Raw genomic sequence first — 72,089 nt, forward strand, 5'->3', positions numbered from 1 at the left:
GAAGGTCTATAAATAAGGCAGCACAATGATTTTTATGATCTAAGCAATTTAACACAATCTAAAACTAGATGGTAACTTTACAAGTAAAGTTGTGGGGCTTGCTAAAGCTCTTGAAAATTATTTTTGTGGTAGTGGAAGAAGTTTAAAAAGTTGTACTTTAATTATATTATTTGAATAGTGAAATCATTTCAAATTTCCATCGATAGTCAGTCGTTTTGGTCAGTAGTAGTGATCAGTAGTTATGTGGTTCAGTCGTTGTGGTCAGTAGTTGTGTGGTCAGTAGTTGTGTAGTTGTGGTCAGTAGTTGTGTAGTTGTGGTCAGTAGTTGTTTGGTTGTGGTCAGTAGGTTAGTTCAGTAGGTTAGGTCAGTGGTTGTATGGTCAGTTGTAGTCAGTGGTTGTGATCAGTAGTTGTGGTCAGTAGTTGTGGTTCAGTAGTTTTGTGGTCAGTAGTTGTGGTTCAGTAGTTGTGTAGTTGTGGTCAGTAGTTGTGTGGTTGTGGTCAGTAATTGTGGTCAGTAGTTGTGGCCAGGTGGTTGTGGTGGTCAGTAGTTGTGGTGATTAGATGTGTGGTCAGCAGTTGTGTTGTCAGAAGTTGTGTGGTTGTGTTTACCAGATGTGGTCAGCAGTTGTGTGGTTGTGGTCAGAAGTTGTGTGGTTGTGGTCAGTGGTTTGTGGTCAGTAGTTGAGTGGTCAGAAGTTGTGTGTTTGTGGTCAGTAGTTGTGTGGTTTTGGTCAGAAGTTGTGTGGTTGTGGTCAGTAGTTGTGTGGTCAGTAGTTGTGGTCAGTAGTTGTGTGGTTCAGTAGTTGTGTGGTCAATATTTGTGTGGTTGTGGTCAGACGTTGTGGTCAGTAGTTATGGTCAGTAGTTGTGTGGTCAGTGGTTGTGGTCAGTAGTTGAGGTCAGTAGTTGTGTGGTTGTGGTCAGTAGTTGTGTGGTCAGAAGTTGTGGCCAGTAGTTGTGTGGTTGTGGTCTGTAGTTGTGTGGTTCAGTAGTTGTGTGGTCAATATTTGTGTGATTGTGGTCAGGAGTTGTGGTCAGTAGTTGTGTGGTCAGTAGTTGTGTGGTTGTGGTCAGTAGTTGTGGTCAGGTGGTTGTGGTCAGTAGTTGTGTGGTCAATATTTGTGTGGTTGTGGTCAGTAGTTGTGTGGTCATGTCACGGTTTCGGCCGAGGCGGCCCCTCCTCCTTGTTCGGGCAGGTTTCGGCGGTCGTCGTCTCCGGAGTACTAGCTGCCACCGTTCTATGTTTCTTGTTTGATTGGTTTTGTCTGTTTGTCACACCTGTTTTGTGTTATGTCTCATTAAGCACCCTATTTAGTTCCTTGTTGTTAGTTTAGGTGTTGTGTGTAATTGTTCCTTGTCGTGTTGCTGCGCTACCTGTTTTGGTGCGCTATTTTGTAGCTTACCTCCTTGTTTGTTTTAAGGAGAAGTTTACGCACATGTTTAGTGCGCCCGTTTGTTTACGCCTGTGCGCGCTTTTCTCGCCTCCGGGCTGTTTTTGGATTATATTTTGTGTGATCTACTAAAGTCTTTGTTGGACTTAACTTCTGCGTCCTGGGCCTGATTCCACACCACACCTACCTACAGCAACTCTTGACAGAATTACACACCATCGAATGGAATCAGCAGGAGCACCCACCGACATCATGGAGGAGCGTCTCCGAGGTCAAGATGATCGGATTAATCAGATCGGGCACGCTTTGGACCGGGTGATGAACATTCTCCATCGTTGGGAGACCAGCGATGTACCCACACCTCCACCTACCGCACCATCACCTTCGGTCAACCCGCCCGTCCAACAACCGGAACCCAGTGGGATTCGGCTCTCGCTCCCGAGGGCGTACGACGGCACCGCTGCCGGGTGTCAGGGGTTCCTGTTACAGGTGGAGCTCTACCTTGCCACCATACACCCGGCGCCCTCGGGATACGAGGCGTTTCCGCCCTCATCTCCTGTCTCACCGGCAAGGCGTTGGAGTGGGCCAACGCCGGATGGAGGGGAATAGACGCCGCCACAGTCACCTATGCGGAGTTCTCCCGCCGCTTCCGTGCGGTCTTCGACCATCCACCAGAAGGGAAGGCGGCGGGGGAGCGTCTATTCTACCTCCGACAGGGGGATGAGGAGCGCTCAAGAGTTTGCGCTGGAGTTCCGGACTCTAGCGGCAGATGCAGGGTGGAATGAGCGGGCCCTCATAGACCACTTTAGATGCAGCCTTCGGGAGGACGTCCGCAGAGAGTTAGCGTGCAGGGATACTACACTAACATTTGACCAGTTGGTGGACATGGCCATTCGGCTGGACACCCTGCTCGCGACCCGCGGACGTCCCAGGTGGGGGCCGCCCATTCCACCCTCCAGCGCCTCCGAGCCGAGCCCGATGGAGCTCGGAGGTGCTGGCGCTAGAGGGAGGAGTAGAAGGAGCAGGAGGGGGGCAGTCTCCTGCACCAACTGTGGCCGCGGAGGGCACACCGCGGCTAGGTGCTGGGGAGGGTCCCCTGGTGAGGGAGATGGCAGGTCACACATTGGGGAGTCCTCCCAGGTGAGTAGGCGCCCTACTTACCCAGAGCTTTCTGTCGTACACATAACATTACCTGTTTGTTTCCCACAGGTTGCACCTCGTTCCCAGCATAAGGCGCTAGTCGATTCAGGCGCAGCTGGGAATTTTGTAGATCGTAAATTCTGTGTTGAGTTAGGGATTCCCCTCCTTCCGGTCGATAAGCCTTTCCCTGTACATGCCCTAGATAGTCGTCCGTTAGGATCTGGGTTGATTAGGGAGGTCACGGCGCCACTTAGGATGAGGACGCAGGAGGGTCATGAGGAGACGATTCAACTCTATCTGATCGACTCTCCTGCGTATCCGGTGGTACTGGGGCTTCCCTGGTTGATTACCCATGATCCTACGATTTCGTGGCGAGAGAAGGCTCTTAAAGGGTGGTCTGCTCAGTGTGAGGGGCTATGTCTGGGTGTTTCCGTAGGGGCGACCTCGGTGGAGAGTCCGAACCAGATGCCAGCACTGCACATTCCGCCTGAGTATGAGGATTTGGCACTCGTGTTTAGTAAAACAAGAGCGGCACGGTTGCCGCCTCATAGACAGGGGGGATTGTGCGATAGACCCTCCAGGCAGGAGCTGCGCTCCCAGCGGAGCCATGTGTATCCTTTGTCACAGGAGGAGAAAAGGGCAATGGAGACATACATTGCTGAGTCTCTGAGACAGGGATACATACGGTCCTCCACTTCTCCCGCGTCCTCGAGCTTCTTTTTGTGAAGAAAAAGGATGGAGGTTTGCGTCCGTGTATTGATTACCGCGGTCTCAATCAGGTGACTGTGAAATATAGTTATCCACTCCCGCTGATTGCGACCATGACGGAGTCCTTACACGGGGCACGGTTCTTCACAAAATTGGACCTCAGGAGCGCATATAACTTGGTGCGCATTAGGGAGGGCGATGAGTGGAAGACAGCATTTAGTACTACCTCCGGCCATTACGAGTATCTCGTCATGCCATATGGTTTAATGAATGCTCCATCAGTCTTCCAATCTTTTGTAGATGAGATTTTCCGGGACATGCAGGCGCAGGGAGTAGTGGTGTACATAGATGATATTCTTGTGTACAGTTCTACTCGGGCCGAGCATGTAGCCCTGGTGCGCAGGGTATTGAGGAGACTGTTGGAGCATGACCTGTATGTCAAAGCCGAGAAATGTCTGTTCTTCCAGGAGTCAGTCTCCTTTTTGGGTTACCAGTTGTCTGCGTCAGGGGTGAGAATGGAGGTTGACCGGGTGTCTGCCGTGCGTAATTGGCAAACCCCAACTACGGTTAAAGAGGTGCAGCGGTTCTTGGGTTTTGCGAATTACTACTGGAGGTTTATCCGGGGTTTTGGACAGGTGGCAGCTCCCATAACGTCTCTTCTGAAGGGGGGTCCGGTGCGCTTGCGGTGGTCGGCTGAGGCGGACAGGGCTTTTGGGAGACTGAAGGACCTGTTTACCTCGGCTCCAGTGCTGGCGCACCCGGATCCCACTTTACCCTTCCAAGTAGAGGTAGACGCGTCTGAGGCCGGTATCGGGGCAGTTCTTTCACAACGGTCCGGCACACCACCTAAGCCCCGCCCCTGTGCCTTTTATTCTAAAAAGCTCAGTCCGGCGGAGCGGAATTATGACGTAGGGGACAGGGAGCTGTTAGCCGTAGTACAGGCCCTAAAGGTGTGGAGGCATTGGCTTGAGGGGGCTCAACACCCTTTCCTCATTCTGACCGACCACCGTAACCTGGAATACATTCGGGCAGCTAGGAGACTGAATCCTCGCCAGGCTCGATGGACTATGTTTCTCGCCCGGTTTGTGTTCAAGATCACTTACATCCCTGGGTCCCAGAACGGGAAGGCAGATGCCCTGTCTCGGCGGTATGACACGGAGGAGAGGTGCGTGGAGCCCATTCCCATACTACCGGAGTCTTGTCTGGTGGCACCGGTGGTGTGGGAGGTCGATGCGGAGATCGAGCGGGCATTACGCACCGACCCTAGCCCTCCACAGTGTCCGGTGGGTCGGACGTACGTCCCGCTCGAGGTCCGGGATCGGCTGATTTATTGGGCTCACACGTCACCCTCCTCTGGACATCCAGGTATTGGCCGGACAGTGCACTGCCTTAGTACAAAATACTGGTGGCCAACGTTAGCCAGGGATGTGAGGGTTTATGTCTCCTCCTGCTCAGTGTGTGCCCAGTGTAAGGCGCCCAGACACTTGCCCAGGGGTAAATTACAACCCCTGCCCGTTCCACAACGACCCTGGTCTCACCTCTCGGTGGATTTTGTTACCGACCTTCCCTCCTCACAAGGGAATACCACCATCCTGGTCGTTGTGGATCGGTTCTCGAAGGCCTGTCGTCTCCTTCCCATGCCGGGTCTTCCTACTGCCCTACAGACCGCTGAGGCTCTATTTACTCACGTCTTCCGGCATTACGGGGTACCCGAGGATATAGTGTCCGATCGAGGCCCCCAGTTTACCTCCAGAGTCTGGAGAGCCTTTATGGAACGGTTGGGGGTCTCGGTGAGCCTTACCTCGGGTTACCACCCGGAGAGTAATGGGCAGGTCGAACGAGTCAACCAGGATGTGGGTAGGTTTCTGAGGTCATATTGTCAGGGCCGGCCGGAGGAGAGGGTGAGATATGTGCCCTGGGCCGAGATGGCACAGAACTCTCTCCGCCACTCCTCCACTAGACTAACCCCTTTCCAGTGTGTGTTAGGGTACCAGCCGGTTCTGGCACCTTGGCATGAGAGCCAGATCGAGGCCCCTGCTGTGGATGAGTGGGTGCGGCGCTCGGAGGAGACGTGGAACGCTGCACACGTCCATCTGCAGCGAGCCATCCGTCGACAGAAGACGAGCGCCGACCTACACCGCAGTGAGGGGCCAGTGTACGCACCTGGAGATCGAGTCTGGCTCTCAACCAGAAACCTGCCCCTCCGCCTGCCCTGCCGGAAGCTGGGTCGGCGGTTTGTGGGGCCTTTTAAAGTCCTGAGGAGATTGAACGAGGTGTGTTACAGGTTACAACTGCCCATTGATTACAAGAATATTAACCCCTCGTTCCATGTGTCTCTCCTCAGGCCGGTGGTAGCTGGTCCACTCCAGGATTTTGAGATAGAGGAGACTCCTCCGCCCCCGTTGGACATCGAGGGGGCTCCGGCGTACACTGTTCGGACCATCCTGGATTCGAGACGCCGGATGGGGGGTCTCCAATATCTCGTGGAGTGGGAGGGGTACGGTCCGGAGGAGCGGTGCTGGGTGCCGAGGAGGGACATTCTGGATCCGTCCCTGCTGACCGAATTCCATCGTGGTCATCCTACGCGCCCTGCTCCGCGTCCTCCTGGTCGTCCCCGAGGCCGGGGGCGGCGCACAGCTGGAGCCGCGCGTCAAGGGGGGTACTGTCACGGTTTCGGCCGAGGCGGCCCCTCCTCCTTGTTCGGGCAGGTTTCGGCGGTCGTCGTCTCCGGAGTACTAGCTGCCACCGTTCTATGTTTCTTGTTTGATTGGTTTTGTCTGTTTGTCACACCTGTTTTGTGTTATGTCTCATTAAGCACCCTATTTAGTTCCTTGTTGTTAGTTTAGGTGTTGTGTGTAATTGTTCCTTGTCGTGTTGCTGCGCTACCTGTTTTGGTGCGCTATTTTGTAGCTTACCTCCTTGTTTGTTTTAAGGAGAAGTTTACGCACATGTTTAGTGCGCCCGTTTGTTTACGCCTGTGCGCGCTTTTCTCGCCTCCGGGCTGTTTTTGGATTATATTTTGTGTGATCTACTAAAGTCTTTGTTGGACTTAACTTCTGCGTCCTGCGCCTGATTCCACACCACACCTACCTACAGCAACTCTTGACAGGTCAGTGGTTGTGGTCAGTAGTTGAGGTCAGTAGTTGTGTGGTTGTGGTCAGTAGTTGTGTGGTCAGAAGTTGTGGTCAGTAGTTGTGGTGGTCAGTAGTTATGGTGATTAGATGTGGTCAGTAGATGTTTATTTTATTTATGTAGTTCTGTCCTTGAGCTGTTCTTGTCTATTAACGTTCTATATTATGTCATGTTTTGTGTGGACCCCAGGAAGAGTAGCTGCTGCTTTTGCAACAGCTAATGGGGATCCTAATAAAATACCCCCAAAAATACCAAACACAATCGAAAACAAGTGTAGCAGCTGAAACGGTGCTTTGTCCAGGTCTAAAACCGTATTGGTACACATTAAGAATAGAGTGAGAAGTTAAAAAGTTCTTAGTTGACAGTTGGCCAGGGATTCTAAAACTGGTTCCATTGTAACAGAATGCATTATTTTCTGCCCTGAGCGGGGATCGAACTAGCAACTTTCTACACAACACACAACTCATAGTCAATCGTCTTAGTCAACAGAGAAAGTCTGCCACTCTGTGATTGTCACCAATCTAATCAGGGGTGGAAAAAAATTGACATTCCCATGAAAAATCCTTGAATTCAGCACATTTTTACATGTCTCTAACAATTCCAATAATAAAAAATAAAAACATATGAAAGGGGAATGGGATTTCAATATACTATAGATTGGTAAAGAGGTCACATCTTTTTCTTGAGGTGTGACAATTTAAAACTAGAGAGAAAAATGGGAAACGACTACTTACAGTTCACAGTTAACAATATGTTAGCTTACATCTACTTGTGGAAGTATTTTCAAGCGAACAATTTTGCATGAAAATGTATGGACATCTTCCCGTCAACCAAAGGTGTTTTTCCATCAGACTGGACTGGAAATTATGTAATATTTTGGTTGTAATCTGTTCATCATTAACTGATCTGGTTGCAAGCATAGCGATGTCTGTAACACATTAACTACTGCCATCGTCTTTTCTCACTCCCCAGTATTCCACAAAGAAGCAAGGGAATGCAAGGAAGTTCTTGTTTGCACATTATCTTGCTTGCACAACAGTTGGCAGGACTAGCCCAGACCAGAGTAATGTGGGGGCGAAGTGAAATTGCTCTGACCTTTTTGGAATCTGGACAAAAGAGGGCGGTGTGTTTATGACGAACAGTTCGAGTGAGAGGGATTCTCTCTGAGGTATGACACACGGTTCTGAAAGAGAAATCCAGTGGTTTTGAGTGATGCAAAGAGAGGAAACCTGCCAGACAAAATAGCCAATGATGCACTGCTGATATGTGGGTGTTATGATGGCTGATTATATTACATGCATATAAAAACAGTCAGACCGATACTTTACAGGCTGCCAGTGTAGTGCAGATAAAAATGGAGTGATATACTCGTGCCTTCTAGTGTTGGTTAAAATGTGGGCTGCAGTTGTTGGTTTTTAATAGTGGAGTCTGTCTCTGAACAACTGGAAAGAAGGGCATTGCAGTAGTCTAATCTATTAAACAAATGCATGGACCAATTCTTCTGGTGTCTAATTCTGAAAATGTTCCTGAGATTAAAGTACACTGTTTTGGACATGGTTTTTCATGTGGTTGTCGAACGTTAGGCCCGGGTCAAAGGTAACACCAAGGTTTTTAACAACCATTTTGGTGTAATGAGGAAACCATACATTTTGAGAGTAAGGTCTGACACTTTCTTTGTGAGTTTCCTATGGCCAATTAGCATCATTTCTGTCTAGTCAGAGTTTAAAATCAAGAAGTTGGTTGCCATACAGTGTTTAACATCTGTGATCCACGTGTCAAGGCAGGCTGACTGTAAAGTAAAATCTTGTTCAAAAGATAAATACAATTGGGTATCATCAGTATAGCAATGAAAGTGCATGTTGTGCTTACGGATTACATTACCAAGGCCGGGGTAGCATGTATCAGGAAAATAAAAGGGCTTCTATCAACCTTGGAACGTTCCGATGATTTGTTACCCAGCTGAACATGACCACGGTCTTAGGACAGCAGTAGGTCATTTAATACCTTGACAAGTGCAGTCTCAGTGCTGTGACATGGTCTAAAACCAGACTGGAAGGTTTCAAAGATACTGTTTGAATTTTAAAATGATGTTAGCTCCTGGGCTACATGCTTCTCTAGTATGTTGGAAAGGAAGGGGATTGAGGTTTGGTTTCTTTGAACGTGGTTTAATTACAGCCAATTTAAAGAACTCAGGAACTATATTTCCGATTGGAGAGATGTGTTTATAATATTGAGCATTGGTTGACCTGACCTATTACCTAGATCTATTATCAGGACTAATAAATTATATAACCAGCTTTGTAGGTACAGTGGGGAAAAGAAGTATTTAGTCAGCCACCAATTGTGCAAGTTCTCCCACTTAAAAAGATGAGAGAGGCCTGTAATTTTCATCATAGGTACACGTCAACTATGACAGACAAATTGAGGAAAAAAAATCCAGAAAATCACATTGTAGGATTTTTAATGAATTTATTTGCAAATTATGGTGGAAAATAAGTATTTGGTCACCTACAAACAAGCAAGATTTCTGGCTCTCACAGACCTGTAACTTCTTCTTTAAGAGGCTCCTCTGTCCTCCACTCGTTACCTGTATTAATGGCACCTGTTTGAACTTGTTATCAGTATAAAAGACACCTGTCCACAACCTCAAACAGTCACACTCCAAACTCCACTATGGCCAAGACCAAAGAGCTGTCAAAGGACACCAGAAACAAAATTGTAGACCTGCACCAGGCTGGGAAGACTGAATCTGCAATAGGTGTCAAACACACCGCCCGGGCAAACGAAGGAGTGGCTTCGTAAGAAGCATTTCAAGGTCCTGGAGTGGCCTAGCCAGTCTCCAGATCTCAACCCCATAGAAAATCTTTGGAGGGAGTTGAAAGTCCGTGTTGCCCAGCGACAGCCACAAAACATCACTGCTCTAGAGGAGATCTGCATGGAGGAATGGGCCAAAATACCAGCAACAGTGTGTGAAAACCTTGTGAAGACTTACAGAAAACGTTTGACCTGTGTCATTGCCAACAAAGGGTATATAACAAAGTATTGAGAAACTTTTGTTATTGACCAAATACTTATTTTCCACCATAATTTGCAAATAAATTCATAAAAAATCCTACAATGTGATTTTCTGGATTTGTTTTTCTCATTTTGTCTGTCATAGTTGACGTGTACCTATGATGAAAATTACAGGCCTCTCTCATCTTTTTAAGTGGGAGAACTTGCACAATTGGTGGCTGACTAAATACTTTTTTCCCCCACTGTATAGGGTCAAGTTGGCAAGTGGTGAGCTTGGAGCGCATGATACGTTTAACCATGTCATCATAAACCAAGGGTGTAAAACAATCCAGAGTAGCTGTGGTCTCCTCATAATCCTGTAGGGTTTGTAGCGTATCAAGCAGATTAATTGAGATTTTCTCTGATTGTAGTAATTTGGTCATTGAAAAACATATAATCATTAGAGGTGAGGTTAGAAAAATACATATTGGCAGGCTGGGACCTGCTTCTTTGTGAGGCTGGCTATGTTTCTGAAGATACATCTTGGGTTGTTTTCATCAATTAATTTAGAGAAATAAGACGCACGTACAGAGGCTTTCAACTTGAACCAGAGAAACTACACCTCACAGAAACACGTGGTTTATCGTTTGGCTGTTGCTAACAATTCAATTTTAAATAAGAACATACATATTTTTAGATGATGCGTCATTGTGTTTCTATTGTCAGGTATCAGTGAGTGGGTGCTGTACTTCAACAACTCAAAATAAAGGTGGTTAGAATCCAGTAGAATTTCTCTTCTGAGATATTTTTGTAGCAAGACAAATGAACATAGGGTCACCCCTCAACTCAAACTTCAGTTGATATTCAAGTTAAACTACTCAATAATAAAATGTATGTAAGTTCTTTAAACTTGTAATTTTTTTTACTGCATTTAATTACATGTTTTTTTCTGCTCGTAGTGGTGCAAGCAAAAGCCACCCCATTTGGAGAATGACCCTTAGAATCCAAAAAGCGAGTGGTCTCAACCCCCCTGGAAAAACGAAAGTGTGATAATAATCAATCAGTGTGTTTGCTCAAAATCTCTGAGCTCATATTTCCCCTTAACATGCGTTCGGAATGTGAATTTTAAAAAGAGCTTTGTCAGACCATTTGGTAAGTAATAGTCACTTTGTACCACATGGTCTGAATCTTCGACTAACTGGACAGGTACTTGATATAATTATGCAAAACAGGTCTGTCTCTTTAACAGAATGACAAGGTCCTGACTGACTGGGGAAGAACTTTGAACTTACTAGAACGAGATAAGAAGCAAACACACAAGCTCAGACTCAGTTCATACATAAGGATTCATTCAAGTTCACAGAAGTTCATTCATACGGATTTCTTTTCGAACATTGGCGGATTTGTCGGTGAGTAAATCTGAGGTTTTCTTCTATGGACTGAAGTGTTTCTGTGTGACATTTAATGCCCGGTGACCCTCTATCCAAAAATTATCAATATTCAACCACAATACTAGAGGCCACTCTAGTCCCGGGATTCAATACAATCAGTGGTAGATCAGCTTTATATGACATTTAAAGCTAATTTCTGATTGAGACGATTTATGCAGCATGTACCGTGAATACAGTCTACACAAACGTGGGAACATTGCCTTTAAAAAGGTGCATAGCAGACAAAACGCAATCAGATTGAATCCCGGCCTAGGTCTTATAAAAAGGCCAAATAAGGGAAGCTTTTAATTATGTCATAAAGCTACAATCCACATTTGGTGACATAGTACCTCTGTTTGCCCAAGTGCCTTTACCAGCAGCGTGGTAAAAAAACAATTGCAGTACATATTCTGCTGTTCTATCGGGCTTGCAATGATGTCAGAGGGGAAAATAAAAGTGTTCCTCATTTAAAGTAACTTCTTTGTTGTTGTAATATCCCAAACAAACATGGCCGTTTCACCAAATACAGATTCTAGCTTTAAATATAAATGTGATGACAATGTTTTCCTTCTCCTTCAGAAGGATGGCGTACCATCTTTGGAGCATTTTCTCAAGTCTTCTTGTGACATGCTTCATGGTGTCTTTGCCAGCTTGCCACAGTGGGAAGGTTCTGGTCTTTCCTCTGGAAGGAAGCCATTGGCTTCACATGGACATTCTGATCAAGGCCCTTCATGCTCAAGGACACTCTGTGACCGTGGTACGAACAAACAAAAGCTGGTACATTAAAGAGGAGTCTTCATATTACAGCTCTATTACAGTACATGTCACTGATGGAGTAGACGAGGGCTTTGTGAAGCCAATTCTCAACAAAGTCCTCGATATAGAAAGAGGTAAAAGTTCGGTTTTAAATTTCTTCAGTTTGCAGGTGGAGGCCTTGTCATTCATGTCTAAAGTTCCTAAGATGATGGCTGAAATGGTGACCAATATGATTGAAGACAAGGATTTAATGAAGAACCTAAAGGAAACCCAGTATGACCTTGTCTTGACTGACCCGGCATGGGGAGCAGGTGTTCTGATGGCCCACTATCTTCAGCTACCCCTTGTCTACAACGTCCGCTGGGTCACATTTGGAGAGGGACATCAGGTCATCGCACCATCCCCCCATGTCTTACGTTCCAATGACTGGATCTGGGCTGACGGACAAAATGACCTTCACAGAGAGAGTGAAGAATATGCTTATTAAATTGCTTGGACAAGTTCAGGACAGGTTCCTAGTGCGACCCTATTACCAAGCGGTTTGTGATGAGTATTTCCAACCGGGTGTGGACTTTAATGAGTTAATGCAGGGGGCTGACTTGTGGCTCATGAGAGTTGACTTTGTGTTTGAGTTCCCCCGTCCCACCATGCCTAACGTTATCTACATGGGAGGGTTTCAGTGTAAACCGGCCAAGCCCCTTCCCCAAGACCTGGAGGACTTTATTCAGAGTTCAGGAGAACATGGTGCCATTATCATGTCTTTGGGGACTTTCGTCAAGGAACTCCCGAGTGACATAACAGACGAGATAGCATCTGCTTTTGCCCAACTGCCTCAGAAGATCATCTGGAGGCACATTGGGGACAGGCCAGCGACTCTGGGCAACAACACCTTACTAGTTGACTGGATGCCGCAGAATGACCTACTAGGACATCCTAAGATGAGGCTGTTTGTAGCTCATGGAGGAACCAATGGAGTTCAAGAGGCCATCTACCACGGAGTCCCCGTTGTGGGCCTACCTCTGTTTTTCGACCAATACGACAACCTCCTTCGTCTGCAAACGAGAGGAGGAGCAAAGATTGTGACCATAGCCACGGTAGACAATGACTTCCTCAAGGCCTTACAGGAAGTTCTTCAGGAGCCGTCCTACAGGGAGAACATGCAAAGGCTCTCCAACCTGCACAGGGATCAGCCAATGAACCCCCTGGACCTCGCCATGTTCTGGATCGAGTATGTCATGAGACACAAAGGTACTGCTCACCTACGTACAGAGTCCTACAGAATGCCCTGGTACTCCTACCACTCTGTGGATGTCATGGCGTTCCTTCTAGCTTCTGTGCTACTGATTCTGCTGACTACTGTTGCGTTCATCAGGTGTTTATGCTTCAGAATGTGTTGTAGATGGAAAATGAAACACGAGTAACTGAAAATAAGTGAAAACGGCATTGATTATGTTTGGGGGGGCATTTAACCCCAATTGCTCCAGAGACTGCGGTAAATGGCAGACCCTTGCTCTGACCCCAACTCTCCGCAGATGTCTCAGGGGGAGTTGGGATATGCAAAAATAAATGTTCGAGTGAAATAGCTTTTTTCTTTGTTTGATGTTGAGGGCTTGGTTAATATAATTGAATTTAGGGGTCAGTGACGATGCAGGATGTGTGTTTGTATCTGTTTATAAACAAAAGAGCAGCTGCCTTTCCTTTAAAGTTGTGTTGCATCTGATAATGTATTAATCCTGAACAATGGTACCCCCCTGTATATATAGCCTCCCTACTGTTATTTTATTTTACTTCTGCTCTTTTTTCTCAACACTTTTTTTGTTGTTTTATTTTACTTTTTTATTAAAAAATAAATGCACTGTTGGTTAAGGGCTGTAAGTAAGCATTTCACTGTAATGTCTGCACCTGTTGTATTCGGCGCATGTGGCCAATAAAATTTGATTTGATTTGGTGTGTGTATTGATGAGGGGGAAAAAACAATTTAATTCATTTTAGAATAAGGCTGTAACATAACAAAATGTGGAAAAAGTCTGAATACTTTCCGAATGCACTGTATCTAGGACATTGTCTGTTGCTGCTTTTTACACAAATTAGATTGCACAAAAAGGTATTATGTTGCAATATGCAGCGAAATAGGCGTGAGATCCTGCTGACAGGGTCAGGTTAGCTATGGCATTGCCTTTCTTCACAGGAGTCTTAGGTCGATGTGATGCAGCTGAATGGCACACAGTAAGGATATTTTTCCAGACCTATTCACAATCTTGTGTATTTTGTAGATAGACGGGGAGAAGTGTCATGCAATAAAACAAAAGGTCAGGAAGCTCTCTATTATTAATAGAAGATACAAGAGCGTCATTATACGTTTGTCTACATTGAACTGCCTTAATTTGCGTATGATAAAATACTACCTTTGGACCCACAGCTCTGTCTATGAATTTGAGAGTGGGCATTTATAGCAGCATGAGGGATAGTCTGTGTTATGACAAGTTTCTCTGGTATCGAGTACTTCAGGATGTAAGAGAGTAGTTAAACACTTTTGGTGAGCGGGTTTGCTCCTCCCTGTGTGGAGGTATTTTGTATTTGTTTCTTTACTTATCAGTAAAGTACGTTTTCATTGAGTTCTGTGTCCTGCGACTGACTTCGACCCACCGCATTACACTGACACTCGTGACAGATGGAGAGTTGGTTCAGAGTATTTAATATTACAGTACTGGATTCACAATAGCCTATTGTCATCAGTTTATATAGGGCTTTGCAAGCTAATTCCATCCAACAGTGGCCAACCATTATTGAGTGTCACTCCCAACAACAATAGTATCACCCTATTTGGTATAGTGTTGCACCCTAGTCAGTATATTCGATCATGTACTCCTTCTAAGATTAGCACCAGTGGCCCCCAAGCTATCTTGGCAAACCGCAGACCTTCTGGCATCCACCTTGACAGAAATAAATACATGGAATGTCCTCATCCTCCCAATCCTTATGCAGCTCATATGATCAAAGACATTAACAAATACTTTATAAAAAGACGTCATATCAGTCTGTCAGTGCAAGACTTTGGGGATTTTCCCAGGGCACACATGCAGGTAACGGCACTGACAGCCAAGTTGCGTAGGTGGTAGCGGAACTATAAATTCGATGTATATCATTAAGAAGAAATAAGGTTACTTTAGACTTTGTAGTCGTGGTTTGATATGGAGACGTGCGCAAGGAACCGCGAGATTCCTGAAGACACCGTGATTTCAATGGCGCAGCAAGAGACTGTTTTTCTTTTGCTCAAACACTGTCAAGAAATGAAGCGACAGGAGAGTCGCTGGCGTCTTGTCACGTTATTCTTGGTTCTGGGCTGTGCAGCTGTATTTTTCTTTACGCAGCGTGTGATCAGAGACTGTATTGAGAAGGTAAGCAATGGGACATCCACATGTTTTTAACGGGGCACACAAATGCCGGAGAGCTTTGGCATTGGATTTAAATGGAACCTTAACTTCTGTGGGTCACCATTAATAGTTAACTTGTCTTTGTTTTTGTAGGATACATTCACAACTGCAGAAAACTCAAGACAGCAAGCTATAGGTATGTAACTATTTCGCTGGTATGATATGTCTTCCATGGTACATTCCTTTGATTTTATGAATGAAGCCTAGAGAGAGGCACGTCTATCAGCAGCTTACAGCAAGCATGCACTGATGGTTTTTTCCCTTTTTCCTACCAGATCGTCAAGGACAGAATCCGAAGCCAAACGCTCACCTGACAAGTAGGTCTTAGTAAAGCGTGTTTTTAATATATTCTGCTATATATATATACAGTGCTATGAAAAAGTATTTGCCCCCTTTCTAATTTTCTCTACTTTTGCATATTTGTGATACTGAATGTTATCAGATCTTCAACCAAAACCTAATATTAGATAAAGGGAACATAAGTGAACAAATAACACAACAATTACATATTTATTTCATAAACAAAGTTATGCAACATCCAATTCCCCTGTGTGAAAAAGTAATTGCCCCCTTACACTCAATAACTGGTTGTGCCACCTTTAGCTGCAATGACTCCAACCAAATGCTTCCTGTAGTTGTTGATCAGTCTCTCACGTCGCTGTAGAGGAATTTTGGCCCAATCTTCCATGCAGAACTGCTTTAACTCAGTGACGTGTGGGTTTTCAAGCATGAACTGCTCGTTTCAAGTCCTACCACAACATCTCAATTGGGATTAGGTCTGGACTTTGACTAGGCCATTCCAAAACTTCCAATTTGTTGCTTTTTAGCAATTTTCATGTAGATTTGATTGTGTTTTGGATCATTGTCTTGCTGCATGACCCAGCTGCGCTTCAGCTTCAGCTCACAGACCGATGGTCTGACATGCTCCTGTAGAATTCTCTGATACAGAGCAGAATTCATGGTTCTTTCTATTAAGGCAAGTCGTCCAGGTCCTGAGGCAGCAAAGCATCCCCAAACCATTATACCACCACCACCATGCTTGACCTTTGGTATGATGTTCTTACTATGGAATGGAGAGTTTGGTTTTCGCCAGGCATTACTGGAACCATGTCGTCCAAAAAGTTATACTTTTGAATCATCTGTCCATAGAACATTCTTCCAAGAGTCTTGATGATCATCCAGGTGCTTTTTGGCAAACTTGAGTCAACTTTTTAGACGAGATGGGTCCCATTATTTTATATTTCAGATTCTTCAAATAGCCACCCTTTGCCTTGATGACAGCTTTGCACACTCTTGGCATTCTCTCAACCAGCTTCAGCTGGAATGCTTTTCCAACAGTCTAGAACAGGGGTGTCAAACGTCCGGCCCGTGGGCCGGATCAGGCCCGCAAATGGGTTTAATCCGGCCCGCGAGATGATTTTGAAAAAATAAAAATAATAATAATAATAATAATAATTTCGTAAAGTATAAAAATGCGCTGCAATTTTTCAATAAAATAAACTGCTGTTCCAATTGCGTCCACTGGATGGCGCAATAGCAATTGTGTTAAGCAAGCAAACTGTTTATACCGGGGCAGAGCAAGTAGGTCAAGCACGTGCAGCCAATGAGCTACTTTGTTTTGCCCGCGATATTTATTACGGCTTCTACTTTTAACATTATGTGCTTTGGCACCCTCATTGCCCCAATATGTCTCTGTCAAAAAAGAGAAAAGTGGACGCAGAGTGCAGAGTGTTCCAAGAAAAATGGTCATCCTATTTTTTCACGGAATTGAATGGGAAAGCTGTATGTTTGGTGTGTTCAGAGCATGTTGCAGTGCTGAAAGAATATAACCTTCTGTCGCCACTATGTGAGTCTTCATGCCGACAAATATGTGTCATGATTTAACTGGATTGAACCCAAATGCAGACAACCACACCAAGCCAGAGAAGGTTTAACAGGTTTATTTACAATGTTCAGGTTTCCAATAATAGGGGAAGAGCAAATCCAGATTACAGGGCGGGTAACAGATCCAGGTCAGGGCAGGTGTGGTACCGTAATGTCCTAGTGTCCGTGGTGAGTCCAAAAGGGAGGTCCGGTAGTGGAAAGCAGGATGGTGGTGGCAGGAGTGAAGCGGAGGCAGGAGTCGGGTTCCAATAATATGGTCGTCTTGACTATGATCTGACGATGAGTGGTAAGTTTGACCGGGTCTTAAAGGCTGAGGTGATTATGGTGAATGAGCTGCAGCTGGAACCCTGACTCCCGCACACCAGACTTCACTCCTGCAATCAAGGACAGACAGAGAGGAGGGGGAGAGCAGAGAGAGAGCTACCTAGCAGCAGTAGGCCTAACAGTACCCCCCCCTCTACGGACGCCACCTGGCGGTCGACAGGGTTTATCGGGATGTAACCTATGAAACTCACGGACCAGAGCAGGATCCACAATGAAGCTCCTGGGCACCCAGGAACGTTCCTCAGGACCATAACCCTCCCAATCCACCAGGTACTGGAAACCAAGACCCCGGCGGCGAACATCCAGAAGTCGCCGGACAGTGTAGACCGGACCCCCACCCACGATCCTGGGCGGAGGAGGGGGACGAGAGGGCGGGCACAGAGGGCTAACCGACACAGGCTTAATCTGGGAAACATGAAAGGTGGAATGAACCCGTAGGGAGGCAGGAAGCTGTAGCTTAACCGCGCAGGGGTTAACAATAGACAGTATCTTGAACGGTCCTATAAAACGAGGCGCCATCTTCTTAGACTCCACTTTCAATGGAAGGTCACGTGACTTAAGCCATACCTCTTGACCAGGAGAGTAACCGGGAGCCTGGGACCGGTGACGGTTGGCTTGCCTCTGCATGTACGCCGAGCTCGGGACAGAGCTACCCTGGCCTTCCTCCAGACCTTGAAGCAGCGGCGCATGTGGGACTGCACCGAGGGTACCGCCAGTTCCCTCTCTTGAGAAGGGAACAGGGGAGGTTGATAACCCAGAGCACACAGAAAGAGAGACAAACCAGAGGAAGCGTTAGTCAAGGTGTTATGAGCATATTCCACCCAGGGGAGCATGGAGCTCCATGACCCAGGGTTAGACCCTGTGACACAGCGGAGAGCGGTCTCCATCTCCTGGTTCGCTCTCTCGGCTTGCCCGTTGGTCTGGGGGTGATATCCAGAGGACAGGCTGGATGTGATGCCCAAAGCTTTACAGAAAGCTTTCCATACCTGGGAGACAAACTGGGGACCCCTGTCAGAGACAATATCCGTGGGTAGACCATGAGAGCGGAACACATGTTCAACCAAAATATCAGCAGTTTCTCTGGCAGTGGGCAGTTTAGGTAGGGCCAAAAAATAAGCGAACTTAGAAAAACGATCAATCACAGTAAGAATGACAGTCTTTCCAGACGAGGGGGGAAGTCCAGTGACAAAATCCATAGCAATGTGCGACCAGGGCTGGCTGGGTATAGGTAGAGGTCGTAGATGACCAGCGCTGGCCTGGGTGGAGTTCTTACTTCGTGCACATACCGTACAAGCAGCAATGAAAGCTCGAGTGTCCGCCTCCATCGTGGGCCACCAGAACTTCCGTCGCACAAAGTCAAGGGTCCGCGAAACTCCAGGGTGACAGGTAAGGGGGGACGAGTGAGCCCACTGAAGTACCTGGGAGCGAGCAGACTCAGGGACAAACAACCGGTTAGGAGGACCCCTCCCAGGGTCAGCTTGATGATGTTGAGCCTGTCTAACAATCCCTTCGATGTCACATGTGATGGCCGCAATACTGCAGGTAGGAGGCAAGATAGGTTCAGGGTTACTACCAGTATCAACAGCCGAATGAACACGAGACAGGGCGTCAGGCTTGACGTTGCGTGACCCAGGACGGTAAGACAGAGAAAAATTGAATCTCCCAAAAAATAGTGCCCACCTGGCTTGACGGGGGTTGAGCTGCTTCACTGACTGGAGGTAAGCCAGATTCTTATGATCCGTCCAAACGATGAAGGGTTGTTCCGCCCCCTCCAACCAATGTCGCCACTCCTCGAGAGCCAGCTTAACGGCGAGCAGTTCACGATTGCCAACATCATAATTCCTCTCTGCCTGAGAAAGTTTCCTTGAGAGAAAAGCACAGGGATGCAGTTTATTATCTTCAGGAGAACGTTGTGACAACACCGCACCTACCCCAGTGTCGGATGCATCCACCTCCACGACAAACTGGCGGTCGGGGTCCGGCTGCATCAGAATGGGAGCCGAGGCGAAGCGATGTTTCAGTTCTTCGAACGCTGATTCGGCCCCTTCATTCCAAGCGAATGGTCGTGAGATGGAGGTGAGAGCGGTGAGTGGCGCCGCAATGCGGCTGTAGTCCTTGATGAACCTCCTATAGAAGTTCGCAAACCCCAGGAATCGTTGAAGTTGTTTGCGGGTGGAGGGGCTGGCCAGTCCGTGACAGCAGAGATCTTAGCTGGGTCCATCCGCAACTCCCCCTGAGCTATGATGTAACCCAAAAAGAGGTCTCAGACACATGAAATTCACATTTCTCCATCTTCACAAACAGTTTGTTCTCCAACAATCTTTGCAACACCTGGCGCACATGCAGTTCATGTTCCTGGGAGGACTCTGAGAAAATCAAGATATCATCCAGATAGACGAAAACAAACCGATTCAACATGTCCCGAAGGACATCATTGACTAGTGCCTGAAAAACAGCAGGGGCATTGGACAACCCAAAAGGCATAACTAGATACTCAAAATGTCCCAAGGGTGTGTTGAAGGCAGTCTTCCATTCATCACCTTTACGAATGCGCACCAGGTGATACGCATTTCGTAGATCCAGTTTGGTAAAGATAGTTGCACCATGAAGGAGGGGAAAAGCAGAATTAATTAATGGCAGAGAATATTTGTTCTTAATGGTGATGTTGTTAAGTCCACGGAAATCAATACAGGGTCTGAGGGTCTTATCCTTCTTAGCAACAAAAAAGAATCCCGCTCCTACAGGTGACGAGGAAGGACGAATAATACCTGCCGCCAAGGAGTCCCGAATGTAGTTCTCCATAGCTAAAGTCCGAAACTCCACTGCCATCTCCGCCACACTGCGAGCCCCCTGCCGAAGAGAAAACAACCGTTTCGCAGCCTCCTTGCCCCGTACGGGGTGGTCAAAAACCTTCCTCATCTCAGTGGTGAAGGCAACGTAAGCGTTGCAAATGTCCGACTGACTCTCCCAGACCGCGGATCCCCAGGCACGAGCGGAACCGCTAGTAGAGTTGATAAGGTAGGCAATACGGGCTCTTTCTGAGGCGTAGGTGAGGGGCTGTTGTTCAAACACTAACGAGCATTGAGTCAAAAAATCGCCACAGGTTCCCATGTTCCCATCATAGCGCTCTGGAGCAGGTACAAAAGGCTCTCTGATCTGGGCTGAAGGGGTAGGAAAAACAGGTGGAGCAGGAGAAGGAGCAGTTTGTATGCCATGCCCAAGGGGTGCATTATTAACTTGGGTAGAAAGGGCAGACACTTGATTGGTGAGTAATTGAACCTGATTAAACAGCACCTGACGGTTCTCAGCAATAGTCTTAAACAGGGTATCATGTTGGCCAAGTAAAATGCCCTGATTGGCTATGGCAGTCCGGATTTGAGTGCACTCTGGGGTGGTATCCGAGCTACTGTCTGCTGGGTTCATGTTGGTCAGATCATACTGTCACGATTTAACTGGATTGAACCCAAATGCAGACAACCACACCAAGCCAGAGAAGGTTTAACAGGTTTATTTACAATGTTCAGGTTTCCAATAATAGGGGAAGAGCAAATCCAGATTACAGGGCGGGTAACAGATCCAGGTCAGGGCAGGTGTGGTACCGTAATGTCCTAGTGTCCGTGGTGAGTCCAAAAGGGAGGTCCGGTAGTGGAAAGCAGGATGGTGGTGGCAGGAGTGAAGCGGAGGCAGGAGTCGGGTTCCAATAATATGGTCGTCTTGACTATGATCTGACGATGAGTGGTAAGTTTGACCGGGTCTTAAAGGCTGAGGTGATTATGGTGAATGAGCTGCAGCTGGAACCCTGACTCCCGCACACCAGACTTCACTCCTGCAATCAAGGACAGACAGAGAGGAGGGGGAGAGCAGAGAGAGAGCTACCTAGCAGCAGTAGGCCTATCAATATGACAACTTTCAAGGACAGCGGAGATGAGAGAAGGTGAATGAACTGTTGGCGGGTCTGAAGAAACAGCAGTCTGTGTTTACTCACAGCCGAGACATCAGTGACGCTGCAGTGAAAGCTAGCTACCTCATTGCTAATGAAATCGCAGTGGCTTCAAAACCATTTAGTGAGGGTGAATTTGTAAAAACATGCATGATGAAGGCAGCGGAGATTGTGTGCCCTGAAAAGCGGCAGGCTTTTGCAAATATCAGCCTGACAAGAAACACAGTTGCAGACAGGATTTCCGATCTTTCAGTGGATTTGGACAGCCAGTTGAAGCAAAAAGTAAAGTCATTTATTGCGTTTTCGGTTGCAATTGATGAAAGCACGGACATTACAGATGTTGCACAACTGGCCATTTTCATCCGCGGAGTTGATGACACATTGACCGTCACCGAGGAGTTCGTGGAGTTGGTGCCGATGACAGATACAACGACAGCAGCTGATATTTTTACCGCACTCGTCGGGCGCGCTGGACAGGGTCGGAGTGGACTGGTCCCGCGCTGTCAGCCTGGCTACAGATGGTGCGCCCTCAATGATCGGGAAAAAAGCAGGCGTTGTGACAAAGTTCAGAGAGAAAGTGCAATCTGCAAATGGAGGACGTGATTTTTTGACTTTTCACTGTATTTTGCACCAGGAGGCTTTGTGTTGCAAGTCATTAAAGATGGATAACGTCATGAAGGTGGTCATCCAAACTGTTAATTTCATCCGATCCAGAAGCCTGAATCACCGTCAGTTTGACAGCCTTCTCAGAGAGAAAGACCACATCTATGGCCTGCCATACCACACTGAGGTAAGATGGTTAAGCCGAGGTGCTGTGCTGAGGCGTTTCTTTGATTTACGAGAAGAAATTGAACAGTTCATGGAAGAAAAGGGCAAACCAGTGTTAGAATTTCATCCCGCAGAATGGATGCAGGACCTTGCATTTATGGTGGATGTTACAGAGCACCTGAATAACTTGAACAAACAGCTGCAAGGGCGCAACAAAGTTGTCACGCAGTATTATGACAGCATACGTTCTTTCAAGTTGAAGCTGTCATTGTGGGAGACGCAACTTGCCGGTGGTGATGCAGCTCACTTCCCCTGTCTGAAAAATGTGTGCGCGACCCAACATGTGGCAGACATGAAGCGGTTCAAAGATAAAATAACGGGACTTTTACGGGAGTTTGAGCAACGCGTTCAGATTTATGTTTATATGTTTTTATGTTGATGTGCTATTGTTTTTAATTGATTTTATTTTATTTGTATATTTAACCTATTCTTGACTCTGTGGTTCTTGCACTTGTTTGGGGAACAGGATTTCATTATTTTTATCTACATTTCTGACTGAGAAATGACACCCTGATATAGTTCTGTGATGTGTGATATACTTCTGTGAATCACTGAGGCATTGTGTGTTTGTGTGTTCTTTGTCCTCAGAACTTTCAAATAACTTGAGGTGTTTTATGATTAATAGTGATGTTGTGCTTTTGGACACTGTCCTCAGGCTCCAGCTTTATGTTTATATGTTTTTATGTTGATGTGCTATTGTTTTTAATTGATTTTGTTTTATTTGTATATTTAACCTATTCTTGACTCTATGGTTCTTGCACTTGTTTGGGGAACAGGATTTCATTATTTTTATCTACATTTCTGCCTGAGAAATGACACCCTGATATAGTTCTGTGATCTGTGAAACAGTTCTATTAATCACTGAGGCATTGTGTGTTTGTGTGTTCTTTGTCCTCAGAACTTTCAAATAACTTGAGGTGTTTTATGATTAATAGTGATGTTGTGCTTGTACTATTTTGGACACACTGTCCTCAGGCTCCAGCTTTATGTTGTATGTTGATCGTATTAAAACAAAGACAACAATCTGAAGTTGTTGTTTTTAAGTTATATATACCATGATTTTTCCGGTCCGGCCCACTTGGGAATAGATTTTTCTCCATGTGGCCCCTGAGTTAAAATGAGTTTGACACCCCTGGTCTAGAAGGAGCACTTGTTGGCTGCTTTTCCTTCACTCTGCCGTCCGACTCATCCGAAACCATCTCAATTGGGTTGAAGTCGGGGGATTGTGGAGGCCAGGTCATCTGATGCAGCACTCCATCACCCTCCTTCTTGGTAAAATACCTCTTACACAGCCTGGAGGTTTGTTGGGTCATTGTCCAGTTGAAAAACAAATGATAGTCCCACTAAGCCCAAACCCGATGGGATGAGTAAATGGCATATCGCTGCAGAATGATGTGGCAAACAAACAAGTGTGCCTTGAATTCTAAATAAATCACAGACAGTGTCACCAGCAAAGCACCCCACACCATAACACCACCTCCATGATTTACGCTGGGAACTAAACATGCAGAGATCATCCGATCACCCACACCGCGTCTCACAAAGACATGGCGCTTGGAACCAAAAATCTCAAATTTGGACTCCAGACCAAAGGACACATTTCCACCGGTCTAATGTCCATTGCGCGTGTTTCTTGGCCCAAGCAGATCTCTTCTTCTTATTGGTGTCCTTTAGTAGTGGTTTCTTTTGCAGCAATTCGACCATGAAGGCCTGATTCACACAGTCCCCTCTGAACAGTTGATGTTGAGATGTGTCTGTGACTTGAACTCTGTGAAGCATTTATTTGGGCTGCAATTTCTGAGGCTGGTAACTCTAATTAACTTATTCTCTGCAGCAGAGGTAACTCTGGGTCTTCCATTCCTGTGGCGGTCCTCAGGACAGCCTGTTTCATCATAGCTCTTGATGGTTTTTGTGACTGCACTTGAAGAAACTTTCAAAGTTCTTGACATTTTCCGTATTGACTGACCTTCATGTCTAAAAGTAATGATGGACTGTCGTTTCTCTTTGCTTATTTGAGCTGTTCTTGCCATAATATGGACTTGGACTTTTGCCAAATAGGGCTATCTTCTGTATACCCCCCCTACCTTGTCACAACACAACTGATTGGCTCAAACACATTAAGAAGGAAATAAATTCCACAAATTAACTTTTAAGAAGGCACACCTGTTAATTGAAATGCATTCCAGGTGACTACCTCATGAAGCTGGATGAGAGAATGCCAAGCGTGTGCAAAGCTGTCATCAAGGCAAAGGGTGGCTATTTGAAGAATCTCAAATATATTTTGATTTGTTTAACACTTATTTAGTTACTACATGATTCTTGACTCTGTGGTTCTTGCATACAGTGGGGAAAAAAAGTATTTAGTCAGCCACCAATTGTGCAAGTTCTCCCGCTTAAAAAGATGAGAGAGGCCTGTAATTTTCATCATAGGTACACGTCAACTATGACAGACAAATTGAGAATTTTTTTTCCAGAAAATCACATTGTAGGATTTGTTATTAATTTATTTGCAAATTATGGTGGAAAATAAGTATTTGGTCACCTACAAACAAGCAAGATTTCTGGCTCTCACAGACCTGTAACTTCTTCTTTAAGAGGCTCCTCTGTCCTCCACTCGTTACCTGTATTAATGGCACCTGTTTGAACTTGTTATCAGTATAAAATACACCTGTCCACAACTTCAAACAGTCACACTCCAAACTCCACTATGGCCAAGACCAAAGAGCTGTCAAAAGACACCAGAAACAAAATTGTAGACCTGCACCAGGCTGGGAAGACTGAATATGCAATAGGTAAGCAGCTTGGTTTGAAGAAATCAACTGTGGGAGCAATTATTAGGAAATGGAAGACATACAAGACCACTGATAATCTCCCTCGATCTGGGGCTCCACGCAAGATCTCACCCCCGTGGGGTCAAAATGATCACAAGAACAGTGAGCAAAAATCCCAGAACCACACGGGGGGACCTAGTAAATGACCTGCAGAGAGCTGGGACCAAAGTAACAAAGCCTACCATCAGTAACACACTACGCCGCCAGGGACTCAAATCCTGCAGTGTCAGACGTGTCCCCCTGCTTAAGCCAGTACATGTCCAGGCCCGTTTGAAGTTTGCGAGAGTGCATTTGGATGATCCAGAAGAGGATTGGGAGAATGTCATATGGTCAGATGAAACCAAAATATAACTTTTTGGTAAAAACTCAACTCATCGTGTTTGGAGGACAAAGAATGCTGAGTTGCATCCAAAGAACACCATACCTACTGTGAAGCATGGGGGTGGAAACATCATGCTTTGGGGCTGTTTTTCTGCAAAGGGACCAGGACGACTGATCCGTGTAAAGGAAAGAATGAATGGGGTCATGTATCGTGAGATTTTGAGTGAAAACCTCCATCCATCAGCAAGGGCATTGAAGATGAAACGTGGCTGGGTCTTTCAGCATGACAATGATCCCAAACACACCGCCCGGGCAACGAAGGAGTGGCTTCGTAAGAAGCATTTCAAGGTCCTGGAGTGGCCTAGCCAGTCTCCAGATCTCAACCCCATAGAAAATCTTTGGAGGGAGTTGAAAATCCGTGTTGCCCAGCGACAGCCCCAATACATCACTGCTCTAGTGGAGATCTGCATGGAGGAATGGGCCAAAATACCAGCAACAGTGTGTGAAAACCTTGTGAAGACTTACAGAAAATGTTTGACCTGTGTCATTGCCAACAAAGGGTATATAACAAAGTATTGAGAAACTTTTGTTATTGAACAAATACTTATTTTCCACCATAATTTGCAAATAAATTCATTAAAAATCCTACAATGTGATTTTCTGGATTGTTTTTTCTCATTTTGTCGGTCATTGTTGACGTGTACCTATGGTGAAAATTACAGGCCTCTCTCATCTTTTTAAGTGGGAGAACTTGCACAATTGGTGGCTGACTAAATACATTTTTTCCCCACTGTATGTGTTATTTAATCGTTTTGATGTCTTCACTATTATTCTACAATGTAGAAAATAATAAAAATAAAGAAAAACCCTTGAATGAGTAGGGTGTCCAAACTTTTGACTGGTAGTTTGTATATATACACTACCGTTCAAAAGTTTGGGGTCACTTAGAAATGTCCTTGTTTTTCGAAAGAAAAGCAATTTTTTTGTCCATTAAAATAACATCAAATTGATCAGAAATACATTGTTCATGTTGTAAATGGCTATGGTAGCTGGAAACAGCAGATTTGTTTTATGGAATAGATACGTTGGCGTACAGAGGCCCATTATCAGCAACCATCAGTCCTGTGTTCCAATGGCACGTTGTGTTTGCTAATCCAAGTTTATCATTTTACAAGGCTAATTGATCATTAGAAAACCCTTTTGCAATTATGTTAGCACAGCTGAAAACTGTTGTGCTGATTAAAGAAGAAATAAAACTGGCCTTCTTGAGACTAGTTGAGTATCTGGAGCATATATCTCAGACTGCCCATCTTTTATTTGTATTGACCAGTCTGAGATATGGCTTTTTCTTTGCAGCTCTGCCTAGAAGGTCAGCATCCCGGAGTCGCCTGTCCACTGTTGACGTTGAGACTGGTGTTTTGCGGGTACTATTTAATTAAGCTGCCAGTTGAGGACCTGTGAAGCGTCTGTTTCTCAAACTAGACACTCTAATGTATTTGTCCTCTTGCTCAGTTGTGCACCGGGGCCTCCCACTCCTCTTTCTATTCTGGTTAGAGCCAGTTTGCGCTGTTCTGTGAAGGGAGTAGTACACAGCGTTGTACGAGATCTTCAGTTCCTTGGCAATGTCTCGCATGGAATAGCCTTTATTTCTCAGAACAAGAATAGACTGATGAGTTTCAGAAGAAAGTTATTTGTTTCTGGCCATTTTGAGCCTGTAATCGAACCTACAATTGCTAATGCTCCAGATACTCAACTAGTCTCAGGAAGGCCAGTTTAATTGCTTCTTTAATCAGCACAACAGTTTTCAGCAAAAGTGTTTTCTAATGATCAATTAGCCTTTTAAAATGATGAACTTGGATAGGCAAACACAACGTGCCTTTGGAACACAGGACTGATGGTTGCTGATAATGGGCCTCTGTACGCCTATGTAGATATTCTACACTGTATTTCTGATCAATTTGATGTTATTTTAATGGCCAACATTTTTTTGAACGGTAGTGTGTGTGTGTGTGTGTGTATATATACACACACTACCATTCAAAAGTTTGGTGTTATTCACATGCCTAATCAAACTTCCTGCTTAGTTTGCTAATAGGCTATAGTGTGCACACTGTGAGTCTGTGGTAATATTGTGTGAGTGCAGCTGTCAGGAATGTTGGATTTTTGTATTTTGAATATCAAGTGGATATATTTCCAGAATCACGATCATTTATATATTACCTCTGATCCTCTCCATCTTCTCCTACCTCCAGCATCATCAAGCTGCAACTCCGTGCCTAAAGACTACATCCAATGGGAACACCAGGACACTGGCTTGGTGCACATGCAGAATTTCACCTATGACGAGAGCAAGCAAGCTCTGGTTGTCCCTCAGGAAGGCCGATACTTTGTCTATGTGGGGGTCAACTTTCGAATGCCAGATAAGGACAAGGTATCTGGCGAGGTCCATTTTCTTAGCCTGAAAGTCCTGAAATACTCCATTAGCTATGAAAATAATTGGCCTATCATGGAAGTCAAGGATAGCATACCAGATGATAGGAGAGGAGAGAGAAGGACAATGTACACAGGACAGGTGGTCACCCTGGAGGAAGGGGATCTCCTGATGGTGTCCATTGATGAAGACAATTATGGACTGATTGACTGTTCAGCAGAGACCACCATGTATATTGGTGCTTTTCTCCTCTAGACAAGGAGAACGTGTCTGTACCAAAAATATGCAGTCTTTGTGGATTTTTTGTTATTCAATTCCATGCTTACTTTTAGTAAGACCAGTGCACGTTTCAAGGCACATTTTTAAATCCTTGTGGATACAATACACCTGTAACATGCAGGTATTAGTTAAGGCTTTCCTTCTGACAAAAATGACCTTGTTAATTTCTTTGTAAATCTATTCATACAATGATTTCATAATACAGTGGGGAAAAAAAGTATTTAGTCAGCCACCAATTGTGCAAGTTCTCCCACTTAAAAAGATGAGAGAGGCCTGTAATTTTCATCATAGGTACACGTCAACTATGACAGACAAAATGAGAAAAAAAATTCCTGAAAATCACATTGTAGGATTTTGTATGAATTTATTTGCAAATGATGGTGGAAAATAAGTATTTGGTCAATAACAAAAGTTTCTCAATACTTTGTTATATACCCTTTGTTGGCAATGACACAGGTCAAACGTTTTCTGTAAGTCTTCACAAGGTTTTCACACACTGTTGCTGGTATTTTGGCCCATTCCTCCATGCAGATCTCCTCTAGAGCAGTGATGTTTTGCGGCTGTCGCTGGGCAACACGGACTTTCAACTCCCCTCCAAAGATTTTCTATGGGGTTGAGATCTGGAGACTGGCTAGGCCACTCCAGGACCTTGAAATGCTTCTTACGAAGCCACTCCTTCGTTGCCCGGGCAGTGTGTTTGGGATCATTGTCATGCTGAAAGACCCAGCCACGTTTCATCTTCAATGCCCTTGCTGATGGAAGGAGGTTTTCACTCAAAATCTCACGATACATGGCCCCATTCATTCTTTCCTTTACACGGATCAGTCGTCCTGGTCCCTTTGCAGAAAAACAGCCCCAAAGCATGATGTTTCCACCCCCATGCTTCACAGTAGGTATGGTGTTCTTTGGATGCAACTCAGCATTCTTTGTCCTCCAAACACGACAAGTTAAGTTTTAACCAAAAAGTTATATTTTGGTTTCATATGACATTCTCCCAATCCTCTTCTGGATCATCCAAATGCACTCTAGCAAACTTCAGACGGGCCTGGACATGTACTGGCTTAAGCAGGGGGACACGTCTGGCACTGCAGGATTTGAGTCCCTGGCGGCGTAGTGTGTTACTGATGGTAGGCTTTGTTACTTTGGTCCCAGCTCTCTGCAGGTCATTCACTAGGTCCCCCTGTGTGGTTCGGGATTTTTGCTCACCGTTCTTGTGATCATTTTGACCCCACGGGGTGAGATCTTGCGTGGAGCCCCAGATCGAGGGAGATTATCAGTGGTCTTGTATGTCTTCCATTTCCTAATAATTGCTCCCACAGTTGATTTCTTCAAACCAAGCTGCTTACCTATTGCAGATTCAGTCTTCCCAGCCTGGTGCAGGTCTACAATTTTGTTTCTGGTGTCCTTTGACAGCTCTTTGGTCTTGGCCATAGTGGAGTTTGGAGTGTGACTGTTTGAGGTTGTGGACAGGTGTCTTTTATACTGATAACAAGTTCAAACAGGTGCCATTAATACAGGTAACGAGTGGAGGACAGAGGAGCCTCTTAAAGAAGAAGTTACAGGTCTGTGAGAGCCAGAAATCTTGCTTGTTTGTAGGTGACCAAATACTTATTTTCCACCATAATTTGCAAATAAATTCATAAAAAATCCTACAATGTGAGTTTCTGGATCTTTTTTCCTCAATTTGTCTGTCATAGTTGATGTGTACCTATGATGAAAATTACAGGCCTCTCTCATCTTTTTAAGTGGGAGAACTTGCACAATTGGTGGCTGACTAAATACTTTTTTCCCCCACTGTATGTACTGTTCCTTTCCTGATCAAGATTAATTAAATTGTTGTTCAATAATTGTTGTTAAATTAAATAACATGATGTTAGAGTGGGGGTCAATTCCTAACTTGAGATGCATGCACAACTCAAACTTTTGCCTAATTCTTTAACGCATTAGTTTTGTGCAAGAGTCCAGGTAGGATTTGACCCTTGGGCTACAGCCATACAGGAACATATGAAAATGCATGGGCATTCATCATTGTATTTCTTTGTCCCTCAAAACTCAAGTCAATTATTTATAGACGAGTTGCTTACGCACACAGGTTGATATACTGTGCGTTTTTCACTTAACAATGGATTACTCCCATAGAAACCCATTTGCTCAATTCGCATTTTTCTAACACAAAATCTCTGTGTGGCTGTAGCCCTAGGGAGAGGTATTAAACTCCCTTTACTGTATGTTATTCTGTCTGGAGGCACCACTTCATAGGTTTTATGTTATTCTGTCTGGAGGCACCACTTCATAGGTTTTATGTTATTCTGTCTGGAGGCACCACTTCATAGGTTTTATGTTATTCTGTCTGGAGGCACCACTTCATAGGTTTTATGTTATTCTGTCTGGAGGCACCACTTCATAGGTTTTATGTTATTCTGTCTGGAGGCACCACTTCATAGGTTTTATGTTATTCTGTCTGGAGGCACCACTTCATAGGTTTTATGTTATTCTGTCTGGAGGCACCACTTCATAGGTTTTATGTTATTCTGTCTGGAGGCACCACTTCATAGGTTTTATGTTATTCTGTCTGGAGGCACCACTTCATAGATTTTATGTTATTCTGTCTGGAGGCACCACTTCATAGGTTTTATGTTATTCTGTCTGGAGGCACCACTTCATAGGTTTTATGTTATTCTGTCTGGAGGCACCACTTCATAGGTTTTATGTTATTCTGTTTGGAGGCACCATTTCATAGATGTTATGTTAAAACTGCTCCTCAAAGGGATAGTTCACCCAAACTACAAAATTGCATATTGGTTTCCTTCCCCTGTAGGCAGTCTTACCTTGTCCATAGACTGCTTACAGGGTAAGGACACCAACATGTAATTATGTAATTTGGGTTAACTATTCCTTTAAATATGTTACCAAGTAAACGTTTTATATTGACCTTTCTGTGAATAAAGTAATTCATTTCTGAAAAAACGAACAGGATATCTACTTTGGGATTCTTCCTTGAATGTAAAGAGAAACCTGAGGTAAAGCAGTGAAAGTTGGATCGATGACAACTGAACTATCCCTGTGCGTGGGATCCTAAGGGTGAATCCTGGCCTGAAAAAGTAGTGTCCTCATCCCTGGAAGTTTTCAATTTCTTAGTCATTGGATGTGGTTACAGTGTGTGTAATGGAAAGATGTTTCTACACTGCAGTTAAATGGATTACTCTTTCACCTCTGATCTTAAACATAATTAATCACTCCATATGGTTTACCTAACTACGGGTCTCCCCACACTGCTGAGGTGTATATTTCAAAGCATGATAAACGAGTTAGCCAGCTAACTTTGATAAGCAACCAGAAATAATTATAGATTTTCTGGTTCATTAAAACAGCTAAACTTCGGTATGTGTTTTTGTTTGTTAAAACAATTAGACTATGCCCATTTCAATCTTATCGTTCAAAAGAAATTAAAGTTATATCCGAATATTTAGGCAAGTTAGCTGGCGAACTCCTTGATTCTGCTTTGTAGTATACCCCTCTGGTCTCCTCTTCATGATAATCTCCTCATATACTTCCTGAGCTCTAAAACGGGTAATCTGCGTTTGCTACATCCATTTTTTGACTTTTAAATTAGTTATATATACACCCATTGAGTCTTGTAGAATATAACGGTTGCGTGTTCGAATCTCATCACGGACAACTTTAGCATTTTAGCTAATTAGCAACTACTTACTACTTTTGGTTACTTTGCAACTACTTAGCATATTAGCTTCCCCTAACCCTAACCTTAACCCTTTAACCTAACTCCTAAGCCTAACCTTAACCCTAACCTAGCTAACATTAGCCACAACCAATTGGAATTCGTAACATATCATACGCTTTGCAAATTCGTAACATATCATACGAAATGGATGATGGACATCCACAAATTAATACATACCTTACGAAACGTAACATATCATACTAATTGGAGTGTCCCTGATTTACATTTACTATGTTATGTCTACCCCTGAGTCCAGGTTGTGGTGGTAGGTTTTTACAGTACCCAAAGCAACTGAGATTGTATTTGACCATGGGGAAAAGAGCTACTGAGTTTAACTGAATTGTATGTTATTGCACTGTGAAACATTTTATCAATATTTCTGATCAGTGGTGTTGAATACTAGGAGGAAAAAGGTTAGTATCACATTTTTAAAAGATAGGTCTACTATGGTAATTGGGTATAGAAAACAGAAGTCAATCGTTGGACTGTTTCGTAAGGAAAATGTCCACACATGGCAACTTGATGTATTTCATGTTTTGTACGATGACAGCTCCTGAGACACAAGCAAATAACCGATTTCCTCCACCTACTGATCACAGCACCAATGGCAAGAAAAAGTGTTTACATGGTGTTTTTATGTGGGCGTGAATGTAGCCTATATGTTGTGTCAATGAATAACTTCCATTACTTTGTGGTTAAAAGGTGAGTGTGTGGGTGACAGATACGTGTTTCAAAAGCTGCCTAGTACCAGGAATGTGTTTATTTTACAACTGCTATGTTAGGTTAGGGAATGTGACGCAATAGCCAAAGGCGTCTTCCTGATTTACTTGCAAATAGGGAAGAAGATGCATGCTATTTGATTTAGATTTTTTTTTTCAGCTGGTGTGATTAAAATGAAAAGCTTGTTCTGTTTAGTAGCTTCCTTGCTGTTTAGTTTGCTGTAGGGATGCCTTTAGGGTCATTCCAAATGCAAAAAATGACAGTTTTGACTTTAAGGAGAATAACAGGACAGTGCTAGGATTTGATCCCATGCCATTCTTGGCAATGTGTGCTTAGGGGACTGCAGCCCTTCCACTGAGCCACATTACCACACAACCCCTTTTCATTTTAACAACATTTAATGTGTAGAGAAATGGTTCATGTGAATGTGATTTTTGGACCTGTAGAAAGCCAGACTAACAACTTTCTGCAATGACACATGCAACTCAATGCCGTGAACGACAGTTGGCTTAAGATCTCAGGGAAGGTGTGATGTCACTGATGTACTCTAGCCAACATGCTATTGTTTCACCTCCACTACATGAACCACCCTTTGACGACCTATTCCTCTGAACCCCAGCAGCCGGGCAGGGTCTGGTGATGAGTATTAAAACTGTCACCTGTGATAAAGCAAAGGGCGCTATGGTAGATGGCATCCAAAAGTTTAAGAGTAGTGGTTGCTGCATTCTGGTCAATTGTGTCACCATAGTCAAGAACTGGCAGGAAATTTGACTGTACAATCTGCTTTCTGCTGTTTAGGGAGAGGCAAGATCTATTTTTAAAAAATAAGCTTTTTAACTAGCTCATCAGTATGTTTTTTTAAAAGTTAAATCCTTGTCAATCTAAAAGCCCAGATATTAATAGGCTGGAACTCGATCGATTGGAGAACCATTCAATGAATAAATATGTAGTCCATCAATTTTTTTTTGAGAATTCGAGAACAACATATATTCAGTCTTGCCCACATTAAGTATACGTTTTAATTAAACCAGAGCATTTTGTAATGTGACAAAGTCAGATCGCAGCTCTAACAATGCCTGGTCTACAGCTGTGGCAATGTGTCACGGATTCAGCCGATGCTTCTCCTCCTCCTTGCTCGGGCAGGCTTCGGCGTTCGTCGTCCCCGGAGTACTAGCTGCTGCCGATCTATGGTTCGGTGTTTGTCTTGTTTGGTCTTTATTGTTTACACCTGTTTCCCATTATGTTTTATTGTGTTCCCTTTATAACCCTCTGTTTCTCATTGTGTATTGTGCGTAATTGTTTTGGTCTTTTCGGCAGTTGCCCTTGTGTGCGGGTTGTATTGTTCCTCTCTGTATGAGGTTGCCTTTTGTACTTTGGATTTGCACTGTATCCAGTAAAGTATCTGCCAGTAGCTCGGTGTCCTGCTCTTGACTTCGCCTACCGCATACACGTCGCTTTGACAGAATTACGCACCATAAGACATGGAGTCAGCAGGAGCGGCGGTGCCAGCTGGATCTATGGAAGAGCGCGTAGAACAACAAGCGGCCATGATCCAGGCTCTCGGCACTGCCATGGAACGGGTGGTGAGCACCATGGAGCGATGGGAAAAGAGTAGGTTTGCCTACACCTCCTCCGACGATACCACCATCAGCTATGCCCATCACTTCACCTCCGGGGTCCAGTGGGATTCGGCTCTCGCCCCCGAGGGCTTATGATGGCACAGCTGCCGGGTGTCAGGGTTTCCTGCTCCAGGTGGAGCTACTGTCAACTATGCAGAGTTCACCCGCCGCTTCAGGGCAGTATTCGATCATCCACCAGAGGGTAAAGCGGCGGGTGAGCGTCTATTCCACCTCCGACAGGGGAAGAGGAGCGCGCAGGAGTTCGCACTGGACTTCCGGACGCTGGCTGCCAACGCGGGATGGAATGAGAGGGCCCTCATCGACCACTACAGATGTAGCCTGAGGGAGGACGTGCGTCGGGAAGTAGCCTGCAGGGACACCAACCTAAACTTCGATCAACTGGTGGACATGTCGATTCGCCTGGACACCCTGTTGGCTACCCACGGATGTCCGGACTCGGGCCGTCCATTCCATCCCCCAGCACTTCCGAGCCGACCCCTATGGAGCTCGGAGGTGCTGGTACTAGGAGAGAGACCAGGAGAGAGGCCGTCCCCTGCACCAACTGTGGCCGCAGAGGACACACTGCTGGTCGGTGCTGGGGAGGGTCTCCTCGGAATCGAGGCAGTAGGCCGCGCACTGATGAGTCATTCCAGGTGAGTAGGCGCCCAACTCACCTAGAGCTCCCTGTTGCGCATATGTGTATTAAAGTTGTGTTTCCCGAGGTTTCTCCTCATTCCCAGCATAAGGCGCTAGTCGATTCAGGCGCAGCTAGGAATTTTATTGATCGCCAGTTCACCCATAAATTAGGGATTCCTATTGTTCCAGTGGATGTGCCCTTCCCTATCCATGCCCTAGATAGCCGCCCTTTGGGGTCTGGGTTGATTAGGGAGGTCACGGAGCCTCTCAGGATGAAAATGCAGGAGGGCCATGAGGAGATAATTTGTTTGTATTTGATTGACTCTCCTGCGTTTCCCGTGGTGTTGGGGCTTCCCTGGTTGACGTCTCATGACCCCAACATTTCATGGCAACAGAGGGCTCTCAAGGGATGGTCTGATCAGTGTGTCGGGAGGTGTGTGGGTGTTTCCGTAGGGGCCACGACGGTGGAAAGTCCGAACCAAGTTCCCACCATGCACATTCCACCTGAATATGCCGATTTGGCTCTCGCCTTCTGTAAAAAGAAGGCGACTCAATTACCACCCCATCGACAGGGGGATTGTGCGATAAACCTCCAAGTAGGCGCTGCGCTTCCCCGTAGTCATGTGTATCCTCTGTCTCAGGAGGAGACGGCGGCTATGGAAACATATGTCGCCAAATCGCTGAGACAGGGATACATACAGCGTCCTCAAGTTTCTTTTTTGTGAAGAAGAAAGATGGGGGTTTACGCCCGTGTATTGACTACCGTGGTCTCAATCAGATCACCATCAAATACAGCTATCCTCTCCCTCTGATTGCTAGTATGACGGAGTCATTACACGGGGCGCGATTCTTCACAAAATTGGATCTCAGGAGCGCGTACAACCTGGTGCGCATTAGGGAGGGAGATGAGTGGAAGACAGCATTCAGTACCACCTCGGGTCACTATGAGTACCTCATCATTCCATACGGTTTAATGAATGCTCCTTCAGTCTTCCAATCGTTTGTGGATGAGAATTTCCGGGACTTGCATGGACAGGGTGTAGTGGTGTATATTGATGACATTCTAATATACTCCGCTACCCGAGCAGAGCATGTGTCCCTGGTTCGTCGGGTGCTTGGTAGACTGTTGGAGCATGACCTGTATGCAAAGGCGGAGAAATGTCTGTTCTTCCAGGAGTCCATCTCCTTCCTGGGACACCGGTTGTCCGCGTCAGGGGTGGAGATGGAGATTGACCGCGTTTCAGCCGTGCGCAATTGGCAGACTCCCTCCACGGTGAAGGAGGTGCAGCGGTTCTTGGGTTTTGCCAATTACTACCGGAGGTTTATCCGGGGCTTTGGGCAGGTAGCAGCTCCCATTACCTCCCTGCTAAAGGGGGTCCGGTGCGTCTGCAGTGGTCGGCTGAGGCGGACAGGGCTTTTAGACATCTGAAGGACCTGTTTACCTCTGCTCCAGTGCTGGCACATCCGGATGCCTCTTTGGCGTTCCAAGTTGAGGTGGATGCGTCCGAGGCTGGGATCGGTGCTGTACTGACTCAGCGCTCGGGTACGCCACCTGAACTCCGCCCCTGTGCTTTCTTTTCTAAGAAGCTCAGTCCGGCGGAGCGCAATTATGATGTGGGGGACAGGGAGCTGTTAGCTGTGGTGCAAGCCCTGAAGGTGTGGAGGCATTGGCTTGAGGGGGCTAAACACCCTTTTCTCATTTTGACTGACCATCGTAACCTGGAGTACATCCGGGCGGCGAGGAGGCTGAACCCTCGCCAGGCTAGGTGGGCTATGTTTTTCACCCGATTTGTATTTACGCTCACCTATAGACCAGGGTCACATAACGCTAAGGCAGACGCCCTGTCCCGACTATATGACACAGAGGAGAGGTCCATTGAGCCTACTCCCATACTTCCGGAGTCTTGTCTGGTGGCACCGGTGGTATGGGAGGTTGATGCGGACATCGAGCGGGCGTTACGTACCGATCCTACTCCCCCACAGTGTCCAGAGGGTCGGAAGTACGTGCCACTCGAGGTTCGTGATCGATTAATATATTGGGCTCACATGTCACCTTCCTCTGGTCATCCTGGTATTGGTCGGACAGTGCACTGCCTTAGTGGAAAGTACTGGTGGCCCACTTTAGCTAAGGACGTGAGGGTTTATGTTTCCTCCTGCTCGGTGTGCGCCCTGTGTAAGGCGTCTAGACACCTACCCAGAGGGAAATTACAACCCCTACCCGTTCCACAACGACCGTGGTCTCACCTCTTGGTGGATTTTGTCACGGACCTTCCCCCCTCCCATGGGAACACGACGATCTTGGTCATTGTGGATCGGTTTTCAAAGGCCTGCCATCTCATTCCATGCCAGGTCTCCCTACAGCCCTACAAACTGCTGACGCCCTGTTTACACACGTCTTCCGGCACTACGGGGTACCTGAGTATATAGTGTCTGATCGGGGTCCCCAGTTCACCTCTAGAGTCTGGAGGGCGTTTATGGAACGCCTGGGGGTCTCGATTAGCCTTACCTCAGGTTTTCACCCCGCGAGTAATGGGCAGGTGGAGAGAGTGAACCAGGATGTGGGTAGGTTTCTGAGGTCCTATTGCCAGGACCAGCAGGGGGAGTGGTCGGGATATATCCCCTGGGCAGAGATAGCCCAAAACTCACTCCGCCACTCCTCAACTAACCTTACGCCTTTTCAGTGTGTGCTAGGTTATCAGCCGGTCCTGGCACCTTGGCATCAGAGCCAGATCGAAGCCCCTGCGGTGGACGAGTGGTTTCGGCGCTCGGAAGAAACCTGGAACGCTGCGCATGTCCATCTACAGCGGGCGATCAGGCGGCAAAAGGCGAGCGCCGATCACCACCGCAGTGAGGCTCCGGTGTATGCACCGGGAGATCGGGTCTGGCTCTCGACCCGAAACCTGCCCCTTCGCCTGCCCTGCCGGAAGCTGGGTCAGCGGTTTGTGGGGCCATTTAAAGTCCTGAGGAGATTGAACGAGGTATGTTATAGGTTACAACTGCCCATTAATTACCGCATTAAACCCTCGTTCCATGTGTCTCTCCTCAGGCCGGTAGTAGCTGGTCCACTCCAGGAGAGTGAGGTACGAGAGGCTCCTCCGCCCCCGTTGGACATCGAGGGGGCTCCGGCGTACTCAGTCCGTTCCATTTTGGATTCGAGGCGTCAGATGGGGGGCCTGCAGTATCTCGTGGAGTGGGAGGGGTACGGTCCGGAGGAACGGTGCTGGGTCCCTAGGAGGGACATCCTAGATCCCTCCATGTTGAGGGATTTCCACCGGAGTCATCCGACTCGCCCTGCTCCGCGTCCTCCTGGCCGTCCCCGAGGCCGGGGTCGGCGCACGGCTGGGGCCGCGCGTCAAGGGGGGGGGGGTACTGTCACGGATTCAGCCGAGGCTGCTCCTCCTCCTTGCTCGGGCAGGCTTCAGCGTTCGTCGTCCCCGGAGTACTAGCTGCTGCCGATCTATGTTTCGGTGTTTGTCTTGTTTGGTCTTTGTTGTTTACACCTGTTTCCCATTATGTTTTATTGTATTCCCTTTATAACCCTCTGTTTCTCATTGTGTATTGTGCGTAATTGTTTTGGTCTTTTCGGCAGTTGCCCATGTGTGCGGGTTGTATTGTTCCTCTCTGTATGAGGTTGCCTTTTGTACTTTGGATTTGCACTGTATCCAGTAAAGTATCTGCCAGTAGCTCGGTGTCCTGCTCTTGACTTCGCCTATCGCATACACGTCACTTTGACACAATGGCATACATAACACTATTGCCTGCATACAAATTAATATAACAAGTTAACAGATAGACCAATATTATTTATATAAATAGTAAATAAAACAGGTCCTAATACCGAAGCCTGTAGTACACCTTTAGTAATATCCAGGAATCTAGACTTAACACCATCAGAAATCATACATTGTGTCCTGTCTAACATATCATTTTCAAACAACTTGCAAGAAGCTTAATCCAGGACTATTTCAGTCAACCTTTCAATGACAGTGTGATATTCAGCAGTGTCAAAGGCCTTGGGATTGTCTATAAATAAGGCAGCACAATGATTTTTATGATCTAAGCAATTTAACACAATCTAAAACTAGATGGTAACTTTACAAGTAAAGTTGTTGGGCGTGTGTGGTGGAAATATTTAACTCAAAAGTATTTCTCAAAAAACTTGTGAATTCAAATTAGACTTTATTAAAGCGTAACAAAGCCGAGCTGCTCCATGGAACAACTGTTTGCCCTGACCCGGAGCTCTCCGTTTTATACAGACACATATGCATAGTCTTGCTTATACAACCTACACAGTTACTCCATTATATGTACATGATTAACATGCTTCGGTGTCACATGTTATTTACTTACAAGGGCTACGTGCGTTTCTATAAATGGGGCCTCTGTCTCTTGTCTCATTATATTGGTGACGTGACTCAAGAAATGATATACATACACACCTTGAAGAACAATCACACTCTGTATTGACTATATTCACTATCCAGGCATGCATCTGGAGTACAAAGTATCAATTATGTTCATTCTGTTTTATCCTTATCACTTCATAACACATTATAAAACATATCAATTAATACTTAAACATGATTTAAGCATGTCATCCGTAAACCATTCTCAACCACATATATTTAAGCATTTACCAACAGCCATCCTCCCTGGCCCTTGAGATTATGTGCATGTGGCTATGTGTCAGGTCATAAGCACAAACAAGTGATAACACCAGTTCCATTGTTACTCCAATCTCCACACAGCTACCATGAGAAGTTCTATCTCCATCACATGTCATTGACATACCCAGATCAGCTGCAGGGAGTTATCAGAAACACAGCGTTTGCACTAAAGAAATGTCTCTGCTCTGTTTTAACCCTTTAATTGGTTCTTAATCCATAAGCATTTAAGGCATATAGGTGTTTCATTCTACAACATATGAACTAGAAAATCATCCATACTTGCTAAAGCTCTTGAAAATTATTTTTGTGGTAGTGGAAGAAGTTTAAAAAGTTGCACTTATATTATTTGAATACTGAAATCATTTCAAATGCCCACCGATAGTCAGTCGTTTTGGTCAGTAGTAGTGGTCAGTAGTTGTGTGGTTCAGTTGTTGTGGTCAGTAGTTGTGTGGTTGTGGTCAGTAGTTGTGTGGTCAGTAATTTTGTAGTTGTGGTCAGTAGTTGTGTGGTCAGAATTTGTGTGGTTGTGGTCAGTAGGTTAGTTCAGTAGGTTAGGTCAGTGGTTGTGATCAGTAGTTGTGATCAGTAGTTGTGGTCAGTAATGGTCAGTAGTTGTGGTTCAGTAGTTGTGTGGTCAGTAGTTGTGTAGTTGTGGTCAGTAGTTGTGTGGTGGTGGTCAGTAATTGTGGTCAGTAGTTATGGTGATTAGATATAATTTAGAAAACAAGTCGTTAGGTGTAGGCAGGACCATAAGCAAAGAGGTAAACTGGGATATGACTAAATCAGGGTGATTTTTCCAAAGATAGACAAGTATTTGATTTTCCATGGTAGCAAGATCTTATCTATTGTTGCTAATTTTTTATAAAAAATGTATTGTAGTGAGATATTTTATTTCTATCAGGATATGAATACCTAGTATGTCCACTTCACCGTCAGACCATTTTATTGGTAAACTAAACGGCAATGTAAAAGTTATATTTTTTAGTGATCCAATACGTAATATAGTACACTAATTAGGTTGTGTCACGGTTTCGGCCGAGGCTGCCTCTCTTCCTTGTTCGGGCAGGCTTCGGCGTTCGTTGTCTCCGGAATACTAGCTGCCACCGTTGTATGTTTCATGTTCGTTTGCTTTTGTCTGATTGTTTTCACACCTGTTATCATTTAGTGTCATTAGTGTCCTATTTAGTTCTCGTTGTGTTTGTCAGGTGTTGTGTGTTATTGTTTCGTGTACTGTCGTATTTGCTGGTCGTTTGACTATTTCGCTCGGTTGAGCTTTCTACTCCACTGCGCTGGAGCGTATTTACGCACCTGTTTTCGTGCGCCTTTATTTTTTGGTCGCCTAAGTGCGTCGTTCCGCCTTCGGACGAGTTTTCCTGTTTGCCTTATTGGTAATTTTGACTAAAGTCTTTTGGATTATTGACTTCGGTGTCCTGCGCTTGATTCCACCAATACACCCACCTACAGCCAACCTTGACAGAATAACACACCCAGTATGGAATCAGCAGGAGCCGCTGCAGCCCAGGCGACGCTGGAGGACAGGGTCCTCCAACAAGGCGACCAGATCCAGCAGATGGGGACCGCACTGCAGGAGGTGATCACTACCATCAGAGGCTGGGGAACGCCGCCACCACCACCCTCCCTGCCAGCACCATCGGCCAGTCAGCCCATTCCCGCACCGGAACCTCGAGGAGTCCGACTCTCGCTCCCGAGGGCTTACGATGGGACCGCGGCCGGGTGCCAGGGTTTCCTTCTCCAGGTGGAGCTGTACCTGGCCACCGTGCACCCGGCGCCTCGGGACATGAGAGCGTGTCCGCCCTGATCTCCTGCCTGTCCGGGGAAGGCGTTGGAATGGGCCAACGCGGAGTGGAGGAGGATCGACGCGGACACTATAACCTACGACGAGTTCTCCCGCCGCTTCAGGGCGGTGTTTGACCATCCCCCGGAGGGGAAAAGCGCGGGGGAGCGTCTGGTCTTCCTCCGGCAGGGGAGGAGGAGTGCCCAGGAGTTCGCTATCGAATTTCGTACTCTAGCGGCGGATGCAGGGTGGAATGATCGGGCTCTCGTCGATCACTACAGATGTAGTCTACGAGAGGACGTCCGTCGGGAGCTGGCCTGTAGGGACACCAGCCTCACGTTCGACCAGTTGGTCGACATGTCCATCAGGCTGGATAACCTGCTAGCTACCCGCGGACGTCCCGAGGGGGGTCCGTCCATTTCACCCTCCAGCGCCTCCGAGCCGTGCCCCATGGAGCTCGGGGGCGCTGGCGCTAGAGAGAGGAGGGGTCAGCTTACTAGGGGGTCCATCCCCTGCACCAACTGTGGTCGGGGAGGACACACCGCGGCTAGGTGCTGGGGATGGCCTCCTAGGGGAGAGAACGACAGGTCCCGCACTGGGGATTCCTTCCAGGTGAGTAGGCGCCCCACTCACCCAGAGCTCTCTGCTACACATTTCTGTATGCCTGTGAGTTTTCCGCAGGTAGCACCTCATTCCCAGCATAAGGCGCTGGTAGATTCAGGTGCGGCTGGGAATTTTATTGATAAGAAGTTTTGTTTAGCTTTAGGGATTCCCCTTCTTCCTGTTGATGTCCCTTTCCCCGTTCATGCCCTAGATAGCCGTCCGTTGGGGGCGGGCTTGATCAGGAGGTCACTGCGCCACTTAGGATGTGTGCGCAGGGGGGTCATCAGGAGATGATTCAGCTATTTCTGATTGCCTCTCCTGCGTATCCGGTGGTGCTGGGCCTGCCCTGGTTGAGTACCCATAACCCATCTATTTCGTGGCAGGAGAGGGCTCTGATGGAGTGGTCTGCCCAGTGTGTGGGTAGATGTTTAGGCGTTTCCGTAGGGGCTACCTCGGTGGAGAGTCCAAACCAGGTGCCCGCATTGCACGTTCCCCCTGAGCATGGGGATTTGGCTATTGCGTTTAGTAAGTCGAGGGCGACGCAGTTGCCGCCCCATAGGCAGGGAGATTGTGCGATAGACCTCCAGGCAGGAGCTGCGCTCCCACGGAGTCATGTGTATCCTCTGTCTCAGGAGGAGAAGAAAGCTATGGAGACTTACATAGACGAATCTCTGAGACAAGGATACATACGGCCTTCCACTTCCCCTGCGTCCTCGAGTTTCTTTTTTGTGAAGAAGAAGGATGGTGGTTTGCGCCCGTGCATCGATTACCGTGGTCTCAATCAGATCACGGTGAAGTATAGTTATCCACTCCCGCTGATTGCGACCATGACTGAGTCCTTGCATGGGGCGCGTTTCTTCACGAAATTAGATCTCAGGAGCGCGTACAACTTGGTGCGCATCAGGGAGGGCGATGAATGGAAGACAGCCTTTAGTACCACCTCGGGCCATTACGAGTATCTTGTCATGCCATACGGGTTGATGAACGCTCCGTCAGTTTTCCAATCATTCGTGGATGAGATCTTCAGGGACATGCAGGGGCAGGGGGTCGTTGTGTACATTGATGACATTCTCGTGTACTCGCCTACCCGTGTCGAGCATGTGGCCCTGGTGCGCAGAGTGTTGCGGAGGCTGGTGGAGCACGACCTGTATGTTAAGGCAGAGAAGTGTCTGTTTTTCCAGGAGTCGGTCTCCTTTTTGGGGTATCAGTTGTCTGCGTCAGGGGTGAAGATGGAGGTAGACCGTGTGTCGGCCGTGCGTAATTGGCAAACACCAACCACTGTGAAGGAGGTGCAGCAGTTTTTGGGGTTTGCGAATTACTACCGGAGGTTTATTCGGGGTTTTTGGACAGGTGGCAGCTCCCATCACGTCTCTCTTGAAGGGGGTCCGGTGCGTCTGCAGTGGTCGGCCGAGGCGGACAGGGCGTTTGGGAGGCTGAAGGACCTGTTTACCTCGGCTCCGGTGCTAGCGCATCCGGATCCCTCTTTACCATTTCAGGTAGAGGTTGACGCGTCTGAGGCCGGTATAGGAGCCGTGCTTTCACAACGGTCAGGCGCGCCACCTAAACTCCGCCCCTGTGCTTTTTTATTCAAAAAAAGCTCCGTCCGGCGGAGCGAAACTATGGCGTAGGGGACAGGGAGCTGTTAGCCGTGGTACAGGCCCTAAAGGTGTGGAGGCACTGGCTTGAGGGGGCTCAACACCCTTTCCTCATTTTGACGGACCACCGTAACCTGGAGTACATCCGGGCAGCGAGGAGGCTAAACCCTCGGCAGGCTAGATGGAGTATGTTTTTGACCCGGTTTACGTTTAAGATCACGTACATCCCTGGGTCCCAGAACGGTAAGGCAGATGCGCTGTCTCGGCGGTATGACACGGAGGAGAGGTCCGTGGAGCCCACTCCCCATACTGCCGGAGTCGTGTCTGGTGGCACCGGTAGTGTGGGAGGTCGATGCTGAGCTCGAGCGGGCGTTACGCACCGACCCTAGTCCGCCACAGTGCCCGGAGGGTCGGAAGTACGTTCCGCTCGAGGTTCGGGATCGATTGATCTATTGGGCTCACACGTCACCCTCCTCTGGACATCCGGGTATCGGCCGGACAGTGCACTGTCTTAGTGCCAAGTACTGGTGGCCCACGTTGGCAAGGGATGTGAGGGTTTATGTTTCCTCCTGCTCGGTGTGCGCCCAGTGTAAGGCGCCTAGACATCTGCCTAGGGGTAAGTTACTACCCCTGCCCGTGCCACAACGACCATGGTCCCACCTCTCGTGGATTTCCTTACTGACCTTCCTCCTTCACAGGGGAATACCACTATACTGGTCGTTGTGGACCGGTTTTCTAAGGCCTGTCGTTTGCTCCCCATGCCGGGCCTTCCTACCGCCCTGCAAACTGCCGAAGCCTTATTCACCCATGTGTTCCGGCACTACGGGGTACCCGAGGATATTGTGTCTGATCGAGGTCCCCAATTTACCTCCAGAGTCTGGAGGGCCTTTATGGAGCGGTTGGGGGTCTCGGTGAGCCTCACCTCGGGTTACCACCCGGAGAGTAATGGGCAGGTGGAACGTGTAAACCAGGATGTGGGTAGGTTTCTGAGAACATACTGCCAGGACCGGCCGGAGGAGTGGGCAAGGTACGTTCCCTGGGCCGAAATGGCCCAGAATTCCCTACGCCATTCCTCCACTAACCTAACCCCTTTCCAATGTGTGTTAGGTTACCAGCCGGTTCTGGCACCCTGGCAGCAGAGCCAGATCGAGGCTCCTGCGGTGGATGAGTGGGCGAGGCGCTCGGAGGAGACATGGAACGCTGCACACGTCCACCTGCAGCGGGCCCTCCGACGTCATAAGGCGAGCGCCGATCTCCACCGCAGTGAGGGACCGGTGTACGCACCTGGTGATCGAGTCTGGCTCTCTACCAGAAACCTGCCCCTCCGCCTGCCCTGTCGGAAACTGGGTCGGCGGTTTGTAGGGCCATTTAAAGTCCTGGGAAGGTTGAACGAGGTGTGTTATAAATTACAGCTACCTGTTGAATATAAAAGTATTAACCCCTCATTCCATGTGTCCCTTCTCAGGCCGGTGGTAGCTGGCCCACTCCAGGAAAGTGAGATCAGGGAGACTCCTCCGCCCCCATTGGACATCGAGGGGGCACCGGCGTACTCCGTGAGGTCCATCTTGGATTCGAGACGTCGGATGGGGGGTCTCCAGTATCTAGTGGAGTGGGAGGGGTACGGTCCGGAGGAGCGGTGCTGGGTGCCGAGGAGAGACATTTTGGACCCGTCTCTCCTGACGGAATTCCATCGTGGGCACCCGACGCACCCTGCTCCGCGTCCTCCGGGTCGCCCCCCGAGGCCGGAGTCGGCGCACGTCTGGAGCCGCGCGTCAAAGGGGGGGTACTGTCACGGTTTCGGCCGAGGCTGCCTCTCTTCCTTGTTCGGGCAGGCTTCGGCATTCGTTGTCTCCGGAATACTAGCTGCCACCGTTGTATGTTTCATGTTCGTTTGCTTTTGTCTGATTGTTTTCACACCTGTTATCATTTAGTGTCATTAGTGTCCTATTTAGTTCTCGTTGTGTTTGTCAGGTGTTGTGTGTTATTGTTTCGTGTACTGTCGTATTTGCTGGTCGTTTGACTATTTCGCTCGGTTGAGCTTTCTACTCCACTGCGCTGGAGCGTATTTACGCACCTGTTTTCGTGCGCCTTTATTTTTTGGTCGCCTACGTGCGTCGTTCCGCCTTCGGACGAGTTTTCCTGTTTGCCTTATTGGTAATTTTGACTAAAGTCTTTTGGATTATTGACTTCGGTGTCCTGCGCTTGATTCCACCAATACACCCACCTACAGCCAACCTTGACAGGTTGTAATCCAGAGAGGTTAGAAAAATGTGTAGATCCTCTATGAGGCTGTGGAGGGATCCAAATTGTGGATTTAAAAGAAAACATGAATCATCAGCGTACAATGACACCCTTGTTTTTAAGCCCTGGAATTCTTGCCCCTTGATATTAGCGTCGGATCTAATTTTAATAGCTAACAAATGGCCATAATAAATAGATATGCCAATAATGGACAACCTTGTTTTACTCCTCTTGACAGTTTAATACTTTCTGAGAAGTAGCCATTATTTACTATTTCACACCTAGGGTTACTATACATAACTTTTACCCATTGTATGAGATTCTCCAAAATTGAAATATTTCAGGCATTATATATATTCCAGTCATAACTTTATGAAAAGCCTTTTCAAAGTGAGCTATGAATACCAGGCCTGATTTCCCAGATTTTTCATAGTGTTCTATTGTTTCCAGTACTTGTCTTATATTATCTCCAATGTATTGTCCATTTAAGAAACCTGTCTGATTAGGATAAATAATATCCGACATTACCTTTTTAATTCTATTTGCTATGCATTTTGCTAGAATTTTTGCATCACAACACTGAAGTGTAAGGGGCCTCCAATTTTTTTTCTGTATAGCTGTTAATTTTACATTATTATTAGAAAAAAATCCTTACAATTAACTTCAGTTAGTGGAGATGGAGGAGACTAAAGCGATAACATATGCTTAAAGTACTTTTTCAAAATATTGTTTGGTGAATCATGGGTGACTGTCATTTGTAACAACTTCCAGTAAATTATTTTTGGTAGCATTTCTATGATGAAGATAAAACAATTATTTGGTGCATTTTTCACCATATTCCATCCAGTTCGCTTTATTTTGTATAATATATTACACTTGATCTTTCTTGAATAAGTTCCTCCATTTCCCCCAGCTCTTTAAGGAATACCTGGAATAGGATAAAGTAATCCTTCTACCCCCCAAAAAAAAAATTGTAAAGTGGTTATCCCACTGGCTATAGGGTGAATGCACCAATTTGTGAGTCGCTCTGGATAAGAGCGTCTGCTAAATGACGTGAATGTGCCCTTGAGCAAGGCACTTAACCCTAATTGCTCCTGTAAGTCGCTCTGGATAAGAGCGTCTGCTAAATGACTAAAATGTAAATGTTTTAGTTTTTCCTCTAATTTATTCTGTGACTCTCTGGTACAGTTTTTATTGATATCTATCTGCACTGTTAGTCCCTCTTATTTCCTTTGTTAATATGAACTATTTTAAACTAAATTGCTTTTGTTTTAAAGATGAGTATTGAATTGCATGGCCTCTAAAGGCACATTTAAAAGTGTCCCATACAGTAAGGGGATCTGCTGTACCTATGATATGTCGGAAAAAGTCTGTTATAAATTCTTCTGTCTTGGTTAAAAACAAGTTGTCATTCAATAGGCGTTGATACAATTTCCAATATCCTCTGACATAAGCTGTATACCCACTCTGGGTGATGACATCATTGGAGGGTAAAGGTCAAAGCCAATGTGCGTGTTCAAGCGGATCACTTTTGTCAAGTCGGTGACCTTCTTCTTCTTTGCTATTATGGCGGTCCCTAAACAAATGTTATAGGTGCATGCCGCCACCTACTGTATCAGCCTACTATTCTGTAGTATGAATTCATTACACTTTGTGAAAAAATTGCCCTACCAACTAATCCTACTCCATTAAAACCTCATCACTATTCCACTACTTTGGCCCTATCTGATCCTGCACCAGGCCAGCACCACAACATTATTCCTATCACTCTCTATTGACCTCGGCCTACTCACAGGGATCCTCTCACGATCCCTCAACCTGAACCCATCTCCCTCTACTACTCTCTTCACTGCCTCAGCGTACAACACCTTCTTCACTATTCTGATCCTGGCAACCTCAACCTGCCAATCTACATACATGATTTCAGTTTGTGAGGGTGTGATATGGGGGCTGGTTTATTTCGACATTATAAAGAACAACCTTTATAAACAATGGCAGCACTCAGTGGCGACCCGTCATTCAGGGCAGGTGGAGCTTCACCTGTTTTGAGCCCTACCTGTTTACCTGTTAAGCAATTTATTTTATTTTATGTACATTATAATTGGCCTATTTTGCATGTTATTTTGGCATTCATTCGTGTTACATATCAGTTATAAAAAATAAAAAATAAAATCCTTGAGTTAATACATTCGCTCCAAAATGCAGGTGTTTCAGCCGAGCTCAGTGCTTTCTGTGGTGGAGGGGCAGCCAGCGAAAGCACAGAGCGTAGGCGTTGGACATAAACATTACACAACATGTCAGAAATTCAACAATGAGTGGTTTGGAATGAATCAGTGGCTAACTGCAAAACAAAGCAATTACTATTTTGCTTCCCCTGCCTGCTATTCGGTGGAGAGGGTGTGTGGATTTGAAACATTTGTCTGAAATTGTCTGCTTTTCCAAGCTTAAAGGATAAACATTCTCACACACACACACACACACACAACACCATGAGCCAGAAAAGGTTGAATACAGTGCAGTCGGAAAGTATTCAGACCCCCAGCCTTATTCTAAAATTGATGAAATTGTTTTTTTCCCCATCAATCTACACACAATACCTCATAAAGACAAAGCAAAAACAGATTTTTTGAAATGTTTGCAAATGTGTTAAAAATAAAAAACGGAAATAACATTTACATAAGTATTCAGACCCTTTACTCAGTACTTTGTTGAAGCACCTTTGGCAGCGATTACAGCCTTGAGTCTTCTTGGGTATGACGCTACATGCTTGGCACACCTGTATTTGGGGAGCTTCTCCCAATCTTCTCTGCAGATCCTCTCAAGCACTGTCAGGTTGGATGTCAGCACAGCTATTTTCAGGTCTCTCCAGAGATGTTTGATCAGGGTCAAGTCCGGGCTCTGGCTGGGCCACTCAAGGACTGTCAGGTGTCAGTGTGCACCGGTAGGATGGAGTCAGGCGCAGGACACAGAACTGAGTAATAGACTAACTTTACTCGAAAAAACAACAAATCTAATTTCCACGCAGGGAAATAAATCAGCTCACAGCAGTATAAACACCAAACAAGGAACAATCACGCACAACACCATGAGGGAACCAGAGGGTTAAATAGGGAAACAAATTAACGTGATGGGAACCAGGTGTGTACAATACAGACAAAACAAATGGAAAACAGAAACGTAGATCGGTGGTAGCTAGAAAGCCGGTGACGACGACCGCCGATAGCCGCCCGCACAAGGAGAGGCACCAACTTTGGCGGAAGTCATGACAAGGACATTCAGAGACTTGTCCCGAAGCCACTCCTGCGTTGTCTTGGCTGTGTGCTTAGGGTCATTGTCCTGTTGGAAGGTGAACCTTCGCCCCATTCTGAGGTCCTGAGCGCTCTGGAGCAGGTTTTCATCAAGGATCTCTCTGTACTTTTCTCTGTTCATCTTTCCCTCGATCCTGACTAGTCTCCCAGTCCCTGCCGCTGAAAAACATCCCCACAGCATGCTTCCTACTCTAAATGATAATAGTAATAATAATATGCCATTTAGCAGACGCTTTTATCCAAAGCAACTTACAGTCATGCGTGCATACATTTTATTTTTTTGTTATTTTTTTGTGTATGGGTGGTCCCAGGGATCGAACCCACTACCTTGGCATTACAAGCGCCGTGCTCTACCAGCTGAGCTACAGAGGACCATGATGCAGTGGCGACCCGTCATTCAGGGCAGATGGGGCAGAGCCCCACCTGTTTTGAGCCCCACCTGTTTTTCTGTGGTGGTGGGGCAGCCAGCGGAAGATACAGAGCATAGGGGTTGGTAATGTTCTCTAGTTGCGCCGTGATTGGCTCAGTGTTTTGTCACTCATGCGGACACTACATCACCGCAAAATCTACAAGGAGAGCTCAAATTCAAGCCCTTTGGGTGCTGCCATAGAGTTACACTAGAAGTGCCCATCCAAGAAAGCTCAAGGTCATTGGCCACAGATAAAATTACGTCAAATCACGTTATATCTACAGTAACTTTGATCATGTCAACATCATTCTTTCAAAATCTTAGCTAGCAGTCATCATCATGAATCAAGTCGATAATCTGCTGGCAAATCCTTTTCAATCCTTGTTTCACACCCGATCTGTTTCACCTGTCTTGTGCTTGTCTCCACCCCCCACCAGGTGTCTCCTATTTTTCCCCATTATCCCCTGTGTATTTATACCTGCGTTTTCTGTTTGTCTGTTGCCAGTTCGTCTTGTTTTGTCAGTTCTTACCAGCGTGTTTCCTGTTTTCTTTACTTCTTGTTTTCTAGTCTTCCCGGTTCCGACCTTTCTGCCTGCCCTGACCTTGAGACTGCCTGCCGTTCTGTCCCTTTTTGACTCTGCCTTGGACTACGAACCTCTGCCTGCCCTCGACCTGCCCTTTTGCCTGCCCCTTGGTTATAATAAATATTCTGAGAACCAAACCATCCGCCTCCTGTGTCTGCATCTGGGTCATATCGGTGCTCATCGGCCATTGGACATAAGCATTACACAACAAGTTGGAAATCCCAAATTCGACAATGAAGTGTTTGGAAGGAATCAGTGGCTTACTGCAAGCATTGCAAAGCAATCACTAGCCTGCTATTCAGTGCAGTGGATGTGTGGTCCAAGTCTGGAATTAAGGGTCTATTTTCCAAGCTTAAAAGGATAAACATTCAACATTGGTCATGTTGTCAATCCAGCATGGCTTCTGCCGCTTTAAAAACAACTGGAAACTCTGAACTGGGAAATCTCAGACTTCAGTGAGTTCAAGACAACTGGGAACTCTGAAAAAAACGAGCTCCGACTGGGAAAATACGTTTTAAACGGTTATCCAACTCGGAATTCAAAAAAATCTGGCCTCTTTCTAGAGTTCCGACCTGAAGATCAATAACGTCATGATTCAACCTTGTTTTTTCCCGAGTTCCCAGTTGTCTTGAAAGCACCATAAATCCAGAGAATGCCAGACTTTGACGAAGTTTGATGACAAAATTTGTCCAGGAAGGACCACCGCGCCACCTTCCTGTTCAAGTGAGCAAGGTCAAAAATGTATTGTATGCTGCTGCATAAATTATGTAATATGCCAGGGAGATATGTATACTGTAGCTAAGAAAGTAATTCTAAGTGTATGTTGTGTAGTAAGCTGTTAGTAGCCCATGTGTCTCACCCTAAGAATTTCGTCCCTCTTCCCCTCAGAATTTAGCCTATACTGTTCTGACTTGGTGTTGCACATGTAGCCTATAGCCAGTTTGAGAGAAATATCATCTTGAAATATTGTAAAAGCTTTCAATGTCTAATTATATGTCCCCTGTTATTTATCCTACCTTTCTGACTTGGTGTACAGGGAGAATACTATAAGATTGGCCCATGTTCTGAATTACTGTATGTCGCTGTCCATTTCAAAAGTGCTGAACAAATAGGAATTTTGTCCGTTTTAGCTCGCTCATTAATGTCTTAATCTAAATTGCCTCTAATCTGCTCATCGTTTCCTTATGCCATAGTTTGTACATCTCAATTGTTACATTGCTTATATACAGTACCAGTCAAAAGTTTGGACATATCTACTCATTCAAGGGTTTTTCTTTATTTTTACTATTTTCTACATTGTGGAATAATAGCGAAGACATCAAAACTATGAAATAATACATATGGAATCATGTAGTAACCAAAAAAGTGTTAAACAAATCAAAATATATTTGAGATTTGAGATTCTTCAAATAGCCACCCTTTGCCTTGATGACAGCTTTGCACACTCTTGGCATTCTCTCAACCAGCTTTATGAGGTACAGTTGAAGTCGGAAGTTTACATACACCTTAGCCAAATACATTTAAACTCACTTTTTCACAATTCCTGACCTTTATTCCTAGTAAAAAGTACCTGTCTTAGGTCAGTTAGGATCACCACTTTATTTTAAGAATGTGAAATGTCAGAATAATAGTAGAGAGAATGATTTCTTTCAGCTTTTATGTCTTTCATCACATTCCCAGTGGGTCAGAAGTTTACATACACTCAATTAGTATTTGGTAGCATTGTCTTTCAATTGTTTAACTTGGGTGAAACGTTTCGGGTAGCCTTCCACAAGCTTCCCACAATATGTTGGGTGAATTTTGGCCCATTCCTCCTGACAGAGTTGGTGTAACTGAGTCAGGTTTATAGGCCTCCTTGCTCGCACATGCTTTTTCAGTTCTGCCCACACATTTTCTATAGGATTGAGGTCAGGGCTTTGTGATGGCCACTCCAATACCTTGACTTTGTTGTCCTTAAGCCATTTTGCCACAACTTTGGAAGTATGCATTGTCCATTTGGAAGACCCATTTGCAACCAAGCTTTAACTTCCTGACTGATGTCTTGAGATGTTGCTTCAATATATCCACATAATTTTCCTTCCTCATGATGCCATCTATTTTGTGAAGTGCACCTGTCCCTCCTGCAGCAAAACACCCCCACAGCATGATGCTGCCACCCCCGTGCTTTACGGTTGGGATGGTGTTCTTCGGCTTGCAAGCAACCACATTTTTTCTCCGAACATAACGATGGTCATTATGGCCAAACAGTTCTATTTTTGTTTCATCAGACCAGAGGACATATCTCCAAAAAGTACGATCTTCGTCCCCATGTGCAGTTGCAAACCGTAGTCTGGCTTTTTTATGGCGGTTTTGGAGCAGTGGCTTCTTCCTTGCTGAGTGGCCTTTCAGGTTATGTCGATATAATGCCATTGACAAATGAGGCGCGCTGTCACTTGATTTTATAGTAAGCCTTGAGGTGGCACCACCCAGCACATCTAGAAGGGAGCATCTTTCATACCTGACCCCTCCCTTGAGATGACATAGAGGCCTCTACTAGGGGCAAAAAGATCTAGATTTACTACTAAAAGACCAAACTATATCACTTTTGTAACGAAATGTCAAAATGAAGACTATAAATTACGTTTGACTATAACTAAGCCTAAACCATCTTTTAAAACATTTTTTTTTTACAATTAAAGTTACTCTTTAACATCACCAGTACCACATCCTTATGATAGATATATATATACACACACACACACACACACACACACACACACACACACACACACACACACACACACACACACACTATATATATATATATATATATATATAAGCCAACGTGACTACAGGAGACAGGTTGGAATGTCTGACTGAAATATGGGACAAATCAAACTTTTTTCTAAATTAGTGGTGTTTGAATTTGTTGATACAATTCTGGACATTATTGTTTGGTTGCGGGAAGAAGTGCCAAAATGTGGGACTGTCCCGCACAATCTGGGACGTGTATTCACCCTAAAGAGCGCTAACTAGCTTGTGTAGCTAGCTAGTTATGAGTTCAGCACTCAGGAGGACCGGTTGACATCCGCACTTATCTAGCTAACGAGCAACAAGCAATGAAACCCAATTTCAGCTAGCTACTGTAAAACATTTCAGATGAGAACCACTCTTCCCTGAATCATTCCCTTGCCATATGGTTTAAAATGTAGATAGCTAGCCAGCTACACAAGTCTTGACTGCACAGATGCTGAAATCTCTACAATACTTCACCTGGAAAAAGTTTTGAACATTTCAGGATTGAGGAACCACATCAACACATGACATGACATGACAACGTATGAAAAATGTATGCACTCACTAACTGTAAGTCGCTCTGGATAAGAGCGTCTGCTAAATGACTAAAATGTAAATGTAATATAGGACTCGTTTTACTGTGGATATAGATACTTTTGTATCTGTTTCCTCCAGCATCTTCACAATGTCCTTTGCTGTTGTTCTGGGATTGATTTGCACTTTTCGCACCAAAGTACGTTCATCTCTAGGAGACAGAACCCGTCTCCTTCCTGAGCAGTATGACGGCTGCGTGGTCCTATGGTGTTTATACTTGCATTACTATTGTTTGTACAGATGAACGTGGTACCTTCAGGTGTTTGGAAATTGCTCCCAAGGATGAACCAGACTTGTGGAGGTCTACAATTTATTTTCTGAGGTCTTGGCTGATTCCCTTTGATTTTCCCATGATGTCAAGTAAAGAGGCACTGAGTTTGAAGGTAGGCCTTGAAATACATCCACAGGTACACCTCCAATTGACTCAAATGATGTCAATTAGCCTATCAGAAGCTTCTAAAGCCATGACATCATTTTCTGGAATTTTCCAAGCTGTTTAAAGGCACAGTCAACTTAGTGTATGTAAACTTCTGACCCACTGGAATTGTGATACAGTGAATTATAAGTGAAATAATCTGTCTGTAAACAATTGTTGGAAAAATTACTTGTGTGATGCACAAAGTAGATGTCCTAACCGACTTGACAAAACTATAGTTTGTTAACAAGACATTTGTGGAGTGGTCGAAAAACGAGTTTTAATGACTCCAACCTAAGTGTATGTAAACTTCAGACTTCAACTGTAGTCACCTGGAATACATTTCAATTAACAGGTGTGCCTTCTTAAAAGTTAATTTGTGGAATTTATTTCCTTCTTAATGCGTTTGAGCCAATTAGTTGTGTTGTGACAAGGTAGGGGGGGTTTACAGAAGATAGCCCTATTTGGTAAAATGCCAAGTCCATATTATGGCAAGAACAGCTCAAATAAGCAAAGAGAAACGACAGTCCATCATTGCTTTAAGACATGAAGGTCAGTCAATACGGAACATTTCATACACTTTTAAAGTTTCTTTAACTGCAGTCGCAAAAACCATCAAGCTCTATGATGAAACTGGCTCTCATGAGGACCGCGACAGGAATGGAAGACCCAGAGTTAACTCTGCTGCAGAGGATAAGTTCATTAGAGTTACACAGAGTTCAAGTAACAGACACTGATGTGTCAAATTCGTCCTTATACTGATCAAAGAACCAAAGTATTTCAGAGTTTTTGTTGAATGAAGATAGACTTTATTACATCAGCAATAGAGCTGAGGTGGTTTGCAAAGCATCTCCCTTCTACCTCTCAGCTCTTAGTTTATATAGTACTATTTACATACATTTTAGTTTTGTGGTGTCGAGAAAACTATGCTGAGATGCTGGGAGAACAAGAATTCCGCTGACACTGTACTTTGATTATAAAGGTTTATTATATCAGAGTATTTCAGCGTCAATTTACAGATATCTGCCGATATCTGGAGAACAACGACCCAATCTGTAATATGTTGTTCTGTCCTCCTTTGTTTTAACCAAGTATTTATATCCTATGCCCTATGTAACATAATATGGGTGTTTTCCCTACAGACCAATCCCAGGAGGCCACCTAACAGACTTCCTCGGCTTTAGGGTGCCCCTATAGAACTACTCCCCAGATGCTCCCTTTAAGCTGAGTCAACATCCTCTAAAACCATTTGAAACCATTAGCAAAGTCATAAATTCCTCAGATACCACAGTTTAAAACCCCTCCCTCTTGGGTTCCCCCACCACTGTCTTCAGTTTCCCCCTATTGACCGCTCCGCCCACTTCCTTAGTCTATGATAGTGGCGAAATCTGACTTCTATTCAGTTTGGAACAATGGTGGAACAATCAATCAAGCCCTTGTCATGCAAAAATAATCATGTTCAGTTTGAACTCTGTTCAACCCCGGCTCACCCTGGCTTGAACTGGAGATTGATTGTTGGACATGGCAGGTCCACACTCAATCTCTCAAACATACCGAAACCCAACTCCTCTCTCCCCTCCCGTCATGCTGTAATTACTCATGTTTAGTCTGAACTCTGTTCAACTCTGGCTCCGTTTTCAGGACTTTGTCTGAGGAGAGAGGCAAAAGGCAACAGTCTGATTTCAGTCTCTGATAAGGTAGGACAGCCGTGGAATAGGTAAGAGTGAGGAATTCGACCCGAAGTCAGATCCCCATTTCACACATACACAAACCAAGTGAGAGGAACCAATTCAATTATTGTTTAGCAACAGAGATAAAAATCCATATTAATGTAAAAATCAACATCAACACATCTCAACATCAACTGTTCAGAGGGGACTGTGTGAATCAGGCCTTCATGGACGAATTGCTGCAAAGAAACCACTACTAAAGGACACCAATAAGAAGAAGAGACCTGCTTGGGCCAAGAAACACGAGCAATGGACATTAGACCGGTGGAAATTTGTCCTTTGGTCTGGAGTCCAAATTTGAGATTTTGGGTTCCAACTGCAGCGTCTTTGTGAGACGCGGTGTGGGTGATTGGATTGGATCTCCGCATGTGTATTTCCCACCGTAAAGCATGGAGGAGGAGGTGATATGGTGTGGGGGTGCTTTGCTGGTGACACTGTGATTTATTTAGAATTCAAGGCACACTTAACCAGCATGGCTACCACAGCATTCTACAGTGATACGCCATCGCATCTGGTTTGGGCTTAGTGGGACTATCATTTGTTTTTCAACAGGACAATGACCCAACACACCTAAAGGCTGTATAAGGGCTATTTTACCAAGAAGGAGAGTGATGGAGTGTCGCATCAGATGACCTGGCCTCCACAATCCCCCAACCTACACTAGAACAGCGCCGGAGAAGATGGCTGCCGTTTTACAGCCCTCTAACCAATTGTACTATTATGTGTGTTTTTCTGCGTTATTTGTAATTTATTTTGTACATAATGTTTCTGCCATCGTCTCTTATAACCAAAAAGAGCTTCTGGATATCAGGACAGCGATTACTCACCTCGTATTGGACGAAGATTTTTTCTTCAACGAGGCGGCCGCGAAGGATATCCTACAGACACCCGACAAGGCCCAAATCTTCGCCCATGGGGCGGCGCACAATTGGCCCAGCGTCGTCCAGGGTAGGGGAGGGAATGGCCAGCAGGGATGTAGCTCAGTTGGTAGAGCATGGCGTTTGCAGCGGCAGGGTTGTGGGTTCGTTTCCCACGAGGGGCCAGTATGAAAAAAAATAAAAATAATGTATGCACTCACTAACTGTAAGTCGCTCTGGATAAGAGCGTCTGCTAAATGACTAAAATGTAAATGTAAATTTTTATCCCCGTCATTCGCGTGAGGAAGAGACGGAGATATCGTGGACGTAGGGCGGGGTGCCTTGTAAGGATCCGACGGCGAGCGAGTAAACTGCCTCTTCCATCAATCCTATTAGCCAATCTTCAATCATTGGAGAACAAATTGGATGACCTAAGATTACGGTTATCCTACCAACGGGACATTAGAAACTGTAATATCTTATGTTTCACCGAGTCGTGGCTGAACGACGACATGGATAACATACAGCTAGCGGGCTATACGCTACATCGGCAGGATAGAACGGCTGACTCCGTAAGACAAGGGGTGGCGGTCTGTGTATATTTGTAAACAACAGCTGGTGCACAAAATCAAATACTAAGGAAGTCTCTAGGTTTTGCTCGCCTGAGGTAGAGTATCTTATGATAAGCTGTAGACCACACTATTTACCAAGAGAGTTTTCATCTATATTTTTCATAGCTGTCTATTTACCACCACAAACCAATGCTGGCATTAAGATTGCATTGAATGAGCTCTATAAGGCCATAAATCAGCAGGAAAACGCTCATCCAGATGCAGCGCTCCTAGTGGCCGGGGACTTTAATGCAGGCAAACTTAAATCCGTTCTACCTAATTTCTACCAGCATGTTAAATGTGCAACCAGAGGAAAAAAAACTCTAGACCACCTTTACTCCACACACAGAGACGCATACAAAGCTCTCCCTCGCCCTCCATTTGGCAAATCTGACCATAACTCTATCCTCCTGATTCCTGCTTATAAGCAAAAACTAAAGCAGGAAGCACCAGTGACTCGGTTAATAAAAAAGTGGTCAGATGACACAGATGCTAAGCTACAGGACTGTTTTGCTAGCACAGACTGGAACATGTTCCGGGATTCTTCAGATAGCATTGAGGAGTACACCACATCAGTCACTGGCTTCATCAATAAGTGCATCGATGATGTCGTCCCCACAGTGACCGTACGTACATACCCCAACCAGAAGCCATGGATTACAGGAAACATCCACACTGAGCTAGAGCTGCCGCTTTCAAGGAGCGGGACTCTAACCCGGACGCTTATAAGAAATCCCGCTATGCCCTTCGACGAACCATCAAACAGGCAAAGAGTCAATACAGGACTAAGATTGAATCGTACTACACTGGCTCTGACGCTCGTCGGATGTGGCGGGGCTTGAAAACTATTACAGACTACAAAGGGAAGCACAGCCGCGAGCTGCCCAGTGACACAAGACTTCCAGACGAGCTAAACCACTTCTATGCTCGCTTCGAGGCAAGCAACACTGAAGCATGCATGAGAACACCAGCTGTTCCGGATGACTATGTGATCACGCTCTCCGTAGCCGATGTGAGTAAGACTTTTAAGCAGGTCAACATTCACAAGGCCGCAAGGCCAGACGGATTACCAGGACGTGTACTCCGAGCATGTGCTGACCAACTGGAAAGTGTCTTCACTGACATTTTCAACATGTCCCTGACTGAGTCTGTAATACCAACATGTTTCAAGCAGACCACCATAGTCCCCGTGCCCAATGACTCTAAGATAACCTGCCTAAATGACTACCGACCCGTAGCACTGACGTCTGTAGCCATGAAGTGCTTCGAAAGGCTGGTCATGGCTCACATCAACAGCATTATCCCAGAAACCCTAGACCCACTCCAATTTGCATACCGCCCCAACAGATCCACAGATGATGCAATCTCTATTGCACTCCACACTGCCCTTTCCCACCTGGACAAGAGGAACACCTACGTGAGAATGCTATTCATTGACTACAGCTCAGCATTCAACACCATAGTGCCCTCAAAGCTCATCACTAAGCTAAGGATCCTGGGACTAAACACCTCCCTCTGCAACTGGATCCTGGACTTCCTGACAGGCCGCCCCCAAGTGGTAAGGGTAGGTAACAACACATCTGCCACACTGATCCTCAACACGGGGGCCCCTCAGGGGTGCGTGCTCAGTCCCCTCCTGTACTCCCTGTTCACCCATGACTGCATGGCCAGGCACGACTCCAACACCATCATTAAGTTTGCCGACGACACAACAGTGGTAGGCCTGATCACCGACAACGATGAGACAGCCTATAGGGAGGAGGTCAGAGACCTGGCCGTGTGGTGCCAGGACAACAACCTCTCCCTCAACGTGACCAAGACAAAGGAGATGATTGTGGACTACAGGAAAAAAAAAGAGGACTGAGCACGCCCCCCATTCTCATCGACAGGGCTGTAGTGGAACAGGTTGAGAGCTTCAAGTTCCTTGGTGTCCACATCACCAACGAACTATCATGGTCCAAACACACCAAGACAGTCGTGAAGAGGGCACGACAAAGCCTATTCCCCCTCAGGAGACTGAAAAGATTTGGCATGGGTCCTCAGATCCTCAAAAAATTCTACAGCTGCACCATCGAGAGCATCCTGACTGGTTGCATCACCGCCTGGTATGGCAACTGCTTGGCCTCCGACCGCAAGGCACTACAGAGGGTAGTGCATACGGCCCAGTACATCACTGGGGCCAAGCTTCCTGCCATCCAGGACCTCTATACCAGGCGGTGTCAGAGGAAAGCCCTCAAAATTGTCAGAGACTCCAGCCACCCTAGTCATAGACTGTTCTCTCTGCTACCGCACGGCAAGCGGTACCGGAGTGCCAAGTCTAGGTCCAAAAGACTTCTCAACAGCTTCTACCCCCAAGCCATAAGACTCCTGAACAGCTAATCATGGCTACCCAGACTATTTGCACTGCCCCCCCCACCCCATCCTTTTACGCTGCTGCTACTCTGTTAATTATTTATGCATAGTCACTTTAACTCTGCCCACATGTACATATTACTTCAACTACCTCAACTAGCCGGTGCCCCCGCACATTGACTCTGCACCGGCACCCCCCTGTATATATAGCCTCCCTACTGTTATTTTATTTTACTTCTGCTCTTTTTCTCTTTTTTTTTTGTTGTTGTTTAATTTTTACTTTTTTGTTAAAAATAAATGCACTGTTGGTTAAGGGCTGTAAGTAAGCATTTCACTGTAATGTCTGCACCTGTTGTATTCGGCGCATGTGGCCAATACAATTTGATTTGATTTGATTTGAGATGGTTTGGGATGAGTTGGACCACAGAGTGAAGGAAAAGCAGCCAACAAGTGCTCAGCATATGTGGGAACTCCTTCGAGACTGTTGGAAAAACATTCCAGGTGAAGCTGGTTGAGATAATGCTAAGAGTGTGCAAAGCTGTCATCAAGGCAAAGGGTGGCTATTTGAAGATTCTCAAATATAAAATATACTTTGATTTGTTTAACACTTTTTTGGTTATTACATGATTCAAGATGTGTTATTTCATAGTTTTGATGTCTTCTCTATTAATCTACAATGTAAAAAATGTAAAAAGTAAAGAAAATCCCTTGAATGTGTAGGTGTGTCCAAACTTTAGACTGGTGTAGGTCTATCTCATTAGTATCTTATTCATTGCTTTAGGCAATGTTAAAATGATGCATTTCTTTGTTTTGCTTACTTTGTGTATTATAATTAGCTCATGTGCTTTTCTCCACGAGGAGTGGAAACTATTATGTTGTTGGGTCTGTAACCATGTTTGCCAGTGAAAGTTCAGTAATAGACCCATGTAATTAATTCCAGTTGATATTGCGAGGTTTTGTTTGCTCAAGACGCTGTCTGTGCGTCGGTGTAGGCCTATTGTCCATAAACCTTGATCCTCATGATTGATCCAATTTTTTTGTACCCTTCCCCAGATCTGTGCCTCGACACAATCCTGTCTCGGAGCTCTACGGACAATTCCTTCGACCTCACGGCTTGGTTTTTGCTCTGACATGCACTGTCAACTGTGGGACCTTATATAGACAGGTGTGTGCCTTTCCAAATCATATCCAATCTATTGAATTTACCACAGGTGGACTCCAATCAAGTTGTAGAAACCTCTCAAGGACGATCAATTGAAACAGGATTCACCTGAGCTCAATTTCGAGTCTCAAAGCAAAGGGTCTGAATACTTATGTAAATAAGGTATTTGTTTTTTTCTTTTTAATAAATTTACAAACATTTCTAAAAACCTGTTTTCGTTTTGTCATTATGGGGTATTGTGTGTAGATTGCTGAGAAAAAATAAATATTTTATCCATTTTAGAATAAGGCTGTAACGTAACAAAGTGTGGAAAAGGTCAAGGGGTCTGAATACTTTCCAAAGGCAATGTATGAGGATACAAATAGTCCCAATTTCAACCCAATACCTTGGTCTTTCTATTAATGTTGAAACGTGTCTTGTAAGATATACTGGTGCTGAGTAATACACATGAGAGTAAAAAGTGTGCACCCTCTCCTGGTTCAAACGTTAATGTTCTGGCTTAGTGGGAATTCTCCTGTATGTGGGAATTCTCCTGTATGTGGGAATTCTCTTGTATAAATGTTTTCTAGTTTCTCCTGCAATCGAAAGATAGTGTTGTCATGTGACATGAACGTGTTAAGTTTAGTTATCGTTGTGCGCATGTGCACTTATCGCTGTAACCAAGACTACCACAACAATGGCTGAGTAAAGCTACCGTTAACTTGAGACACTGCTGTTGTCGTTCCAGCCAGGATGAGAGCAGACATAAAATACGAAGTCCACCAGGGAACCCAAGGTCTCACCAAATGCCGAAAACTGAGCTTAAAAAGGTCCAATGCAGCCGTTTTTATCTCAATATCAAATCATTTCTAGGTAACAATTAAGTACCTTACTGTGATTGTTTTTAATTAAAATGGTCAAAAATAAACAAAAATGTATTCTTAGCGAAGAGCAATTTTTCAAGCAAGAATTTTGGTAGGATTGTCAAGAAGTGGTCTGAGAGTGTAGGGGAAAACTGAAAATTAGCTGATATTGGCAGAGAGGTTTGGAACTCCCTTTCTTATTGGTCTCTTAACTAATTTACTGCCTGTTGATGTCACCAGGCAGGCGAAAACTCCACCCCACCAAAACAGGCTGAAATCTCAGGCAGTCTTTTCAAACAGCTGTTACACTAGAAGTACATTATCATAATATTCACAATTTAACAGTATTATTTCAACCTCATAGTGTGGAAATATATGTAAAACATGGGAAAATCTCATTTTTGACTGCATTGGGCCTATTTATGTCACATGACAGGGTTTTTCATAACAGAAAATTGCTGTCCTCTGGTCTACACCATTATTCTGTGGAGGGTGTTTTTGAGACTACTTTTAAGGTAGACTCAGCGATATGACTTAGATGCAGAAAGTAAACAGCATAGTGGGTCAATTTCTGTAACAACTAAGAGCGTTGAAGTGCGAGGCTCAACTTCTCCGGTGTTTTGGTACGCTGGCTACCACACTGTGACAGCGTGAAGCGAACCCTTGCACATGCACAGATACTGTGTGTGACTGTGTGAAAGCAGTCTTGTTTCTCACTCATCTCAACATCTGCGGTGCTGCTCATAGCAACATTATTTTGCTCTCTACCTTTAGAACCAGGGTGTTTTAGTGTTTTAATCAGAGATTTGGTAACAATAAAGGTTGTATAGTTTTATGTAGCTCAATTGGTAGAGCATGGCGCTTGTAACGGCAGGGTAGTGGGTTCGATCCCCGGGACCACCCATATGTAAAAATGTATGCACACATGACTGTAAGTCGCTTTGGATAAAAGCGTCTGCTAAATGGCATATTATTATTATTATTATTAAATTAGGTAATCTATTCACCTGTTCCTAGCTGGACAGGAATTAATAGCCTATTTACTTTAAATAGACATAATGGATATTATGAGTAGTCATTTGAGTTATCAACATGCATGGATGGTGGTCATCCATGCATGTAAAAAAGGAACTGTGTCATGGGTGTGACTAAATGCCCTCATTGTCAAGACAGTATCATCTTGGCTAATTGAACTGATCATGTGACTTCGATGTGTGTATTTAAATCCTTCTCTTTATCTGTTCTAGGCGGCAGCCCACAGGAAGTGATGCAGTCCAGAGGCATGTTGGAGCAACGTTGGTAGAGAGCACATGGCTACTGAGGATTGTGAAATGAACAGTTGAAAGAAAATGGATGCCTACCAGCTGGGCTGCACCACACCACATCCTGTGCCTCAATGGCTTCATTCCTAACTCATAAAAGCCATATCCTCTCCCCTCAGCCCTCAAGTTAAGTACTTCTAATGACATATAACGAGTTGACACTTGCAGGGCAAGGGGTGAGGTAAGAATGAATTCATTTTAAATGGACCGCCCTTGCCCGGAAATTCGTTACTCGTTCCTCCCACGGTTGTGTTTTCAGTCATCATGGAACCATCGGTAGCTGTTGTGTGTGCGGTTATATTCGCTACAGTCAATTATGATTGCATTTCATATCTTGGCTAGAAGATAACGCATCGAAAATCACAATGTATGAGTGTGATGTAAGGGAACGCTAAACAAACAAAAACATCATAACTTTTACAATACGTGTTTTTGCCGTCATTTGCATTAGTAGAAATATTTATAACTTATTTACATTCGTTTTTACTTGTATGTTGATGTTGGTTTTAAGTTTTGGCTGACTTTTCTTAGCGGATGTACATTGCAAATTGAATTATGGGGCGTTTCAGGCCCCAGAGTGAACAGAATTGTACACTCGATCACAAACGAGGGCTGAGGGGCTTACGTTGCCAACTTCCCTTGCTTGGCTAATTGTTTGGACCAACGGCAAAGATTGCCGCGGGGATTCCCCCAAGTTCATAAGTGGAAGAGGGTGTGTCTTTTATGTGTTTGAAACGCAGCCATTGTGGTTTCTGTTTTTTTTTTTTACATTTGTTTGTTGATTCATTTTTAACTTGCATGGGTTTCAAATGTGTTCCTGAGCCAGATAATGGCCACTGTAAATGAGATAAGGTAAAGTACATTCTGAAACTAATGGAAACCATGACTTATATTTATTCAATCTTTGAAAATTGCCTTTGTGTTTGTTCACTACTTCACTCTGCCTGCTCAACCCAGATCCAAACCAACCTGACACTTTTCAACCTATGTGACATTTGGCGTAGCTTCGGCAGGATCAGTTTTGAAGTATGGGGCCAGTTTTCTTTTGGTATGTGTTGCTGTTGTGCTTGCACTCTTTTGTGTACCCAAATCAGGCCCTAATGTCTCCATTGGTGATCATGGGAGTGGCTGGGGCAGAAGACTGAGCTTCCCCTGCTAGTCTTGAGGGAGAACCAGTGTGACCGAACCGGCCTGGAGCATTTTGAAGTGCCTCACGAGAGACGGCTCAAGCAGCCCAGAGACATGGTGGACAATGCGCTGTGGTGAAGCTGAGCGACGTGCCAGCTAAGAATCCAGGACAACAAGACCATGCGGGCCATGACTGCTGGATGGGGTGGTCTACTCAAGTGGGTGATTGGTGCAACCGGGGTAGGGAGTGCAGGAAGCACCTACCGGTACACGTCTGACTAATTGCCGTAATTATCAAGATGGCTAATTGGCTAATGAAACTGATCATGTGAGTTCAATGTGTGTATTTAAAGGAATAGTTCACCCAAATTACAAAATGACATTGCTTTCCTCAACCATGCAATACCATATAAGTCATGGGACCGATATGAGCATTTTTCGTGCATCATGTTCAAAAGATCTTTAAGTGGCTTTGAGCTTCACAATCAATTTTAGATACTTCGGATGATTTGGACAGCTAGAGAGATGGAGAACTCAAAAGCCTGTTTTAAAATGGGCAGCGCCACTGAGGGCTTCCACTATTTAAAAGTAGTAAACTGGGTGGGACTTCCTATGGGTTAAGGAAGGATCAAATAATTCCATCCGGGTCATCAGGAGGGATCAGCTAATGAATGATACTTGTGAGAAAACACTTGGTGGCAGTATGCACCCTTTCAGTTTGTTTGCCAACTCACAGAATTAGTAGAAGAAAATTCACTACTTCAAAATGGAGATTACCTCAATGGTATTGCCTGTGCGCTCACAGATGCCATGGGACATGTATAAAGATGATATCTCTATCAGTGTTGTAGTACTCGAGGCTCGAGACCACATATTGAGTGTCTCAGTCATGTCTCGGTGTCAGATACATTTGTACTCGGTCTCTGACAGTGAGGACTCGTAATTTCTTCCCGAGACCAGCGGAGTAAGAAACTCATAATTATCAGCTTCCTTCGGTCAGCGCATTAAAACCTTTTCGCCAGGCCAAATACAGTGCATTCGGAAAGTATTCAGACCCCTTGACTTTTTCCACATTTTGTTACGTTACAGCCTTATTCTGAAATTGATTAAATTATTTATTTTTCCTCATCAATCTACACACAATACCCCATAATGACAAAGCAAAAACAGTTTTTTTACGGTAGAGTGGCCAGACGGAAGCCACTCCTCAGTAAAAGGCACATGACAGCCCGCTGGAGTTTGCCAAAAGGCACCTAAAGGACTCTCAGGCCATGAGAAACAAGATTCTCTGGTCTGATGAAACCAAGATTGAACTCTTTGGCCTGAATGCCAAGCGTCACGTCTGGAGGAAACCTGGCACCATCCCTTCGGTGAAACATGGTTGTGGCAGCATCATGCTGTAGGGATGTTTTTCAGCGGCAGGGACTGGGAGAGTAGTCCAGATCGAAGGAAAGATGAACAGAGCAAAGTACAGAGAGATCCTTCATGAAAACCTGCTCCAGAGCGCTCAGGACCTCAGACTGGGGTGAAGGTTCACCTTCCAACTGGACATCGACCCTAAGCACATAGCAGAGACAATGCAGGAGTGGCTTCGGGACAAGTCTCTGAATGACCATGAGTGGCCCAGCCAGAGCCCGGACTTGAACCCGATCGAACATCTCTTATATTTTCCGGACCCATTCACAATCTTGTGTATTTTGTAGATAGATGGGGAGAAGTGTCATGCAATAAAACAGAAAGTCAGGAAGCTTTATAATTAATAGAAGATACAAGAGCGTCATTATACTTTTGTCTACATTGAACTGCCTTAATTTGCACATGATAAAATACTACCTTTGGACCCACAGCTCTGTCTATGAATTTGAGAGTGGACATTTATAGCAGCTTGAGGGATAGTCTGTTAGTGTAAGACGTTGGGGGGTTTTCCCAGGGCAGACATGCAGGGAACGGGAACGGCACTGACAGCCAAGTTGCGTAGGTGGCAGCGGAACTATAAATTCAGATGTATTTTATTAAGAAGATATATTTTGTTACTTTAGACTTCGTAGTCGTGGTTTGATATGGAGACGTGCGCAAGGAACCGCGAGATTCCTGAAGACACCGTGATTTCAATGGCGCAGCAAGAGACTGTTTTTATTTTGCTCAAACACTGTCAAGAAATGAAGCGACAGGAGAGTCGCTGGCGTCTTGTCACGTTATTCTTGGTTCTGGGATGTGCAGCTGTATTTTTCTTTACGCAGCGTGTGATCAGAGACTGTAATGAGAAGGTAAGCAAAGGGACATCCACATGTTTTTAACGGGGCACACAGATGCCGGAGAGTTTTGGCATTGGATTTCAATGGAACTTTAACTTCTGTGGGTCACCATTAATAGTTAACTTGTCTTTGTTTTTGTAGGATACATTCACAACTGCAGAAAACTCAAGACAGCAAGCTATAGGTATGTAACTATTTCGCTGGTATGATATGTCTTCCATGGTACATTCCTTTGATTTTATGAATGAAGCCTAGAGAGAGGCGCGTCTATCAGCAGCTTACAGCAAGCATGCACTGATGGTTTTTTCCCTTTTTCCTACCAGATCGTCAAGAACAGAATCTGAAGCCAAACGCTCACCTGACAAGTAGGTCTTAGTAAAGAGTGTTTTTATTATATTCTGATATATATATATATATATACAGTGGGGAAAAATTTTATTTAGTCAGCCAACAATTGTGCAAATTCTCCCACTTAAAAAGATGAGAGAGGCCTGTAAATTTCATCATAGGTACACGTCAACTATGACAGAGAAAATGAGGGAAAAAAATCCAGAAAATCACATTGTAGGATTTTTAATGAATTTATTTGCAAATTATGGTGGAAAATAAGTATTTGGTCAATAACAAAAGTTTCTCAATACTTTGTTATATACCCTTTGTTGGCAATGACACAGGTCAAACGTTTTCTGTAAGTCTTCACAAGGTTTTCACACACTGTTGCTGGTATTTTGGCCCATTCCTCCATGCAGATCTCCTCTAGAGCAGTGATGTTTTGGGGCTGTCGCTGGGCAATACGGATTTTCAACTCCCGCCAAAGATTTTCTATGGGGTTGAGATCTGGAGACTGGCTAGGCCACTCCAGGACCTTGAAATGCTTCTTACGAAGCCACTCCTTCGTTGCCCGGGCGGTGTGTTTGGGATCATTGTCATGCTGAAAGACCCAGCCACGTTTCATCTTCAATGCCCTTGCTGATGGAAGGAGGTTCACTCAAAATATCATGATACATGGCCCCATTCATTCTTTCCTTTACACGGATCAGTCGTCCTGGTCCCTTTGCAGAAAAACAGCCCCAAAGCATGATGTTTCCACCCCCATGCTTCACAGTAGGTATGGTGTTCTTTGGATGCAACTCAGCATTCTTTGTCCTCCAAACACGACAAGTTGAGTTTTTACCAAAAAGTTATATTTTGGTTTCATCTGACATTCTCCCAATCCTCTTCTGGATCATCCAAATGCACTCTAGCAAACTTCAGACGGGCCTGGACATGTACTGGCTTAAGCAGGGGGACACGTCTGGTACTGCAGTATTTTAGTCCCTGGCAGCGTAGTGTGTTACTGATGGTAGGCTTTGTTACTTTGGTCCCAGCTCTCTGCAGGTCATTCACTAGGTCCCCCCGTGTGGTTCTGGGATTTTTGCTCACCGTTCTTGTGATCATTTTGACCCCACAGGGTGAGATCTTGCGTGGAGCCCCAGATCGAGGGAGATTATCAGTGGTCTTGTATGTCTTCCATTTCCTAATAATTGCTCCCACAGTTGATTTCTTCAAACCAAGCTGCTTACCTATTGCAGATTCAGTCTTCCCAGCCTGGTGCAGGTCTACAATTTTGTTTCTGGTGTCCTTTGACAGCTCTTTGGTCTTGGCCATAGTGGAGTTTGGAGTGTGACTGTTTGAGGTTGTGGACAGGTGTCTTTTATACTGATAACAAGTTCAAACAGGTGCCATTAATACAGGTAACGAGTGGAGGACAGAGGAGCCTCTTAAGGAAGAAGTTACAGGTCTGTGAGAGCCAGAAATCTTGCTTGTTTGTAGGTGACCAAATACTTATTTTCCACCATAATTTGCAAATAAATTCATTAAAAATCCTACAATGTGATTTTCTGGATTTATTTTTCTCATTTTGTCTGTCATCGTTGACGTGTACCTATGATGAAAATTACAGGCCTCTCTCATCTTTTTAAGTGGGAGAACTTGCACAATTGGTGGCTGACTAAATACTTTTTTTCCCCACTGTACATTACCAGTCAAAAGTATACAGTACCAGACAAAGGTTTGGACACATCTACTCATTCAATTTTTTTTTTTTTACAATTTTCTACATTGTAGAACAATAATGAAGACATCAAAACGATGTAACCAAAAAAGTAACCAAAAAAGTGTTGAACAAATCAAAATATATTTTATATTTCAGATTCTTCAAATAGTCACCCTTAGCCTTGATGACAGCTTTGCACACTCTTGGCATTCTCTTAACCAGCTTCAGCTGGAATGCTTTTCCAACAGTCTAGAAGGAGCACTTGTTGGCTGCTTTTCCTTCACTCTGCCGTCCGACTCATCCCAAACCATCTCAATTGGGTTGAGGTTGGGGGATTGTGGAGGCCAGGTCATCTGATGCAGCACTCCATCACCCTCTTTCTTGGTAAAATAGCCCTTACACAGCCTGGAGGTTTGTTGGGTCATTGTCCTGTTGAAAAACAAATGATAGTCTCACTAAGCCTAAACCCGATGGGATGGCTTATCGCTGCAGAATGCTGTGGCAAACATGCTGGTTAAGTGTGCCTTGAATTCTAAATAAATTACAGACAGTGTCACCAGCAAAGCACCCCACACCATAACACCACCTCCATGATTTACGCTGGGAACTAAACATGCAGAGATCATCCGTTCACCCACACGCGTCTCACAAAGACACGGCGCTTGGAACCAAAAATCTCAAATTTGGACTCCAGACCAAAGGACACCTTTCCACCGGTCTAATGTCCATTGCGCGTGTTTCTTGGCCTAAGCAGATCTCTTCTTCTTATTGGTGTCCTTTAGTAGTCGTTTCTTTGCAGCAATTCGACCATGAAGGCCTGATTCACACAGTCCCCTCTGAACAGTTGATGTTGAGATGTGTCTGTGACTTGAACTCTGTGAAGCATTTATTTGGGCTGCAATTTCTGAGGCTGGTAACTCTAATTAACCTATCCTCTGCAGCAGAGGTAACTCTGGGTCTTACATTCCTGTGGTGGTCCTCAGGACAGCCTGTTTCATCATAGCTCTTGATGGTTTTTGTGACTGCACTTGAAGAAACTTTCAAAGTTCTTGACATTTTCCGTATTGACTGACCTTCATGTCTTAAAGTAATGATGGACTGTAGTTTCTTTTACCAAATAGGGCTATCTTCTGTATACCCCCCCTACCTTGTCACAACACAACTGATTGGCTCAAACACATTAAGAAGGAAATAAATTCCACAAATTAACTTTTAAGAAGGCACACCTGTTAATTGAAATCCATTCCAGGTGACTACCTCAAGAAGGTGGATGAGAGAATGCCAAGCGTGTGCAAAGCTGTCATCAAGGCAAAGGGTGGCTATTTGAAGAATCTCAAATATATTTTGATTTGTTTAACACTTTTTTAGTTACTACATGATTCCATATGTGTTATTTAATCGTTTTGATGTCTGCACTATTATTCTACAATGTAAAAAATAGTAAAAATAAAGAAAAACCCTTGAATGAGTAGGTGTGTCCAAACTTTTGACTGGTAGTTTGTATATATACACTACCGTTCAAAAGTTTGTGGTCACGTAGAAATGTCCTTGTTTTCGAAAGAAAAGCAATTTCTTTGTAAATTAAAAGAACATCAAATTGATCAGAAATACATTGTAGACATTGTTAATGTTGTAAATGGCTATTGTAGCTGGAAACGGCAGATTTTTTTAATGGAATAGCTACGTTAGCGTACAGAGGCCCATTATCAGCAACCATCAGTCCTGTGTTCCAATAGCACGTTGTGTTTGCTAATCCAAGTTTATCATTATAAAAGGCTAATTGATAATTAGAAAACCCTTTTGCAATTATGTTAGCACAGCTGAAAACTGTTGTGCTGATTAAAGAAGAAATAAAATTGGCCTTCTTGAGACTAGTTGAGTATCTGGAGCATATATCTCAGACTGCCCATCTTAATATTTTCTTTTTATTGGCCAGTCTGAGATATGGCTTTTTCTTTGCAACTCTGCCTAGAAGGTCAGCATCCCGGAGTCGTCTCTTCACTGTTGACATTGAGACTGGTGTTTTGCGGTTACTATTTCATGAAGCTGCCAGTTGAGGACCTGTGAGGCGTCTGTTTCTCAAACTAGACACTCTAATGTATTTGTCCTCTTGCTCAGTTGTGCACCGGGGCCTCCCACTCCTCTTTCTATTCTGGTTAGAGCCAGTTTGCGCTGTTCTGTGAAGGGAGTAGTACACAGCGTTGTACGAGATCTTCAGTTTCTTGGCAATGTCTCGCATGGAATAGCCTTCATTTCTCAGAACAAGAATAGACTGATGAGTTTCAGAAGAAAGTTATTTGTTTCTGGCCATTTTGAGCCTGTAATCGAACCTACAATTGCTGATGCTCCAGATACTCAACTAGTCTCAGGAAGGCTAGTTTAATTGCTTCTTTAATCAGCACAACAGCACAACATAATTGCAAAAGTGGTTTCTAATGACCAATTAGCCTTTTAAAATGATGAACTTGGATTAGCAAACACAACGTGCCATTGGAACACAGGACTGATGGTTGCTGATAATGGGCCTCTGTACGCCTATTAAAAATCAGCCGTTTCCAGCTACAATAGCCATTTACAACATTAACAATGTCTACACTGTATTTCTGATCAATTTGATGTTATTTAATGGCCAAAAAAAGTGCTTTTCTTTTGAAAACAAGGACATTTCTAAGTGTGTAGGTTTGCACTGTGTTACCATTGTTTTGAGGATTTATACCAATTCTTCTTGTTATACAATAGTATTATCCCATGTAGCCTAGATGTGCCTTCATGATTCTCTTGTAGGAACCACATGCCTTTTGGATATCACTGAGAAATCCCTAGTGTATGGGTATGGTGTTATTCACATGCCTAATCAAACTTCCTGCTTAGTTTGCTGATAGGCTATAGTGTGCACACTGTGAGTCTGTGGTAATATTGTGTGAGTGCAGCTGTCAGGAATGTTGGAATTTTGTATTTTGAATATCAAGTGGATATATTTCCAGAATCAGGATAATTTCAATATTTTCTCTGATCCTCTCCATCTTCTCCTACCTCCAGCATCATCAAGCTGCAACTCCGTGCCTAAAGACTACATCCAATGGGAACACCAGGACACCGGCTTGATGCACATGCAGAATTTCACCTATGACGAGAACAAGCAAGCTCTGGTTGTCCCTCAGGAAGGCCGATACTTTGTCTACGTGGGGGTCAACTTTCGAATGCCGGATAAGGACAAGGTATCTGGCAAGGTCCATTTTCTTAGCCTGAAAGTCCTGAAATACTCCAATAGCTATGAAAATAATTGGCCTATCATGGAAGTCAAGGATAGCATACCAGATGATAGGAGAGGAGAGAGAAGGACAATGTACACAGGACAGGTGGTCACCCTGGAGGAAGGGGATCTCCTGATGGTGTCCATTGATGAAGACAATTATGAACTGATTGACTGTTCGGCAGAGACCACCATGTATATTGGTGCTTTTCTCCTCTAGACAAGGAGAACGTGACTATACCAAAAATATGCAGTCTTTGTGGATTTTTTGTTATTTATTTCCATGCTTTTAGTAAGACCAAGGCACATTTTTAAATCCTTGTGGATACAATACATCTGTAACATGCAGGTATTAGTTAAGGCTTTCCTTCTGACAAAAAATGACCTTGTTAATGTTTTAGTAAATGTATTCACGTATTAATTTCATAATATGTACTGTTCCTTTCTTGATCAAGAATAATTAAATTGTTTATTTATAATATAATAATAATATGCCATTTAGCAGACGCTTTTATCCAAAGCGACTTACAGTCATGCGTGCATACATTTTTTTTTTTTGTGTATGGGTGGTCCCGGGGATCGAACCCACTACCTTGGCGTTACAAGCGCCGTGCTCTACCAGCTGAGCTACAGAGGACCACTTATGATTTTAGAGTGGGGTCAATTCCTAACTTGAGATGCATGCACAACTCAAACTTTTGCCTAATTCTTTAACGCATGAGTTTTGTGCAAGAGTCCAGGTAGGATTTGACCCTTGGGCTACAGCCATACAGAAACATATGAAAATGCATGGGCATTCATCATTGTATTTCTTTGTCCCTCAAAACTCAAGTCAATTATTTATAGACGAGTTGCTTACGCACACAGGTTGATATACTGTGCGTTTTTCACTTAACAATGGATTACTCCCATAGAAACCCATTTGCTCAATTCGCATTTTTCTAACACAAAATCTCTGTGTGGCTGTAGCCCTAGGGAGAGGTATTAAACTCCCTTTACTGTATGTTATTCTG

The 72,089-nt window shown here is 45.0% G+C and overlaps 2 protein-coding genes and 1 long non-coding RNA gene across 3 annotated transcripts; all 3 read left to right on the top strand.

The window, feature by feature from the left end:
• The first annotated feature begins 10,645 nt into the window (after positions 1-10,645).
• Positions 10,646-13,010, top strand: LOC121582080 (UDP-glucuronosyltransferase 2B20-like). The gene is given in 3 exon segments (XM_045225363.1): positions 10,646-10,777; positions 11,378-11,957; positions 11,959-13,010. Coding segments are annotated over 2 exon segments (1,593 nt in total). The 5' UTR covers positions 10,646-10,777; positions 11,378-11,381; the 3' UTR covers positions 12,976-13,010.
• A 1,186-nt stretch (positions 13,011-14,196) lies between these two features.
• On the top strand, positions 14,197-28,021 carry LOC121583199. Its single transcript, XR_006003457.2, has 3 exons — positions 14,197-15,124; positions 15,264-15,305; positions 27,369-28,021. It is a non-coding gene; the product is annotated as an uncharacterized LOC121583199 (long non-coding RNA).
• A 37,148-nt stretch (positions 28,022-65,169) lies between these two features.
• LOC121583198 (tumor necrosis factor ligand superfamily member 15) lies at positions 65,170-71,545 on the top strand. Its single transcript, XM_041899392.2, has 4 exons — positions 65,170-65,800; positions 65,930-65,972; positions 66,112-66,153; positions 70,863-71,545. Exons 1-4 carry the CDS (start codon positions 65,594-65,596, stop codon positions 71,294-71,296), a joined length of 726 nt encoding a protein of 241 aa, XP_041755326.1. The 5' UTR covers positions 65,170-65,593; the 3' UTR covers positions 71,297-71,545.
• Positions 71,546-72,089: the final 544 nt, after the last annotated feature.

Source organism: Coregonus clupeaformis, chromosome 15 (assembly GCF_020615455.1).
Source record: "Coregonus clupeaformis isolate EN_2021a chromosome 15, ASM2061545v1, whole genome shotgun sequence".
NCBI classification, from domain to species: Eukaryota; Metazoa; Chordata; class Actinopteri; order Salmoniformes; family Salmonidae; genus Coregonus; species Coregonus clupeaformis.

What these genes read in the sequence shown, in the direction of transcription:
- LOC121583198 (XM_041899392.2), top strand. Translation starts at nt 65,594, where the DNA reads ATGGAGACGTGCGCAAGGAACCGCGAGATTCCTGAAGACACCGTGATT. An exon ending in CTCAAGACAGCAAGCTATAG is followed by an intron (nt 65,973 to 66,111) that starts GTATGTAACTAT and finishes TTTTCCTACCAG; the next exon opens with ATCGTCAAGAACAGAATCTG. An exon ending in GCCAAACGCTCACCTGACAA is followed by an intron (nt 66,154 to 70,862) that starts GTAGGTCTTAGT and finishes TCCTACCTCCAG; the next exon opens with CATCATCAAGCTGCAACTCC.